The sequence below is a fragment of the Oncorhynchus gorbuscha genome, unplaced genomic scaffold (genome assembly GCF_021184085.1).
Source record: "Oncorhynchus gorbuscha isolate QuinsamMale2020 ecotype Even-year unplaced genomic scaffold, OgorEven_v1.0 Un_scaffold_35:::fragment_2:::debris, whole genome shotgun sequence".
NCBI lineage: Eukaryota > Metazoa > Chordata > Actinopteri > Salmoniformes > Salmonidae > Oncorhynchus > Oncorhynchus gorbuscha.
The window spans coordinates 681,932-753,012 of record NW_025745210.1 but is presented as its reverse complement, the minus strand read 5'-3'; the positions used below and the strand labels follow the sequence as shown (position 1 = coordinate 753,012).

General features: G+C 43.0%; 5 protein-coding genes across 11 annotated transcripts in view; 2 read left to right on the top strand and 3 right to left on the bottom strand.

The window, feature by feature from the left end:
* The window catches only part of LOC124017938 (trypsin-2-like), a 1,752-nt gene extending 52 nt beyond the window's left edge, over window positions 1–1,700 (bottom strand). The window contains exons 1-6 of the mRNA XM_046333172.1: window positions 1,551–1,700; window positions 1,224–1,374; window positions 856–1,106; window positions 524–660; window positions 283–384; window positions 1–121 (exon numbers count right to left, since the gene is read on the bottom strand). The exon at window positions 1–121 is cut by the window's left edge and continues 52 nt beyond it. Of these exons, the coding sequence (XP_046189128.1) occupies window positions 74–121; window positions 283–384; window positions 524–660; window positions 856–1,106; window positions 1,224–1,374; window positions 1,551–1,626 (765 nt within the window). The 5' untranslated portion in view covers window positions 1,627–1,700 and the 3' untranslated portion in view covers window positions 1–73. The remainder of the gene's footprint in view (window positions 122–282; window positions 385–523; window positions 661–855; window positions 1,107–1,223; window positions 1,375–1,550) is intronic.
* A 15,756-nt stretch (window positions 1,701–17,456) lies between these two features.
* Window positions 17,457–43,334, top strand: LOC124017943 (transmembrane protease serine 9-like). Its single transcript, XM_046333177.1, has 13 exons — window positions 17,457–17,609; window positions 17,786–17,936; window positions 18,101–18,351; window positions 18,561–18,697; window positions 18,884–18,985; window positions 19,149–19,193; window positions 38,455–38,458; window positions 41,055–41,135; window positions 41,390–41,546; window positions 41,984–42,082; window positions 42,218–42,381; window positions 42,606–42,742; window positions 42,957–43,334. Exons 1-13 carry the CDS (start codon window positions 17,534–17,536, stop codon window positions 43,107–43,109), a joined length of 1,557 nt encoding a protein of 518 aa, XP_046189133.1. The 5' UTR covers window positions 17,457–17,533; the 3' UTR covers window positions 43,110–43,334.
* Window positions 21,410–38,603, bottom strand: LOC124017939 (trypsin-2-like). Of its 2 annotated transcripts, XM_046333174.1 has the most exons (6): window positions 38,442–38,603; window positions 38,066–38,219; window positions 37,557–37,816; window positions 37,185–37,321; window positions 21,651–21,752; window positions 21,410–21,454 (listed from the first exon to the last, which is right to left on the bottom strand). In XM_046333174.1, exons 1-6 carry the CDS (start codon window positions 38,503–38,505, stop codon window positions 21,410–21,412), a joined length of 762 nt encoding a protein of 253 aa, XP_046189130.1. In that variant the 5' UTR covers window positions 38,506–38,603. The 2 variants fall into 2 exon arrangements, with proteins under 2 accessions (XP_046189130.1, XP_046189129.1); XM_046333173.1 differs by lacking the exons at window positions 21,410–21,454; window positions 21,651–21,752 and adding an exon at window positions 36,781–37,077.
* Window positions 43,335–43,433: 99 nt separating the features above from the next.
* On the bottom strand, window positions 43,434–62,109 carry LOC124017937 (E3 ubiquitin-protein ligase CBL-like). 2 transcript variants are annotated; one of them, XM_046333170.1, is made up of 12 exons: window positions 60,864–62,109; window positions 54,099–54,245; window positions 51,263–51,419; window positions 50,920–51,041; window positions 49,982–50,119; window positions 48,713–48,932; window positions 47,715–47,873; window positions 47,041–47,190; window positions 46,847–46,905; window positions 46,375–46,458; window positions 46,093–46,157; window positions 43,434–44,366 (listed from the first exon to the last, which is right to left on the bottom strand). In XM_046333170.1, exons 1-12 carry the CDS (start codon window positions 61,238–61,240, stop codon window positions 44,335–44,337), a joined length of 1,710 nt encoding a protein of 569 aa, XP_046189126.1. In that variant the 5' UTR covers window positions 61,241–62,109; the 3' UTR covers window positions 43,434–44,334. The 2 variants fall into 2 exon arrangements, with proteins under 2 accessions (XP_046189126.1, XP_046189127.1); XM_046333171.1 differs by lacking the exon at window positions 43,434–44,366 and adding an exon at window positions 45,663–45,845.
* A 5,281-nt stretch (window positions 62,110–67,390) lies between these two features.
* The window catches only part of LOC124017945 (B-cell lymphoma 3 protein homolog), a 43,179-nt gene continuing 39,488 nt past the window's right edge, over window positions 67,391–71,081 (top strand). Inside the window, exons 1-2 of one of the 5 annotated variants that reach the window (XM_046333181.1) lie at window positions 67,391–68,195; window positions 68,991–69,150. In XM_046333181.1, coding sequence (XP_046189137.1) covers window positions 67,874–68,195; window positions 68,991–69,150 — 482 coding nt within the window. In that variant the 5' untranslated portion in view covers window positions 67,391–67,873. The other 4 variants (XM_046333179.1, XM_046333180.1, XM_046333182.1 and 1 more) reach the window with 4 other exon arrangements.

Below are 71,081 nucleotides of genomic sequence, written 5' to 3'. Positions count from 1 at the left end.
GTACAAAAGATGTATGTTGATGTGGAACGGGATGTTGTAGAGTTGTGTGAATGTACTGGACGACCAAGCAGACTTAGTAGGTGGCCATGGTGCTGGTCAGCCAGTCATTGAAGATGCACACCTGGAGGAAGAGAAGGAGAAGGGAGACATTAGTGGACAAGCTCAATGGGAGGCAGCATGAGAACCATCAATCTATGTTTTATAGACTCAATGTCTTTTTCCTTCAGGAAACCAAAGTATGTCACAGTGACGTATGAATGTTGAACTATTTTCTTGTCTTACCTTGGCGTAGATACCGGGGTTACCGGGCTCGGCACAGCCATAACCCCAGGACACAACACCCTGCAGCTCACCGTTGCACACCACTGGGCCACCGGAGTCACCCTGAGAGAGGGAGCGAGAGAGAAAGAGAGAGAGACAAGTGATATGAATTGGTCATTTCGTTATCAATTTCTAATCAATTGAAAAGTTAAATTTAAAGTCATCATTGGTACCACTGAACTGAGGTCAGAGTGGTAAGTACCTGGCAAGAGTCCTTGCCTCCCTCCAGGTATCCAGCACAGAACATGGCGTTGGTGATCATGCCAGGGTAGGAGTTGTTACAGTCGCTGTAGGACAGGATGGGGATGTTCAGGCACTGAAGCTTGTCGCTGTCAGCAGCTGTAAGGAGGGGGGAGAGAGAGAGAGAGGTGGAGGGAGGAAGGTTGAAGTAGGTGGAAAAGGAGGAGAGTTATAGTTGGATATAATGACAGTGTTTTTAATAGTAGGTCTGCATTTTCTATGCCTGTTAACACTCAGTCACCATGAAGATGATCAACTGGCACATGTAACCTTTGACCCAGGTGCTGTACTCACTGGAGCTCATGGTGTTGCCCCATCCAGAGACGGTACACATGGTGCCAGCGGGGGCACAGCTGCTGGGCAGAGCAACAGGCTGCACGTAGGTGTTGAGGGTGGCGGGCTTGCTCAGCTTGATCAGCATGATGTCATTGTTGATGTTATAGGAGCTGTAGTTGGGGTGAGGGATGACGCGGGAAGAAGAGATGAACTGCTCGTTACCCTCAGTCACCTGGATGTTATGCTCGCCCAGACGCACCTCCACACGGCTGAAAGAGAGAGAGAGAGAGAGTTCATGGGAATGTGGAGTTCACTTGTCTCCTTGAGTTTTGCAAAAGTTAAGCTTATCAAATTGTTGCTAGTAGTTCACATGGTAGGTTACTAACGTCTTGTAGCAGTGAGCTGCAGACACAACCCAGTTCTCATTGACCAGGGAACCACCACAGAAGTGGTACCCAGAGTTCAGAGACACCTGGTGGGGCTGGGAGTAGGCCTTGCACTCATACCCTCCGACGATCTTGTCGTCCTCCGTGGCAACTGTAAACAGAGCAGACGCATTCTTAGCTATATTACCTCAGCTTTTGAGATGGAAAAGCAAAGAACAGTGATAAAACAACATGAACATATTTCTTAATAATGTCAAAGAAACAAATGTGTGATGTTAGTGTCATTACAGAGTTCTGTTCTTTTTCTATGATCATTACTATACTCACAAGCGGCTCCAATGAGCAGAACAAAGACCAGAGAAATCATGGTTGCTGTATGATCCTGATGATGAAAGGGGTTCATCTGCACCCCTGGTTTATATGCAGAATTGGTTGTGCCGCCCCGTTTAATGGAACTGTTTGATTGGTCAAGAGAAAGCCAATCAGAGTCTAAAGGTGTGCTGCTAAGGTCAGCATTATGACAAAGCAGTTTCCATCATGGTGTGGTATGAAGTTGGCCCTAAAGGCAGCAGAAAGCTAAATATGTGTATTAATTTGTCCCAGTACTTCTTAAGTGCAGGTTCTTACCATCTAGTTTGATTTAATTTCTTACAGAAGACAGTGATACATGTACAGTACACCACAACGGCCAGTTTGAGATGAACCGTATTCTATTTGGTTCAGACTGTATGTTGACCTCAACATGACTGCAACACAGCTGTGTGGTTCACACGCTGGTGTTCTCTTGGAGAAGTTGACAAACACAGCTTTGCTGCTCACAAGGACAATTTCAGCTTTGTAAACAAGTAAACTGGGTTTAAGAGGTTTTGTTGAAAAGTAATTCAAGGCTGTTGAAAAAATAGGGTCATGAGTTCATTACATACTGTTCATTACATAAGTTATACTGTACGCAGTTAAAGTAAGCACACATTTGGGTAGTGTAATTTATTATTATTAGGTATTAACAGAAGATTCAAATAAACAGTTGTACTTTGACAGTTGTGGAGGCGGCTGAGGTGAGGACGACTCATAATAATTGCTGGAACAGTGCAGATGGAACGGCATCAAACACATGTATTTTATACTATTCCACTGTTAGCGCTCCAGCCATTACCACAAGCCTGTTCTCCCCAGTTAAGGTGCCACCGACCTCCTGTGGGTGACACTAGATTAAAGTCTACACCCCTGCTCAACCCGTACCCATAACTCTAACCCTAGCTTCATGTCCACATCCTGGCTCAACCCTAACTCTAACTTCATGTCCACATCCTGGCTCAACCCTAACTCTAACTTCATGTCCACATCCTGGCTCAACCCTAACCCTAACTTCATGTCCACATCCCGGCTCAACCCTAACCCTAGCTTCATGTCCACATCCCGGCTCAACCCTAACCCTAGCTTCATGTCCACATCCTGGCTCAACCCCCTAACTTCATGTCCACATCCTGGCTCAACCCTAACTCTAACTGTCCACATCCTGGCTCAACCCTAACCCTAACTTTATGTCCACATCCTGGCTCAACCCTAACTCTAACTTTATGTCCACATCCTGGCTCAACCCTAACTCTAACATCCTTATGTCCACATCCTGGCTCAACCCTAACATCCCACATCCTGGCTCAACCCTAACTCTAACTTTATGTCCACATCCTGGCTCAACCCTAACCCTAACTTCATGTCCACATCCTGGCTCAACCCTAACCCTAACTTCATGTCCACATCCTGGCTCAACCCTAACCCTAACTTTATGTCCACATCCTGGCTCAACCCTAACTCTAACTTCATGTCCACATCCTGGCTCAACCCTAACCTAACTTTATGTCCACATCCTGGCTCAACCCTAACCCTAACTTTATGTCCACATCCTGGCTCAACCCTAACCCTAACTTTATGTCCACATCCTGGCTCAACCCTAACTCTAACTTCATGTCCACATCCTGGCTCAACCCTAACTCTAACTTCATGTCCACATCCTGGCTCAACCCTAACTCTAACTTTATGTCCACATCCTGGCTCAACCCTAACCCTAACTTTATGTCCACACCCTGGCTCAACCCTAACCTTAACTTCATGTCCACATCCTGGCTCAACCCTAACTCTAACTTCATGTCCACATCCTACCTCAACCCTAACCCTAACTTTATGTCCACATCCTGGCTCAACCCTAACCTTAACTTCATGTCCACATCCCGGCTCAACCCTAACCCTAGCTTCATGTCCACATCCCGGCTCAACCCTAACCCTAGCTTCATGTCCACATCCCGGCTCAACCCTAACCCTAGCTTCATGTCCACATCCCGGCTCAACCCTAACCCTAGCTTCATGTCCACATCCTGGCTCAACCCTAACCCTAACTTTATGTCCACATCCTGGCTCAACCCTAACCCTAGCTTCATGTCCACATCCTGGCTCAACCCTAACCTTAACTTCATGTCCACATCCCGGCTCAACCCTAACCCTAGCTTCATGTCCACATCCTGGCTCAACCCTAACCCTAGCTTCATGTCCACATCCTGGCTCAACCCTAACCCTAACTTTATGTCCACATCCTGGCTCAACCCTAACCCTAGCTTCATGTCCACATCCTGGCTCAACCCTAACTCTAACTTTATGTCCACATCCTGGCTCAACCCTAACCTTAACTTCATGTCCACATCCCGGCTCAACCCTAACCCTAGCTTCATGTCCACATCCCGGCTCAACCCTAACCCTAGCTTCATGTCCACATCCCGGCTCAACCCTAACCCTAGCTTCATGTCCACATCCTGGCTCAACCCTAACCCTAACTTCATGTCCACATCCTGGCTCAACCCTAACTCTAACTTTATGTCCACATCCTGGCTCAACCCTAACCCTAGCTTCATGTCCACATCCTGGCTCAACCCTAACCCTAACTTTATGTCCACATCCTGGCTCAACCCTAACTCTAACTTTATGTCCACAGCCCTGCAAATGCAGGCAAGGCAGTATTGAATGTGTCTATGTCTGTCACCTTGATTACTCAAATTTCTCTCAACCTATGCACCTACAATGTACACTTTCATTTATAGACTAGGTTGTAGCAACCTCATGATGAGTATAGGGAAAATATGAGAATCATGTAGTAGCCTAAACCTATCGCTGTCACATTGAACTGGGTGAATGGAAAATGAATGACAGACTGCAATAGAAATAAGGCCAAGCTCGTAAAAAAAAAGGATTGTCCTCCCTCAACTTAAACGGCACCAACCATCATAGCGAAAACGAACAGACTGCCACCCCCACCCCCGCTGCTCCCTCTATGGACATTTCATTTTCATCATTGTCACATTTCTAAATGTATATATCCTTTTTATTTTGTTTCATTCACACCTGCACTGTTGGAGCTCGGAGCTTAAGTACTTCACTGTACACTGCAATGACATCTGTGACCCTGTGAATGTGACTAAATAAACATCTAATCTACAAAATGATGGTAGGCCTTGGGTAGATTGTGTGTGTGTGAACCACACAGCGGTGTTGCAGCCATGTTGAGGTCAAGACAGTTTGAAATGCAGAGAATACTGGTAATCTCAAACTGGCAGTTTTAGTGTACTGTATCACTGTCTACTGGTACAAATGAAGGGCTGGATTTAATCCGTATCAAAGGATGTTGGCAGAAGATCCGCGTTATAACTCGATTGAAATGTAAAGTTATTTTCCCTGTTCGCCGAGACGGCATTCACAGTAAATGTTGCATATGTCAGCTCAATCTGAAATGACCTTCACATATTAACACTGACCTTGATTGAAACTTCCACAATACGGATTGAATCCAGTCCTAAATCTGGAATTAACTCAATAATCACTGTACTGGGACTAATAAGACAACGTTGACCAAAACTCAATGAAAAGGTAGGCCTACATTTGCAAGGGGATTTGACAGGTTTGAGTCTCATTCACATAGATGTTGGCCTTGGACACAGAGCTAGGATCAGTTGACCCTTCCCGTAACTTAACCTTCCCCAGTGAGTGGTGAGGATGCACAACTTTCCGACATTTACAGCTTGATGCTACCTGCTGTATTATTTGCTGTCCAGAGAACCTTTTAAACCTGATTTAGAGATCTCTTGACATATCAAACAGTCCATGAAACTGGGCGGAACATAAACCAGGGGTGCAGATTAATCCCTTTCATCGACAGGATGACACAGCAACCATGATTTCCCTGGTCTTTGCTCTGCTCATCGGAGCAGTGTAAAAATGGTCATAGAGGACTGTGTTATGACACTAACATCATTAATCATCATTAAGAACTTTTATTCCACTTTTATCATAGTGCTATGATTTTTTAAATAATCTCAAAAGGTGAGGAAATATAGCTAAGAATGCTCTCGATTTCCAGTCGCCATGGAGGACGACAAGATCATCGAAGGGTATGAGTGCAAGCCCTACTCCCAGCACCATCAGGTGTCTCTGCAGTCTGGCTACCACTTCTGTAGTGGCTCACTGATCTCCAGCACATGGTGGTGTCTGCTGCTCACTGCTACAAGTCGTAAGTATCATGTGAACTTCTTCCAATATATTGTGTACACCCCTGTCTAGCGAATTTTGTTCTATCAACATCTTGGAATGTTAATTGAATATTATTATTTAAAACTAAATATTTCACCTTTATTTTATTTAACCTGGTAGGCTAGTTGAGAATAAGTGGCCAAGATAAAGCAAAGCAGTTCGACACTGGAAAAAACAAACGTACAGTCAATAATACAGTAGAAAAAGTATATATACAGTGTGTGCAAATGAGGTAAGATAAAGGAGGTAAAGGCAATAAATAGGCCATGGCCGCGAGGGAAATTACAATATACCAATTAAAACACTGGAGTGATAGATGTGCAGAAGATGAATGTGTAATTGGAGATAATGGGGTGCAAAGGAGCAAGATAAATAAATAAATACAGTATGGGGATGAGGAAGTTGGAAGGGCTATTTACAGATGGCTATGTACAGATGCAGTGATCTGTGAGCTGCTCTGACAGCTGATGCTTAAAGCTAGTGAGGGTCTCCAGCTTCAGTGATTTTTGCAGTTCGTTCCAGTCATTAGCAGCAGAGAACTGGAAAGAGAGGCGGCCAAATGAGGAATTGGCTTTGGGGGTGACCAATGAGATATACCTGCTGGAGTGTGTGCTACGGGTGGGTGTTGCTATGGTGACCAGTGAGCTGAGATAAGGTGGGGCTTTACCGAGCAAAGACTTGTAGATGACCTGGAACCAGTGGGTTTGGCGACGAGAATGAAGCGAGGGCCAGCCAACGAGAGCGTACAAGTCGCAGTTGTGGGTAGTATATGGGGCTTTGGCGACAAAAATGATGGCACTGTGATAGACTGAATCCAATTTGTTGAGTGTTGGAGGCTATTTTGTAGATAACATTGCCGAAGTCGAGGATTGGTAGGATGGTCAGATTTACGAGGGTATGTTTGGCAGCATGAGTGCTTTGTTGTGAAATAGGATGCTTTGTTGCGAAATAAGAAGCTGATTAAATTAATTTTGCATTGGAGATGCTTAATGTGAGTCTGGAAGGAGAGTTTACAGTCTAGCCAGACACCTAGGTATTTGTAATTGTCCACATATTCTAAGTCAGAGCCGTCCAGAGTAGTGATGTTGGACAGGCGGGCGGGTGTGGGCAGCGAACAGTTGAAGAGCATGCATTTAGTTTTACTTGCATTTAAGAGCAGTTGGAGGCCACGGAAGGAGAGTTGTATGGCATTGAAGCTCGTCTGGAGGTTAGTTAACACAGTGTCCAAAGAAGGGCCAGAGGTATTCAGAATGGCGTTGTCTGCGTAGTGGTGGATCAGAGAATCACCAGCAGAAAGAGCGACATCATTGATGCATACAGAGAAGAGAGTCGGCCCGAGAATTGAACTCTGTGGCACCCCCATAGAGACTGCCAGAGGTCCGGACATCAGGCCCTCCGTTTTCACACACTGACCTTTATCAGAGAAGTAGTTTTTGAACCAGGCGAGGCAGTCATTTGAGAAACCAAGACTGTTGAGTCTGCCGATAAGAATGTTGTGATTGACAGAGTCGAAAGTCTTGGCCAGGTCGATGAATAAAGCTGCACAGTAATGTCTCTATTCGATGGCGGTTATGATATTGTTTAGGACCTTGAGCGTGGCTGGGGTGCACCCATGACCAGCTCTGAAACCAGATTGCATAGCGGAGAAGGTACGGTGGGATTCGAAATGGTCGGTAATCTGTTTGTTAACTTCGCTTTCAAAGACCTTAGAAAGGGCAGGGTAGGATAGATATAGGTCTGTAGGTGTTTGGGTCTAGAGTGGCTCCCTCTTTGAAGAGGGGGATGATCGTGGCAGCTTTCCAAACTTTGGGATTCTCAGATGATACGAAAGAGAGGTTGAACAGGCTAGTAATAGGGGTTGCAACAATTTTGGCAGATAATTTTAGAAAGAGAGGGTCCAGATTGTCTAGCCTGGCTGATTTGTAGAGGTCCAGATTTTGCAGCTCTTTCAGAACAGCTATCTGGATTTGGGTGAAGGGGAAATGGGGGATTCTTGGGCGAGTTGCTGTGGGGGTTGCAGGGCAGTTGACCGGGGTAGGGATAGCCAGGTGGAAAGCATGGCCAGCCGTAGAAAAATGTTTATTGAAATTCTCAATTATAGTGGATTTATCGGTGGTGACAATGTTTCCTAGCCTCAGTGCAGTGAGCAGCTGGGAGGAGGTGCTCTTATTCTCCATGGACTTTACAGTGTCCCAGAACATTTTTTAGTTTGTGTTACATGATGCAAATTTCTGTTTGAAAAATCAAGCCTTAGGAAAGCTAACTGCCTGTGTATATTGGTTCTTAACTTCCCTGAAAAGTTGCATATCACGGGGGTTATTCGATGATAATGCAGTACGCCACAGGATGTTTTTGTGCTGGTCAAGGGCAGTCAGGTCTGGAGTGATTCAAGGTCTATATCTGTTCCTGGTTCTACACTTTTTGAATGTGGCATGCTTATTTAAGATGGTGAGGGAGGCACTTTTAAAGAATAACCAGGCATCCTCTACTGACGGGATGAGGTCAGAATCATTCCAGGCTACCCGGTCCAGGTCGATTAGAAAGGCCTGCTCGCTGAAGTGTTTTAGGGAGCGTTTGACAGTGATGAGGGGTGGTCGTTTGACTCAGACCCATTACGGATGCAGGCAATGAGGCAGTGATCGCTGAGATCTTGGTTGAAAACAGCAGAGGTGTATTTGGAGGGCAAGTTGGTTAGGATGATATCATTGAGGATGCCCGTGTTTACGGATATGGGGTTGTACCTGGTAGGTTCATTGATAATTAGTGTGAGATTGAGGGCATCATGATTAGATTGTAGGATGGCCGGGGTGTTAAGCATGTCCCAGTTTAGGTCACCTAGCAGCATGAGCTCTAGATGGGGGGCAATCAGTTCAAATATGGTGTTCAGGGCACAGCTGGGGGCAGAGGGTGGCCTGTAACAAGGGGCAACAGTGAGAGACTTGTTTCTGGAAAGGTGGATTTTTAAACATAGAAGCTCGAAATGTTTGGAACAGACCTGGATAGTAAGACAGAACTCTGCAGGCTATCTCTGCAGTAGATTGCAACTCCGTCCCCTTTGGCAGTTCTATCTTGCAGGAAAATGTTATAGTTAGGGATGGAAATTTCAGGGTTTTTGCTAGTCTCCTGAGCCAGGATTCAGACACGGCGAGGACATCCGGGTTGGCAGAGTGTGCTAGGGCAGTGAATAAAACAAACTTAGGGAGGAGGTTTCTAATGTTTTTAATGCATGAAACCAGGGATTTTAATGTTACAGAAGTCAACAAATGATAGCGCCTGGGGAATGGGAGTGGAGCTAGGCACTGCAGAGCCTGGGTTAACCTCCACATCACCAGAGGAACAGAGGAGGAGTTGGATAAGGGCACGGCTAAAGGCTAAAAGAACTGGATGCCTAGTATGTTCAGAACAGAGAGTAAAAGGAACAGATTTCGGGCACGGTAGAAAAGATTCAAGGCATAATGTACAGACAAAGGTATGGTAGGATATGAATGCAGTGGGGGTAAAACCTGTGCATAGAGTGACAGAGATATTGTCTCTAGGAATATCATTTAAACCAGGTGATGTCACCGAATGTGTTGGAGTTGGAAATAGTGTTCACTAAGGCGTATTGAGCAGGGCTAGAGGCTCTACAGTGAAATAAGGCAATACATACTAACCAAAACAGCAATGGACAAGGCTTATTGACGTTAGGGGGAGGCATGCGTAGCCGAGTAATCATGGAAGTCCAGTGAGTGGCTTCAGGCAGCTAAAGGGCCGGGGCTAGCAGCAGGACCTTAGAAGGATGTCAAGATGGAAGAAAGTCTGTTGTGGCACCCTCGTGCTGAATATGTTGGCAGACGGATCAGCAGGGTTCCGTGTGGTAAACCAGGCCAATTGGCAAAATAGGTATAGTGACCGAAGAAGTTGTTCGATGGGCCTCTTAAGCTAACAGTCCGGTGTGCTCTAGACAGCTAACGTTAGCGGGCTTGCGGCTAGCAGCGCATTGATGCTAGCTTCGGGACAGGGACATGACGTTAAACCAGGAATAGTCACTCGGGTTGCAACTAGCCCTATGTGAGATGTGGTAGGGGGGCCCACCACATCTCAGCAAGACATTTGTGTGGCCCCCTTCTTGACGGTGAAGAGAAAACATTTTAATTTCCTGTGTGGAGTCGCAGTTAAAGAATTGCAACATTTACCTAGAGTTAACTCTGCAAATAGCACTGCTGGGTGATTTAAAAAGTCATAATCAATCGCTTAATAATATAATACTACTCTCAGTAAAAATGTTTATCTTTAATTTATAATATTGTCTACAGGGTAGCCTAGTGGTTAGAGCGTCGGACTAGTAACCGGAAGGTTGCAAGTTCGGATCCCCGAGCTGACAAGGTACAAATCTGTCGTTCTGCCCCTGAACAGGCAGTTAACCCACTGTTCCTAGGCTGTAATGGAAAATAAGAATTTGTTCTTAACTGACTTAAAATAATGGTAAAATATATATATATATATATATATATATATATTAAATTAAATATGTAGAATCTATGAGACTAGAAAGGTTCAGAACTTTTGTGAAACATCACAGCACAATTAAAAAACATATGACAAATAGAAATCCAAACTGGATGGTGTTCAGAGATAGATGGGAGGGATTGAATGAAGCTGAAGGATGGGACTGGATGGTGTTCAGAGATAGATGGGAGGGATTGAGGGGAGCTGGAGGATGGGACTGGATGGTTCAGAGATAGATGGGAGGGATTGAATGAAGCTGAAGGATGGGACTAAAAACAAACAAAAGAAAACTATTGTAAAATATACTGTCTGTAAAATGTATATAGTATGTATAAACTGGAAGTAGAAGACTAAGAGTTCATGTCCATTAATTTACTCCAATTAAGGGAGGGATGGTAGGGTTAGGGAAAAATAATAAAGGACAATATATTAAACTATATATACACTACCGTTCAAAACTTTGGGGTCACTGAGAAATGTCCTTGTTTTTGAAAGAAAATCATTTTTTCTGTCCATTAAAATAACATCAAATTGATCAGAAATACAGTGTAGACATTGTTAATGCTACTATTGTAGCTGCAAACGGCAGATTTTTAAAATGAAATATCTACATAGGCGTACAGAGGCCCATTATCAGCTGTGTTCCAATGACATGTTGTGTTAGCTAATCCAAGTTTATCATTTTAAAAGGCTAATTGATCATTAGAAAACCATTTTGCCATTATGTTAGTACAGCTGAAAACAGTTGTTCTAATTAAAGAAGCAATAAAACTGTCCTTCTTTAGACTCGTTGAGTATCTGGAGCATCAGCATTGGTGAGTTTGATTACAGGCTCAAAATGGCCAGAAACAAATAACTTTCTTCCGAAACTCATCAGTCTATTCTTGTTCTGAGAAATGAAGGCTATTCCAGGCGAGAAGTTGCCAAGAAACTGAAGATCTCGTGCATGCCCGATTGGTATTCGGAAATGATTACTACAAGTTTAGTAGGATGCTTAGATCAACTACCAATCAAAACATGTTTTGCTGACATGGCTATACTCAGGGTCAGTCAAATGGATTAGCTAACTAGCTGACTATCAGGGACTGACATAACAATAGATAACTGCTGATGCAAAGCCAAAAACGTTTTATTGAAACTGGTGTATTCTACTATTCTTACTCTCAATAATAATTTGAGATCATTACTGAGTTGCACCCCAAAAATATATATAGAGTTGAAGTCGGAAGTTTACATACACCTTAGCCAAATACATTCAAACTCAGTTTTTCACAATTCCTGACAATTAATCCTATTAAAAATTCCCTGTCTTAGGTCAGTTAGGATCACCACTTTATTTTAAGAATGTGAAATGTCGGAATAATAGTAGAGAGAATGATTTATTTCAGCTTTTATTTCTTTCATCACATTCCCAGTGGGTCAGAAGTTTACATGCACTCCATTAGTATTTGGTAGCATTGCCTTTAAATTGTTTAACTTGGGTCAAACGTTTCAGGTAGTCTTCCACAAGCTTCCCACAATACTTTGGGTGAATTTTGGCCCATTCCTCCTGACAGAGCTGGTGTAACTGAGTCAGGTTTGTAGGCCTCCTTGCTAGCACAAGATTTTTCAGTTCTGTCCCCACATTTTCTATGGGATTGAGGTCAGGGCTTTGTGATTGCCACTCCAATACCTTGACTTTGTTGTCCTTAAGCCATTTTTCCACAACCTTGGAAGAATGCTTGGGGGTCATTGTCCATTTGGAAGACCCATTTGCGACCAAGCTTTAACTTCCTGACTGATGTCTTGAGATGTTGCTTCAATATATCCACATAATTTTCCTCCTTCATGATGCCATCTATTTTGTGAAGTGCACCTGTCCCTCCTGCAACAAAGCACCCAGACAACCTGATGCTGCCAACCCCGTGCTTCACGGTTGGGATGGTGTTCTTCGGCTTGCAAGCATCCCCCTTTTTGCTCCAAACATAACGATGGTCATTATGGCCAAACAGTTCTATTTTTGTTTCATCAAACCAGAGGACATTTCTCCAAAAAGTATGATCTTTGCCCCATGTGCAGTTGCAAACCGTAGTCTGACTATTTTATGGCGGTTTTGGAGCAGTGGCTTCTTCCTTGTCGATATAGGACTTGTTTTACTGTGGATGTAGACACTTTTGTACCTGTTTCCTCCAGCATCTTCACAAGGTCCTTTGCTGTTGTTCTGGGATTGATTTTCTCTTTTTTCACCAAAGTACGTTCATCTCTAGGAGACAGAACGTGTCTCCTTCCTGAGCGGTATGACAGCTGCCTGGTCCCATGGTGTTCATACTTGCGTACTATTGTTTGTACAGATGAGTGTGGTACATTCAGGCATTTGGAAATTGCTCCCAAGGATCAACCAGACTTGTGGAGGTCTACAATTTTTTTCTGCGGTCTTGGCTGATTTCTTTTGATTTTCCCATGATGTCAAGCAAAGAGGCACTGAGTTTGGAGGTAGGCCTTGAAACACATCCACAGGTACACCTCCAATTGACTCAAATTATGTCAATTAGCCTATCAGAAGCTTCAAAAGCCATGACATCATTTTCGGGACTTTTCCAAGCTGTTTAAAGGCACAGTCAACTTAGTGTATGTAAACTTCTGACCCACTGGAATTGTGAAACAGTAAATTATAAGTTAAATAATCTGTCTGTAAACAATTGTTGAAAAAATGACTTGTTTCATGCACAAAGTAGATGTCCTAAACGACTAGATTGTTAACAAGAAATTTGTGGATTGGTTGAAAAATTTGTTTTAATGACTCCAACCTACGTGTATGTAAACTTACGACTTCAACTGTAAGTCAAAGTCCATACCTAATCCCAATTGAGATGCTGTGGCATGACTTGAAACAAACAGTTCATGCTTGAAAACCCGCACAGTTCATGCTTGAAAACCCACAAAAGTCACTGAATTAACGCACTTCTGCATGCAAGAGTAAGCCACAATTCCCCCACAGCGATGTTAGAGACTGATCAACAACTACAGGAAGCATTTGGTTGCAGTCATTGCAGTTAAATGTGGCAATTACTTTTTCACACAGGCAAATTGGGTGTTGCGTAACTTTGTTAATTAAATAAATACGTCTGTATTTTTTTGTCATTTGTAAACTTAAGTTCCCTTTGTCTAATATTAGGTATTGGTTGAAGAACTGATAACGTTCACCCTAAAAAATATGCAAAAATTGAGAAAATTAGAAAGGGGGCAAATAGTTTTTCTAGGCACAGTAAGTGCACACATTAGTTATGTATTCTATGTTGTTATATGCTTGAGTATATTTCAGAGAGAAGTGATATTGTAACGGCGTTCTTCGTTTGTGGAAAGAGAGTCGGACCGAAATGCAGCGTAGTGGTTACTCATGACTTTAATAGAAAAAAGTGACACATGAAATAACGATACAAAATACAAAACAACAAACGGAACGAGAAACGTAATTACAGCCTATCTGGTGAAACTACACAGAGACAGGAACAATCACCCACAAAATACACAGCGAAACCAGGCTACCTAAATACGGTTCCCAATCAGAGACAACGAGAATCACCTGACTCTGATTGAGAACCGCCTCAGGCAGCCAAGCATATACAACACCCCTAATCAGCCGCGATCCCAAATACTACAAACCCCAATACGAAAATACAATATAACATAAACCCATGTCACACCCTGGCCTAACCAAATAATATAACGAAAACACAAAATACAATGACCAAGGCGTGACACATATGTTATAAGACTTACTGTTACAACTGCTATGTTTTTTTCACATTGCTCTATTAAATCTAAATGTACTCGAAATTGGGTGAGTCATCTGTATACAGCAGTTCTATATTGCTTCTACAGTATGCTATTGAATACATACTGTTATGATGTAATGATCCAAAATCATTTTGGCTACTGGTACATGGTAACATGGTAACAAAATGATGAATCTGACCAAATCCTAGGGTTAGAAGAGAACCAGTGGTGCGTTCAGTTCGCTTCAACGGTTGATAGGTTTTTTGTCTGTTTGTACTGAACCAGGGTTAGGTCTGAGGTTAGGGTTGACCTGGGATGTGGAACATGAAGCTAGGGTTAGGGTTAGGTCTGAGGTTAGGGTTGACCTGGGATGTGGAACATGAAGCTAGGGTTAGGGTTAGGTCTGAGGTTAGGGTTGACCTGGGATGTGGAACATGAAGCTAGGGTTAGGGTTAGGTCTGAGGTTAGGGTTGACCTGGGATGTGGAACATGAAGCTAGGGTTAGGGTTAGAGTTGAGGGTTAGGGTTTGGGTTGAGCAGGGATGTGGACATGCAGCTAGGGTTAAGGTTGAGCCAGGATGTTGACATGAAGCTAGGGTTAGTTAGGGTTGAGGGTTAGAGTTGAGCAGGTATGTGGAAGAGAAGCTCGGGTTGGGGTTAGGGTTGAAGCTAGGGTTAGGGTTCAGGTTTGGGTTGAGCAGAGACTTGGACTTGAAGCTAGGTTTAGGGTTGAGAAAGGGTGTAGACCCTAATCTACTGTCAATGTATATTCATGCCTGTCATGTTGTATAATGATGTGAGACAGTCACAGGAATACAAAAATAGTTTTAAAAATTTCTCTTACCAAAATAGAGTACGTCATGAAAATGACAGGGATGAAGCCCAAAACAAACACGTACATATGGAACACAGGGTTGTTAAACCCATACAAAAGAGCGAGGTGTAAACCTCTAATAAATACACGGGACGAGACCCGTAATAACAAGTGCACACTAACACGGCATGTAAACCATAATACCATGTACAGTAACCTTGAGAAATAGTTGGCGAACCACAGGAATTGCTGGACTGCTTTCACGGCGTTCGGGATGGACCATGACCTGTCTGCGCTGAGGCGTTGCTCCTCCATCTCCACTCCCTCCTTGGATATGAGGTAGTCCAAAAAGGACACGGACCGCTGGAAAAACAAACATATAGATTATGCTCCAACAGTCTTCCCAGCACAGACCTGACCAACGAGACATGCTTGGCACGGTCAGCAGAATAGACCAAAATGTTGTCTATATAAACCACAACGCCCCGTCCCAGCATGTCCCAAAACACTTCATTAATAAAGGCCTGAAGGACCGTTATATAGGCCAAAGGGCATCACGAGATACTCGTAATGAGATACTCGTAATGAGATACTCCTAATGAGATACTTGTAATGAGATACTCCTAATGAGATACTTGTAATGAGATACTCCTAATGAGATACTCTAATGAGATACTTGTAATGCCCCGTGGTCGTGGAAAAGGCCGTAATGCCCACCAGATTGTAAATGCTCCCCAAGTCCAGTTTCGTGAAGTACTGCACCCGTGCATTTGTGTGATGATAGTTGGGATGGGTAAAGGATAGCTGAACTTAATGGTGGCTTTATTCAGTGTTAGATAATCAATGCAGGGGCGCAGTCCCCCATCTTTCGTCTTAACAAAAAAGAAGCTTGAGGATGCTGGTAACGCAGAGGGGTGGATAAAACCCTGCTGGAGGCTCTCCTGTACGTAGGTCTCCATGGCCTCGGTGTCCGCAAAGGAGAGGGGATAGACGTGTCCTCTCGAGAGTTCTGCGTCAGACAGCAGGTAAATGGCACAGTCCCCAGGGGTGATGAAGAGGCAGGCGTGTAGCCTGGGTCTTCGAGAAAACCCAGTGCAGATCCTGGTGTTCCTCCGGTAAATCCACTTGCGGGGCGTGGTCCAGACTTTCCACCGTAGTGGTGTTGAGGCCCAGATTCCTCCTTCTCCTACGCTCTGCCCCGGGCAAATGTGCAAAACTAACCTCCATTGGCTCTGGCCACAGAGCAGGTGTAGCCATGAGCTCTGGATTCCGTGCCGTTTCTTCGTCGGGACCGCAGGAGGTTGTCCAATCGGATCGTCATGCTGATGAACTGGTCGAGTGACAGGTTGTCATCACGGCAGGTTAACCTGCACCTCCTCTCGCAGTCCGCTGTGGAAAATGTTGACCAGAGCCGACTCATTCTATCTGGTGGAGGCTGCGATGGTCTGGAACTTCATGCCAAACTCTGAGGCAGTCCTAGATCCCTGGTGGATTTGGAGTAGGCATTCACCCCCTCTCAAACACAGAGTGGAAGAGGAGGATGAAGAGCTCATAGGACTCGACCTCAGGTCCACCTATTTCCCAGACAGCTGCACCCCAGTCCAGGCCCCGTCCGGTCAGTGCTGAGATCTCTCCCGGAGACAGCCTCGGTATAGCAAGCGAGGTACAGGTCGCATTGTAGAATGAACTCCTTGCATCTCGCTGGGGCGCCGTCAAAGCGCTCCGGGAGGGACAGGGGTATTCCAAGGACCGGCTCAGATGGGATGGAGACAGGTAGTAGTGGTGTTGGGGGCTGATGCCGGAACCGGTGCTGGGGACTGGAGGGACTGCACATTCCCCTCCAAATGCAGGATGGTTGCCACTACGCTGTCCATGGCGCTGCCGAGTCTGGAGAGACAGTTTTCGTGATGCTAGTCTGTCCCCACGATGGTCGCCAGCTCGGCCTTTCCTGCTGTCTCCATTAGATGGGTTGATTATTCTGTCACGTTGTATAATGATGGTGACGTAGACCTCCAGAGCTGGTGAACGGAATGATTAGCAATACTGGGGAGATCCATGACAATTCCCAACATAATAAATTGCTCTACCCAAGTATGTGCTTACTTTGAGTGTTTTACTGTATATTAACTGCATACAGTATAACTTATGTAATGAACTCATGACCCTAAGGTATACAGAGTCTATTTTTAAGACAGCCTTGTATGACTTTTCAACAAAAACCCTTAAACACAGTTTACTTTTTGACAAAGCTAAAATTGTCCTTGTGAGCAGCAACCCTGTGTTTGTCAACTTCTCCAAGAGAACACCAACGTGTGAACCACACAGCTGCGTTGCAGTCATGTTGAGGTCAACATACAGTCTGAACCAAATAGAATACTGTTCATCTCAAACTGGCCGTTGTGGTGTACTGTACATGTATCACTGTCTTCTGTAAGAAATTAAATCAAATCCAGACGTCAAGAACCTGCACTTTAAAAGTACTGGGACTAATGACAAAATATATTTAGCTTTTTGCTGCATTTAGGGTCAACTTCATACCAATCCTTGACGGAAACTGCTGCGTCATAATGCTGACCTTGGCAGGGCACATTTTGCCTCTGATTGGCTTTCTCTTGACCAATCAAACAGTTCCATTAAACGGGGCGGCACAACCAATTCTGCATATAAACCAGGGGTGCAGATGAACCCCTTTCATCATCAGGATCATACAGCAACCATGATTTCTCTGGTCTTTGTTCTGCTCATTGGAGCCGCTTGTGAGTATAGTAATGATCATAGAAAAAGAACAGAACTCTGTAATGACACTAACATCACACATTTGTTTCTTTGACGTTATTAAGAAATACGTTCTTATTGTTTTATCACAGTTCTTTGCTTTTCCATCTCAAAAGCTGAGGTAATATAGCTAAGAATGCGTCTGCTCTGTTTACAGTTGCCACGGAGGACGACAAGATCGTCGGAGGGTATGAGTGCAAGGCCTACTCCCAGCCCCACCAGGTGTCTCTGAACTCTGGGTACCACTTCTGTGGTGGTTCCCTGGTCAATGAGAACTGGGTTGTGTCTGCAGCTCACTGCTACAAGACGTTAGTAACCTACCATGTGAACTACTAGCAACATTTTGAGTCAATAACACCTGGCAAGAATTTGTTAAAAATAACCTTTCTAAAACTAAATGACACAGGTGAACTCCACATTCACATGAACTGTAAAAGTAAAAAATGTAAAAATGGACTTCTCTCTCTTTCAGCCGTGTGGAGGTGCGTCTGGGCGAGCACAACATCAAGGTGACTGAGGGTAGCGAGCAGTTCATCTCTTCATCCCGCGTGATCCGTCACCCCAACTACAGCGCCTACGACCTCGACAATGACATCATGCTGATCAAGCTGAGGGAACCCGCCACCCTCAACACCTACGTGCAGCCTGTTGCTCTGCCCAGCAGCTGTGCCCCTGCGGGCACCATGTGTACCGTCTCTGGATGGGGCAACACCATGAGCTCTAGTGAGTACAGCACCTGGGTCAAAGGTTACATGTGCCAGTTGATCATCTTCATGGTGACTGAGTGTGATTACAGGCATAGAAAATGTAGACCTACTATTAAAAACACTACGTCATTATATCTAACAATAACTCTCCTCCTTCTCCACCTTCTTCTACCTTCCTCTTTCCTCTCTCCATTCCTCTCTCTACCCCTCCCCCCCTCCTTACAGCTGCTGACAGCAACAAGCTGCAGTGCCTGAACATCCCCATCCTGTCCTACAGCGACTGTAACAACTCCTACCCTGGCATGATCACCAACGCCATGTTCTGTGCTGGATACCTGGAGGGAGGCAAGGACTCTTGCCAGGTACTTACCACTCTGACCTCAGTTCAGTGGTACCAATGATGACTTTATATGAACTTTTTCAATTAATTAGAAATTGATAATGAAATAACCATTTCATATCACTTGTCTCCCTTCTTTCTCTCTCTCTCCCTTCTTCTCTCTCTTGATCTCTCAATCTTTCTCTCTCGCTCTCGCTCTCTCTCTCAGGGTGACTCTGGTGGCCCTGTGGTGTGCAACGGTGAGCTGCAGGGTGTTGTGTCCTGGGGTTATGGCTGTGCCGAGCCCGGTAACCCCGGTGTCTACGCCAAGGTAAGACAAGAAAATAGTTCAACATTCATACATCACTGTGACATCCCTTGTTTTCCCGAAAAAAATAATGACATTGAGTCTATAAAACATAGATTGATGGTTCTCATGCTGCCTCCCATTGAGCTTGTCCACTAATGTCTCCCTTCTCTTTCTCATCCTCCAGGTGTGCATCTTCAACGACTGGCTGACCAGCACCATGGCCACCTACTAAGTTTGATCCTAGCTTCGGTCCTCCAGCATGGTCCTACAACTTTACAGCATCGTTTGCAGTTCAACATCCACCTTATGTGCTGGAGATTAAATACTAATGACAAATAAATCATTTAAAATAATTTGAGTCACTGAGTCTATTTCCCAAGGTAAACTATATAAATGAATATCCCATAGAAGGTACTTCTTACATGCATTTAGCATAGAGCACATTTTCATGAATGTAGTAGTGCAATATTTTGTTCTGTATGTCATCAAAGGAGTGTTGTTTGCAGGTGGAATGTCTAAATTTGTGTGTTTATAAATCTGTAATTCTACCCGGGGGGTCTACCAGTTTCGCTATCAAATATGTGGGAATATATCAAACAAAACTTGGGTTGCTGATTCTCTGGCTCCACAGAATACAGATTCTCTGACTTCACAGACTACTCTCTCTACAAATCTTTAGGATTATGTTAATTCTTAATTTCGGTGAACTATCCCTTTAGACCGTTGTAAACCGTTGAGGAATTATTTCTCACTACAAATATCTTTCTATTGGAAACGTGATAGACATGTTGATATTTTTCATAAATCCACAAGCGGCAACATTAGTTTTATGGGTCTATGCTTGCGTAAATGTCAGAGAGAAGTGATCACTTGGTGCATAAAAAGTGTTACGACTACGTATTTTCTCCAATGCTCCGATAAATCAAAATGAACTATATTCAGTGAATACACATTTATATTTCTGCTACAGTATGCTATTGAACACATACGGTTGTGTATGTGTTCAATAGTGTAAGGCACTTTTCTGGGGGTTCGAAGGCTGGAACATTAACTATAATGAAAGTTAAAACCAGACAGAGGCGGCATTCTACACATTGGGAGAATCTCAATTGAGATTCTGGTGTACATTGTGACCACGGTTTCCCATGGTTATAAACATTCCAAAAACACAAAAAAAACGTCAAACCGTAAAGAAATATAAAACATAGACGAGTATAAAGCGAAGTGGCCTATGGCATGTTTATGGACGAAGCACTTAGGAGCCAAAAATGATACAAATCTATGCAAAATTGTGTGACCAGACCCAGCTAAAAGTTTGTGGCTTATGGTATTATACTATAGAGAAATTCCTAATCATGAGCTTAGTTCAACTGTCTTACCCAATGTTAGGGTTGCGTAAATTCAAATCTGGTATCAGGATAAATATAACAATGAGTCACCGATTTTATACTATGTATTTTTTATTAGCTAAGTAATAAATGGCAAATGCAACTTTCGTATATATGGGCTCACTGTAATACCACGCAGGGCAGAACAGAGAACTGACAAGACGTATGTAAAACAGTATTCTTTATACTGTGATAGACATAGTTCCAACCCGTCTGTTGGCCTATCACAGTAGAGGCTGGGCGTGGTTTAAACTTGCCCAGCCTATTGCAGGTGCTCAGGCGGGTCCCCGCCTCTCGGCGCTTCTTGGAGTCCACCCTCCGTCGATGTATAGATCCTTACTGTTCTGGTATCGCAGCCTAGTTAGAACAGTTGCTCAGTTCCTGCTATTGTGTTGTTCAGTATTTTTCCATCTCAGTTAAACCTCGTCATGACCACCCCTCCCTGTCACAACTTTGTAAGATACAGCAAGTCACACCATGTGCTCAATATTGTTACATACAAACAAAAGGACAAAGCATCTGCTGGGCTGTTATCTACAGTTTTGCAACATGTTACTCAGTTCATGTCACACACAAACAGGCAAGTAGCAAGCAGTTGTTTAATCTCATAATGATGCTCCAGTGCACAAATGCAGACACCTCACACAACCAACATCAGATAATATTTAATCATATATATCTAATGGCTATAATGTAAAATACAGGATCCAACACCAATCAGAACACAAAATATATACTTTTTTACTCTATTGTTTGTAAACAGTGTAATTGTTAACAAACACAGTTTAGCTTCAAAACATGGTTATGTTGGTCTCATTGATGGTCATTCCTTGCATCCATAGATCTGTCTATACATTTGAGAGTGGCTACATTTCCCCAGCCCAATTCCTCCGACCTGTTAAAACAAGTTCAAAACAGTCTCAGTAGACTGAAATCATTTAAAATGCTTTATTCATCATTCCATTTTCATCTCCAGTGAATGGGTGAATGTTGAACTGCAGATGATGTTGTAGAGCTGTGGGACCGTGCTGGGGGACCGAAACCAGGATCAGATTTATTAGTTGGCCATGTTGCTGGTCAACCAGACGTTGAAGATGCACACCTAGAGGAAGAGAAGGGAGACATCAGTGGACACAGGGCCAAGTCACTGTAGACCAGGGATAAAGTTGGTGTTATTGAAGTAAGAAACATGTAGTTGTGACATGGATGAACCAGTAGTCTAATATAAAGGAATGCTGTCACACAAACTACTTGATGCTTTGTCCCACAAACTTAGTAGCAGAAGCCTATATTCTTACCTTGGCGTAGACACCGGGGTTACCGGACTCGGCACAGCCATAACCCCAGGACACAACACCCTGCAGCTCACTGTTGCACACCACTGGGCCACCGGAGTCACCCTGAGAGAGAGACAATGAGAGATTTACTTTACTGTATTTTTGGTCCTAATGGTTTTGATAAGCTGGTCAGAGGCAGTAGTAGAGCAGTAGTAGTATCTACAGGTCAGAGCTGTTCAGTACCTGGCAAGAGTCCTTGCCTCCCTCCATGTATCCAGCACAGAACACAGCGCCAGAGTAGGAGTTGTTACAGTCATTGAAAGACAGGATGGGGAGGTTCAGGCACTGCAGATTGTTGCTATCGGCGTCTGTAAGGATGAAAAATAAAAGAATGGATAGAAAGAAAGAAGGGGGAATGAAAGGCAGAACATGTCAATTATGGATCATTTACATTTTAACACAGGCAATGGTTACCTGACCAAGTGTATTTGATCAAATAGCCCCAAACTACATACAAAAATTGACGCTGGTGCTGTAATCACTGGAACGCCTGGTGTTTCCCCATCCAGAGACAGTACACATGGTATGTATATACTGTATATACTGTACTCGATACCATCTACTGTATGCTGCTCTGTACCATCACTCATTCATATATCCTTATGTACATATTCCTTATCCCCTTACACTGTGTATAAGTCAGTAGTTTTGGAATTGTTAGTTAGATTACTTGTTGGTTATCACTGCATTGTCGGAACTAGAAGCACAAGCATTTCGCTACACTCGCATTAACATCTGCTAACCATGTGTATGTGACAAATAACAGTTGATTTGATTTGATTTGGTGCCAGCAGGGGCACAGCTGGTGGGCAGAGCAACAGGCTGCACGTAGGTGTTGAGGGTGGTGGGTTTGCTCAGCTTGATCAGCATGATCATTGTTTATGTTGTATGATCTGTATGATCTTGGGGTGGGGGAAAATGCGAATAGGATAGGATAAGTAATCCCTCTCACCCCCCTTAAGATTTAGATGCACTATTGTAAAGTGACTGTTCCACTGGATGTCATAAGGTGAATGCACCAATTTGTAAGTCGCTCTGGATAAGAGCGTCTGCTAAATGACTTAAATGTAATGTAATGTAAAATGTAATGAACTGCTCATTACCCTCAGTCCTGGCAATGTTGTGCTCGCCCAGAGGCACCTCCACCTGGCTTTGGGTAAAAAAGGAAGAGAGAGACAGGAGAAAGAGAGAGGGAAAGGGGTGGGAAAGTAAGTCTTTCATAACTCGATGGTGTTCTGTACTGAGCCTTGGTGGTGAAGTGAAGGAAATTGCATGATATAATATACAGTAGATAGAAGGTAGGGCCAGTTGGGTCACTTAGTTGGGTTGTTTTCTTTGAAGAATTAGTAGGGTTGTGGCTTTTAGATAGTTATTTTTGGCTAGCTGTGAGAGTATGTCATTCCGGTTAATCTGTGCTATCGTATTGTCATCACATCTTAAGTTTGAGCACTGATACTTTTGGAGTGTTAATGAGGCTTAGACAAGAGTGTGAGTTCCTCAAGTGCCTATGCATATCCCAATGTTGGGATAATTACAACTTTGCTATAATATATCAATAATAATGTTACTACATTTACATAAAATATGTAATGTGTATAAATATTCAGGGAACATTTAAATTTGCTTACGATGATGATTGATGACTTAAGAGGATTAAGAGGACTTAAGATGATGAATGGGAATGACATTCACTCTCATAGGTGGCCAAGAAAGCCACGCCCCCAATAGGCCAAGCCTCCTTAATTTACGGATTGCATTAAAAAAAGACCCAGCATGAAAGTGATATAAAAACCAAACTGATGTTTGTGTCATCGGGTCATTTTCAAGAGACTTGGCCTGTTGGGGACATTGCTTTCAGATAGTTACTTTTGGTCCATGAGAGTAAATGGAATTGCTGTTCATCATGTTAAGTCTGTACAATGCAAATTTCACCTTTCTTTCAATAATTTGGCACATGACATATTTTAATATTAAACTAATAACATTATTATTTAAATATTATAACAAAATGGTAACTCTCCAAACATTGGTATGTGCATAGGCACTTGAGAAACTCATACTCTTCTGTTCATAAGCGTTACAAAAGTGTCAGCTCTTAACCTTAACATACAGATGACAATATAAAACAATAGATTAACCAGAATTACATTTACTCTCACGAATGGCCAAACATAACTATCTGAAAGCTATGCCCATACTAAGCCACGCCTCAAGTCTTCTGATCTGACCCGGTGGGTGATAGCTTAATAACCCAACATCAATAACCCAACAATTCAACTAAGTGACCTTGATTTCTGGATCAAAACAACCCAAAGTGTGGTCTGTCCAATATTTACCCAAATTGGATTGTTTTTAAATCTGCGTTTTTTAGACTACTGTAATTTCTTTAGTGATTTTTCTTTAATTCTGTTACCGATTTGGTTTTAATCACTTAATAATTCTTAAAAATGTACCCGCTCACAACAGTATCACCAATGTAATGACTTGAAAGAATAAGTGAATGAGTCTTTTAAAGTATTATATTATAGTAGAACATGTTTAGAATTTTTACTCTTTGAGCTCAAAAAGTGCCATTGGTAACATGGGTTATTGTTAGATGACTGCTAATGAATTTAGCCACACCTTTTGAGTTTTTACACATTAATGATGTCGATGTACCTTGCTGCTGTAAAGATATTTTGAAAAGCCACTTTTCAAAAGGCCCCAAACTGTACAATATTACACACTACCAAAGGTAATACTTTACAATACAGTGCCCTTATTACTGTGTAATTACTCATGTAAGAAGGACACTGATATGTAAAGTGTAACCAACATGTAAAACACACTACTTTTGTTTTGCATATGAGTTCATGTATAAAACATACTGCATGTGTTTCACATATGAGTTCACGAATAAAACATACTGCATGTGTTTCACATATGAGTTCACGAATAAAACATACTGCATGTGTTTCACATATGAGTTCACGAATAAAACATACTGCATGTGTTTCACATATGAGTTCACGAATAAAACATACTGCATGTGTTTCACATATGAGTTCACGAATAAAACATACTGCATGTGTTTCACATATGAGTTCACGAATAAAACATACTGCATGTGTTTCACATATGAGTTCACGAATAAAACATACTGCATGTGTTTCACATATGAGTTCACGAGTTCATATAAAACATACTGCATGTGTTTCACATAAAACATGAGTTTTTCCATACTGCATGTGTTTTCCATATGAGTTCACATACTGAATAAAACATACTGCATGTGTTTCACATATGAGTTCACGAATAAAACATACTGCATGTGTTTTCCATATGAGTTCACGAATAAAACATACTGCATGTGTTTTATGAGTTCATATAAAACATACTGATGTTCACGTTCATAAAACATACTGCATGTGTTTCACATATGAGTTCATGTATAAAACATACTGCATGAGTTTTCACATATGAGTTCACGTATAAAACATACTGCATGTGTTTCACATATGAGTTCACGTATAAAACATACTGCATGTGTTTCACATATGAGTTCATGTATAAAACATACTGCATGTGTTTCACATATGAGTTCACGTATAAAACATACTGCATGTGTTTCACATATGAGTTCACGTATAAAACATACTGCATGTGTTTCACATATGAGTTCACGAATAAAACATACTGCATGTGTTTCACATATGAGTTCATGTATAAAACATACTGCATGTGTTTCTATGCATGTGTGTTTACTGCATGTGTTTCACATGAGTTCACGTTTACTGCATGTGTTTCACATATGAGTTCATGTATAAAACATACTGCATGTGTTTCACATATGAGTTCATGTATAAAACATACTGCATGTGTTTTCCATATGAGTTCACGAATAAAACATACTGCATGTGTTTCACATATGAGTTCACGAATAAAACATACTGCATGTGTTTTCCATATGAGTTCACGAATAAAACATACTGCATGTGTTTTGCATATGAGTTCACGTATAAAACATACTGCATGTGTTTCACATATGAGTTCATGTATAAAACATACTGCATGTGTTTCACATATAAGTTCACGTATAAAACATACTGCATGTGTTTCACATATAAGTTCACGTATAAAACATACTGCATGTGTTTCACATATGAGTTCATGTATAAAACATACTGCATGTGTTTCACATATGAGTTCATGTATAAAACATACTGCATGTGTTTCCCATATGAGTTCATGTATAAAACATACTGCATGTGTTTCACATATGAGTTCACGTATAAAACATACTGCATGTGTTTTACATATGAGTTCATGTATAAAACATACTGCATGTGTTTCACATATGTGTTAATGTGCCACAACCTTGGGTCAGTTCTAAATATGTTCACTTTTCCACGTAAACACTAGAGGATGAGAAACATGCAGCTGTGACATGCTATGGTCATGTCAGAACCATGGCACAGGTGAGACCAGAACATAACATAGATTACTCCTAAACCAAAATGATTATCTTTAGAAAATATGAGTTAATACCACTTTGTAAACAATAATAAAATAATAGTAGATTATATTTACATTATATTAATTCATTAGATAATAATCTCAATGCTCTCCATAGGCAAAAATACAAATTCAAAATAAGACAACCTACATAAATGTTATGAAATTATACAACTGTACATTCATGTAGAATTAGATTGAACTGTGGAAAACCTGCAGAGTAACAAAGATAACAACTGTTACTCCACCAAAAAAAGTGATTTTTAAGTAAAATGAAACAAAACCAATTCGGGTTAGAATCAAAAGAGTAGCTAAGTTATTTTCCACAATGTGCGTGATCAAACAGCAGGTCATCACTAACTGTAAACACTCATGTGGAACCAGAATGAGAACCTGATTGAATAGATGTATTTATCACTTAAAGCTTCTGCTGGTGGCATGTCAGAAAGAGGAGGCTCTTGGTTGAGACTAGAAAGAAGTGTGTAGGCAATCACACATAATTAGAATGGCTACAATCTTTGAACAAAATAGTCATTTATAGTTGTGTACTATTGTTTGTACAGATGAACGTGGTACTAGTAACCCGGAAGGTTGCTAGTTCAAACCCCCGAGCCGACAAGGTCCAAATCTGTCGTTCTGCCCCTGAACAGGCAGTTAACCCACTGTTCCTAGGCCATCATTGAAAATAAGAATTTGTTCTTAACGGACTTGTCTAGTTAAATAAAGGTAAAATGAAAATAAAAATAAAAACCTTCAGGCGTTTGGAAATTGCTCCCAAGGACGAACCAGACTTGTGGAGGTATACCATTTTTTTCTGAGGGCTTGGCTGTTTTCTTTTGATTTTCCCAGGATGTCAAGCAAAGAGGCACCTCCAATTGACTCAAATCATGTCAATTAGCCTATCAGAAGCTTCTAAAGCCATAACATCATTTTCTGGAATTTTCCAAGCTGTTTATAGGCACAGTCAACTTAGTGTATGTAAACTTCTGACCCACTGGAATTGTGCATGACTTGTGTCATGCACAAAGTAGATGTCCTAACCGACTTGCCAAAACTATAGTTTGTGAACAAGAAATTTGTGGTGGTTGAAAATGAGTTTTAATGACTCAAACTAAGTGTATGTACACTTCCGACTTCAACTGTATGTAATATACATTAGTTCTGTGGTGCAATTTAAGTCTAGCATGGAATAGAAAATGTGCAGTTTGATAAAGAACATGTACACGCAGGTAAAAAAAATCTGTACATTTCCTGAAGAAAATGTGTATGCTTGCTTCAGCTGTTTTAACTAAAAAACATTTATCTGAAAACGGCCTATGTGACATCGGTAGTACTCATAAACATAAATTCTAGTCCCAAACTTGACTGAAAAGTCTAGCAGGATAACATTAGTCATAAAGTCAGTATTTTCTAAAACGAGAATTTCCGTTTGAAGGAATCAATGACATGGTCAATTTCCTTGGATATTTGAGTATTAGGTTTGGATTTCATTCATGCCCGTATGCCCACTAACACAGGACAGCTGCCTAGCAGCACCCATCTGATCGGAGCATGCAATTAACGGGGAACGTGAAAACAGCTGCATGCTATCCAATAGTAGCAGCGGATCAGGAATCAGGAAGTTCGACAAAGCATCAAGGAAGCTGCAACTCTTTTGAAAAGGTAAGAATGAAACAATGTAGCTGTTTGGTTTTGATCATCTTCTGTAGCTCAGTTGGTAGAGCATGGCGCTTGTAACGCCAGGGTAGTTGGTTCGATCCCCGGGACCACCCATACGTAGAATGTATGCACACATGACTGTGAGTCGCTTTGGATAAAAGCGTCTGCTAAATGGCATATATATATATATCAAAATCTTGCTTAAGTGTGTAGGGTGCTATCCATGGTGCTGATAGAGAAAAGCAAGAACCTGTCTCTTCTTGGTCAAAAGGATTTTTCACACTTTTATGTTTATTGTGCTATAGCGTGACATAACAGAATTCAATATAATTCCAATGCAAGAACCCAAATGATGCCCCTGGTTATAGCTAGGTATCAGTATGTTTCATCATAGAAATACCCTGGGTGTACAAAACATTAGGAACACATGCTCTATCCATGACATTTACTGACCAGGTGAATCCAGGTGAAAGGTATGATCCCTTATTGATGTCACTTCAATAAGTGTATATGAAGGGGAGGAGACAGGTTAGAGAATGATTTTTAAGCCTTGAGACAATTGAGACATGGATTGTGTATGTGTGCCATTCAGAGGGTGAATGGTCAAGACAAACGTTTTAAGAGCATTTGAATGGGGTACGGTAGTAGGTGCCAGGCACACCGGTTTCAATGTGTCAAAAACTGCAGCGCTGCTGGGAATTTCACGCTCAACAGTTTTCTGTCTGTATCAAGAATGGTCCACCACCCAAAGGACATCCAGCTAACATGACACAACTGTGGGAAGCATTGGAGTCAACATGGGCCAGCATCCCTGTGGAACGCTTTCAACACCTTGTAGAGTCCATGCCCTGACAAATTGAGTCTGTTCTGAGGGCAAAATGGGTTGCAACTCAATATTAGGATGATGTTCCTAATGTTTTGTACAATAATTGTAGACTATGGTTATTATGGTTTTCTTGGTAGCATATTGGTTGCTGTAAATGGAACTATACGTATTGGAAACGTGTTTATGGTAGGCTGGCATTGCTTAATTTGCATTATTTTGGTAAGACTTCTGCATTCACATAGAATGTTTGTTATAGGTGAATTGCCCTATCTACGTATTCTGTAGCAAAAACAGCTTAGCTATAGGGCACTATCCATTGTGATGATACAGCACATCAGATATAGGCTACAGATTTGAAAAGCATTCAATGATCTTGGAGTTTTAACTTTATGTTTATTGTGGTGTAGTGTAATTACATAACCAGAATTCATTACAATTCTCATACAAGAACCCCCAGAAAGTTTCCCGCCTTGCTGATTTCAATTGCCCTCATAGTCACTTTATCCTGTCGCAAGGTCTAGGTTCCAACATACACGTCTGTAAGTAGACAACATCAGTTTGTCATTGATGAAAGGGTAGAGTCAGGACACCCGGCTTTCTTACATCACTGCCTTATCCTCTTGTTGCAATGCATGTATATTACATACATGTATAGTTCTGCATGTGATGGATGTTTGTGTGTTATTAAAACTTTATTAGGGTAGGGGGCACTATTTTCACCTCTGGATGAAAAGTGTGCCCAAAGTAAACTGCCTGTTACTCAGAAGCTAGAAGCTAGGATATGCATGCATTTGTAGATTTGGATAGAAAACACTCTAAAGTTTCCAAAACTGTTAAAATAATGTCTGTGAGTATAGCAGAACTGATATAGCAGGCGACAACCTGAGAAAAAATCCATCCAGGAAGTGGGATTTTTTATGTTTGTAGATTTTCATTGACTGCCTATACTGATTCCATTGACCTAGGACTCAAATTGCACTTCATATGGCTTCCACTAGATGTCAACAGTCTTTAGAAATAGTTTCAGGCTTGTATTCTGGAAAATGAGGGAGTAAGACCACTCTGAATGAGTGGACACTGCAGTGTCCCAGAGCATAGTTATTAGCTATAGTGTTGTTATTAGCATTTGTATCATCATTAGCGTTAGCATAGTTTAGTGTCAAACAGTGGATGCTATACATAAATGTGTAACCAAATCTGTGTGAACATTTTGATTTATTGTTGTGCCATATTTTTTCCCCTGCTCTGTACTCTTTACAGTTGTCACTATCTGATTGTACTGGTAACTAGCAGGTGAATGCTTGGGAAATGTAAAATCGCCTATTAAAAAAATATATGTGAGTTTATATTGAAGTAATGACATCCCTTTTTATTTGAGATAATTTGTATTGTATCTTCATATCCAAGATGGCATAGCAGTCAGACGTCTTTTGTCCTCGTCTTGTCGTGTCCCGTCTATTTATTTTTTAATATATTTTTCTTTGCATAACTTTTTATATTTTTTTCTAAAACTCATCTTCAAAGCACACTTCTGCAACCCGCCTCACCTAATGTGGTGCGGATCTGTTTTTTTCTAAAGTATTATTCACCTCGAATCCGAAAGCCCCCAACAGAAGCTAGCCAGCACACTAGCTACTAGCTAGTAGTCAGCAGCTAACCTTTAGCTCGGAAAGCTCTCGCCAGTCTGTACAACGCGACTCAAACCAGAGCATACCGTACCTATTTTCTCTCCATATCCCCGGATTTGTACCGCAAGCTCTGGACATTTTCACTTAGATCTTTGCAGTTAGCTGGCTGCTATCCGAGTACTGGCTAATGTTGGTCCTGGAGCAAGCACCAATGAGCTTGAAGCTAGCCCATGCTAGGCCTTTCTCCCGTTTAGCTAAAGAATACCCGGACCCCTTCTACTGCCGGTACGGAGCACAGAACCCCGCCGATCCGTCACGACTGGACTATGACGTAATCTGCTCGAGGGGCTATTCAACTGGCCTCTACATCGCGACCACCCCTGAATGCCCACTAGCTGTGGCCCGCTAGCGGCTAGCTGTTTAGAGCATATTGGACTGTTAGTTGTATAGATCCATCGGCCAATTTCTTGGGCCACTATACCTATTTTGCCAATTGGACTTGGATCCCTCTGCTACTCGAAACCCTACTAATCCATCACGACTGGTCAACCGATGTCACAAGACGCGGAGGCCAAAACAGACTTTACTCCATCGAGACGTCCCTCTAAGGCCCTTCTGCTAGCTTGCTTGTCCCGGTCTGCTAGCTGTCTGATTCGCCGTGTCTCCAGCCAGTCCAAACACTCACAGGACCCCTATTGATCACCCAGCTACGAATGCCTCTCCCTAATATCAATATGCCTTGTCCATTACTGTCCTGGTTAGTGATTATTGTCTTATTTCACTGTAGAGCCTCTAGCCCTGCTCAATATGCCTTAACCTACCATTTAGTTCCATCTCCCACATATGCAGTGACATCACCTGGTTTAAACGTCTCTAGAGAATACATCTCCCTCATCATTACTCAATGCCTAGGTTTACCTCCAATGCACTCACATCCTACCATACCTTTGTCTGTACATTATGCCTTGAATCTATTCTCTTACACCCAGAAACCTGCTCCTTTTACTCTCTGCTCTGAATGCACTAAACGACCAGTCCTGATAGCCTTTAGCCTTTAGCCTCTGGCAGTCTCTATGGGGGTGCCACAGGGTTCAATTCTCAGGCTGACTCGCTTCTCTATATATACAGTGGGGCAAAGAAGTATTTAGTCAGCCACCAATTGTGCAAGTTCTCCCACTTAAAAAGATGAGAGATGCCTCTAATTTTCATCTTATCATAGGTACACTTCAACTATGAAAGACATAATTATTTTTAAAAATCCAGAAAATCACATTGTAGGATTTTTAATGAACTTATTTGCAAATTATGGTGGAAAATAAGTATTTGGTCACCTACAAACAAGCTAGATTACTGGCTCTCACAGACCTGTAACTTCTTGCACCAGGCTGGGTAGACAGAATCTGCAATAGGTAAGCAGCTTGGTTGAAGAAATCAACTGTGGGAGGAATTATTAGGAAATGGAAGACATACAAGACCACTGATAATCTCCCTCGATCTGGGGCTCCACGTAAGATCTCACACCGTAGGGTCAAAATGATCACAAGAACGGTGAGCAAAAATCCCAGAACCACACGGGGGGACCTAGTGAATGACCTGCAGAGAGCTGGGACCAATTTAACAAAGCCTACCATCAGTAACACACTACGCCGCCAGGTTAAAGCCAGTACATGTTCAGGCCCGTCTGAAGTTTGCTAGAGTGCATTTGGATGATCCAGAAGAAGATTGGGAGAATGTCATATGGTCAGATGAAACCAAAATATAACTTTTTGGTAAAAACTCAACTCGCCGTGTTTGGAGGACAAAGAATGCTGAGTTGCATCCAAAGAACACCATACCTACTGTGAAGCATTGGGGTGGAAACATCAAGCTTTGGGGCTGTTTTTCTGCAAAGGGACCAGGATGACTGATCCGTGTAAAGGAAAGAATGAATGGGGCCATGTATCATCAGATTTTGAGTGAAAACCTCCTTCCATCAGCAAGGGCATTGAAGATGAAACGTGGCTGGGTCTTTCAGCATGACAATGATCCCAAACACACCGCCGGGCAACGAAGGAGAGGCTTCGTAAGAAGCATTTCAAGGTCCTTGAGTGGCCTAACCAGTCTCCAGATCTCAACAACATAGAAAATCTTTGGAGGGAATTGAAAGTCCATGTTGCCCAGCAACAGCCCCAAAACATCACTGCTCTAGAGGAGATCTGCATGGAGGAATGGGCCAAAATACCAGCAACAGTGTGTGAAAACCTTGTGAAGACTTACAGAAAACGTTTGACCTCTGTCATTTCCAACAAAGGGTATATAACAAAGTATTAAGATAAACTTTTGTTATTGACCAAATACTTATTTTCCACCATAATTAGCAAATAAATTCATTAAAAATCCAACAATGTGATTTTCTGGATTTCTTTCTTCTCATTTTGTCTGTCATAGTTGAAGTGTACCTATGATGAAAATTACAGGCCTCTCTCATCTTTTTAAAGTGGGAGAACTTGCACAATTGGTGACTGACTAAATACTTTTTTGCCCCACTGTACCTCCTCTCAGTAAGCTCACTGCCCATCACGTGTTGTGCATTTATCAAAAGACAGCAACACTCAGTCCAATCTTCTGATGGCTTCATGAAACAGTCCCATCATCTGACTCCACAATAAAATACTGAAATATAAGTAACAGTTAGCTAATTGTCACGACCTCCGCCGAAGTTGGTGCCTCTCCTTGTTCGGGCGGCGTTCGGTGGTCGACGTCACCGGCTTTCTAGCCACCACCGATCTACCTTTCTTTTTCCATTTGTTTTGTCTTGATTGTACACACCTGGTTTCCATTACGTTATAATTTATTCCCTATTTAACCCTCTGGTTCCTACATGGTTTTGTTTGTGTTTGTTCTTTGTTAAGTGGTTGCTCGTTGTGTCAAGCTGGAATATTTTTCCTGTATGGAATTAGTTTGTGATTTAATCGAGTAAAGTACGTTTTTACTCAGTTCTGTGTCCTGCGCCTGACTCTGTCCTAGACATCTGACACTAATTGACAATGTCAGGTGGTCTGTAGCTCTATTTGGCATATTCTTTAACAAATACTAATGTTTATTTGTAAGATTTAGCTAGCTTGTAAAGAAGCTAACTAAAAAGTAGTCTACCTTTTCCTGTTAAAGAAGAAAATGTGAGACAAAAATGTGCTCAAATCCTGAAACAACCTTATCTAGCTAGCCTACAGTTTCTTATATGATTATGGCTTCGTAAACGTATTTTAATGACATTTTTAAAATGTATGAACCTTGCTCTTTGCCACTCTAACCTCGACAACAATCAGCAAAAATACTAATACTATCTACCCCTTGCCATTGAGAGTAAACGGTGTCGGACGAGATAGCTAGCCATTTTTCTGACCATTCAGCAGCATCATTAATATTTATGTAAATGTCAATGCAAAACAGCTAAAACAAATGAAAAGGCAGCGAGTTAGCTGTCATTTCAGAGTTTGCTGTGAATGTGTTAGGTTTTCTCAGCTGTTGTTTGCTAAAATCCACATTACCTTCTGGGATAGGGATAGAAACCTCAAGGTTTTTTGCCTTCACTGGGTTTATATATAGAACCTTCTTTAGTGAACGGTTATTTAATCTTGTCAAATCAAATAAAAGTTTATTGGTCGCATACAGAGATTTGCAGATGTTATCACAGGTGCAGCGAAATGCTTGTTCATAGCTCCAACAATGCAGTAATATCTTCCAATAAAAATACAAAACAATACACAAATAATCAAAAAAGTCAAAAGAAAGAAATATCGCCCAAAGAACCAAGTTTGCCAATCCATAAAACAATGCGTAAAACAATGCATAAAACCCCAAATAACCCATTTTTCTAAGACTGCAAAATGCATGTATATTATATAAATTGATAGTTCCGCATTTGATGGATGTTTGTGTGTTATTCATTTAGCTACTTTTCTGGAGCAAGATGTCTGATAACATCTGTGTGGTGTCAGGAAAATAACCTCACACTCAACGTCAACAAAACTAAGGAGATGATTGTGGACTTCAGGAAACAGCAGAGGGAACACCCCCCTATCCACATCGATGGAACAGTATTGGAGAGGGTAGCAAGTTTTAAGTTCCTCGGCATACACATCACAGACAAACTGAGTTGGTCCACTCACACTGACAGCGTCGTGAAGAAGGCGCAGTAGCGCCTCTTCAACCTCAGGAGGCTGAAGAAATTCGGCTTGTCACCAAAAGCACTCACAAACTTCTACAGATGCACAATCGAGAGCATCCTGGCGGGCTGTATCACCGCCTGGTACGGCAACTGCTCCGCCCACAACCGTAAGGCTCTCCAGAGGCTAGTGAGGTCTGCACAACGCATCACCAGGGGCAAACTACCTGCCCTCCAAGACACCTACACCACCCGATGTTACAGGAAGGCCATAAAGATCATCAAGGACATCAACCACCCGAGCCACTGCCTGTTCACCCCACTATCATCCAGAAGGCGAGGTCAGTACAGGTGCATCAAAGCTGGGACCGAGAGACTGAAAAACAGCTTCTATCTCAAGGCCATCAGACTGTTAAACAGCCACCACTAACATTGAGTGGCTGCTGCCAACACACTCATTGACACTGACCCAACTCCAGCCACTTTAATAATGGGAATTGATGGGAAATGATGTAAATATATCACTAGCCACTTTAAACAATGCTACCTTATATAATGTTACTTACCCTACATTATTAATCTCATATGCATACGTATATACTGTACTCTATATCATCGACTGCATCCTTATGTAATACATGTATCACTAGCCACTTTAACTATGCCACTTTGTTTACTTTGTCTACATACTCATCTCATATGTATATACTGTACTCGATACCATCTACTGTATGCTGCCCTGTACCATCACTCATTCATATATCCTTATGTACATATTCTTTATCCCCTTACACTGTGTATAAGACAGTAGTTTTGGAATTGTTAGTTAGATTACTTGTTGGTTATCACTGCATAATATATGCCATTTAGCAGACGCTTTTATCCAAAGCGACTTACAGTCATGTGTGCATACATTCTACGTATGGGTGGTCCCGGGGATCGAACCCACTACCCTGGCGTTACAAGCGCCATGCTCTACCAACTGAGCATTGTCGGAACTAGAAGCACAAGCATTTCGCTACACTCGCATTAACATCTGCTAATCATGTGTATGTGACAAATACAATTTGATTTGATTTGATTTGAACTTATATGAGGATCTTGACATCGTCAAGGAAATGAAGAACTATGACAATAGTCATGATTGAGAAGAAGAGGAAATATATTTTCAAAACCGCCTTTGCTGCAGCTGCTGGTGCCTCCACCACAGCAGCCGTACCCATCCCTGGCTTCTCAGTGGGCTGAGAGATTGGTGTTATGCAGGCCTTCTTCCACAAGGCCTTCATAACCTTTGGACTGGGTGAGAAATCTCTCCGGAGACTCTCAGAACGTGTCAACAAGCCAGTGGGTGAACTGAGCTCAGCAATGAAGTCTCGCTTCGCTGGGAGAGTTGATGAGAAGGTGGTGGCAAGAATGATGCATACAGCAGTCATGGTGGCAGCCAAGGCTATCGAAGCTGTGTTGACCACTGTTGTTTTTAGTTTTGCTGCAATATGGACTGCTTTTGCCACTACACCTTCTGCACAAGGGAATAAAAGAGATGGCAGAGGATGTTAAAGCAGTGCTAATGGCGGCAGGCCTAGAATGACAAAAAATGGTCAGACTGAAAACACCCTGTTCTTCCAGGTGGATGCGGTTACAATGCCTGTACTTTACATACAGATTTTCACAAGTCAGATGTCCGATTCATGTCTGATCACTTTTGTTACTATGACAATATGAATAGAAAGAAGGAAGGTGTGAGTTTGTTTACATAGTTCTAGTGTTGTACGTAGAGTTAGCATCATTATTCAAATTAGCATTGTTGTTAGCTATACCATCATTATTATCATTAGCATCGTAATTAGCTATAGCATTGTTTCTTAGCTATAGTGTTGTTAATAACATTAGTGTTGTTAATAGCTATAGCATCATTATTAGAGTTTGCATCATTATCAGCATTAGCAGCGTGTAGTGCAAAACAATGGAGGTCATACATCTGTTAGCATATGTTTGTTAGCATGGTTACTTTTCCATTTAATTTGTCTTTGCCATCTAATTTCCTGCTCTGTGCTCTATACCATTGTCACTATTTGATTGTGCTAGGAAACTAGTAGGTGGGTGCTTAGGAAATGCCAAACGGTGGAAGAGTACCTCTGTTAGCATGCTTATTTTTAATTTTTTTATTAGTCTTTGTGTCATCTAATTTTCAATTATTGAAGTGTTTGATGTGACTTTATATATTGTAGTAATCTACCCTGTTATCTAAGTTATTGATTGTTTGTGTATTTTGTAAAACAATTTAAGATTTGTATTTTTTATTTTTAAAGAATTGTAATAAAAAAGACAAACATACAGTGGTGAAGTCAAAGATGCCATTTTATTGATTAGATGTTTCTTTGTATTCCAGCATGTAATATAATCAGCCTTCTCTCTCTCTATCTCTCTCTCTTGCTCTCTATCCCTCTCTCTCTATCTCTCTCTTTACTCTGGTGTGAAGGGTACAGGCTAGTAGTTAGTGATGATCTCGTGGATCCAGGGCAGCAGGGCACAGACCTTGGTGTAGACACCAGGATAGTTGGGCTGGGCACAGCCAACACCCCAGGACACGATGCCATGCAGCTCTCCGTTACATACCAGGGGACCGCCGGAGTCACCCTGAGACAGAAACAGAGGGAGAGAGAAAGATAATGAATTAATATATAAATGAATAAAGAAACAAATGAAATGTTCTGTTTGTGAGGTTGCAGGGGTATTCTCCATACCTGACAGGCGTCCTTGCCTCCCTCCAGGTATCCGGCACACACCATGGTATCAGTAATCTGGCCAGGGTAGGACTCGTCACAGGCCTTCTTAGACAGGATGGGGATGTCCACACACTGCAGGTTAAATGGGTTGAACACTGACAGAGGGAGAGACAGAGAGACAGAGAAAGAGAGAGAGACAGAGTTAGAGAGAGAGCGAGAGAGAAGTTGGAGCTACACTCTCAAGTAAATTGACTTGCTGATTTCACATCAACATGTAGACCTACAGTGAGCTACAGTTGAAAGAAAATGTATTTTAGTTGATTACATTCAGCATCCCAATCTCATCCTCATTCCACCCCATCCCATACTACACCACATCTACATAAATACCAGAGTCAGTGTAGATGTTTCCCCATCCAGACACCACACACATGTCCCCGGCCTTGGGGCAGGCTGTGGGCAGGGCGATGGGCTTGACAAACTTGTTGAGAGTGACAGGATGGGCCAGCTTCAACAGCATAATGTCGTGGTCCATGGTCTGGTAGTCATAGCTCTGGTGCCAGTAGATGGCGTCCACAGACATGTACTGCTCCGTTCCCTCGTGCTCCCAGATATGGTGGTCACCCAGGATGGCAAGCTGACTCCAAGGACTAGAGAGAGAGGGGGGGTAGTGAGAGAGGGAAGGAGAGAGAGGACATGATTTATGAGAGGAAGGAGAGCAGAAAGAGATTAACGTAAAGAAGTGGAGAGAGGAAGGCAGAGAAGACAAGAAGGAGAGATGGGTTGACAGAATGTGTGACAGATGGAAAATTGGAGAAGGGAAAGGAGAAATAAATAGAAACCTTTAGGGAGGCACGGTAAAGGGAAAAGATGGTTGACAATGACCCTGCAGTACTCACTTCATCCAGCAGTGGGCGGCAGAGATGATCCACTGGTCGTTAATGAGGGAGCCACCACAGAAGTGGTAGCCGATGTTAAGAGAGGCTTGCCAGGGCTGGGAGTGAGCCTCACACTCATAACCCCCCACGATCCTGTCATCCATAGGAGCTGCCGCTGAGGGAGGGAAGGAGTGGAAGGGAGAGGGAGGGTCAGAGGAGAAAGAGAGTAGGATGGAGAAGGGAGTCGTGTTCAGAAAGCATGACAGGAGGAAGGTGACAGAAGACAGATGCAGAGGTTAGAGATAATGTTATATTATACACGATGGGCAAACGGAAAGCATTAAGCTGATGTCCACATTGTCTGTAAAAGATGTGTGTCTCTATGTGTGTTTGTTACCTGCAACCCCCAGGAGTGTGAGTACAATCAGGCCAATCATCGTGCTGCTGAGACAAGTCTTCATTCACCAGACTGGACATGTGCACTCTGCGATTCTCTACATTTATACCTTTATCTCAACTGATGTCCCTCCACCCTGCCCTGCCCCCTTTCCAAGTCTCTCGTGCCTGATGCCCCACCTCACCTCAAACTCTCCTGCCCCATCATCTTATCACAAACTCCCCTTCCATTGTATCAGGTACTCAGAGCATTTATGTTGAAACAGTGTTGAACAGCTGTTGGCCAGATTGTCAGAGTGGTAGGACCATTGAGACCTCTTGCAACACCTCAAATAAGCAGGGGGGGGGGGTTGTACTTTTCAGGCACTAGTTCTAACATCACAGGTGGCCATTTCTCTCATAGCTCCTGGCCTATATTCAAGGGCATACTAAGTGTACTAAAGAATAGTTGCAGAGATAAGGTAGGCTCTATGAGTAAAATTTGAATAGAACCAGACAGAATGATGATTTGCACATTTAAAATGTTACGCAATCAGTACATTCAACAGAATAATTGGTTGTTCTGTAAGATGCAGCATTGGAAAGTGAATAGACCTTGTGGGATGAGCACAGGCTGTTAAGTAGCCGTGGTCCTTTTGATACTGCATATGGCCAGCCATGGGTACATGTCCTTATGTGCCACATGCCACTTCAAAAGGCTAAATGTCTGTCATATTCAGCTTGCCAGCTACTGGTTTATCATCAGCTTGGTGTACACTCCCCTACGTATTTATTTGAGCAGTGAAGATAAAACCTTTAATTTGGCTCTAGACTCAAACATTTTGGATTTGAGAACAAATGTTTTATACACTACAAAATTATGTGGACACCCCTTCAAATTAGTAGATTTGGCCATTTCAGCCACACCCGTTGCTGGCAGGTGTATAAATTCTAGCACGCCGCCATGCAATCTCCATAGACAAACATTGGCAGTAGAATTGCCCGTACTGAAGAACTCACTGACTTTTAACGTGGCACCGTCACAGGATGCCACCTTTCCAACAAGTCAGTTCATTACATTTCCGCCCTGCTAGAGCTGCCCTTGTTAACTGTAAGTGCTGTTATTGTGAAGTGGAAACGTCTTTGAGCAAAAATGGCTCAACTGCAAAATGGCAGGACACTTTTGGTCATGTAGTATATGAGGCAACAGTACAGACTTTCACCTTTTATTTTAGCGTGCTTTCATACATCTCTGTTTGACCTTTTAGAAATGAATGCACTTTTTGTAACGCCTCATCACTTATAGTGTATTTAATTTAGTCAAAAGTTTCGTATTTGGTCCCATATTCCTAGCACACAATGACTACATCAAGCTTGTGACTCCACAAACTCGTTGGATGCATTTCCAGTTTGTTTTGGTTGTGTTTCGGATGATGATGTGCAAATGGTAAATATTGTATTGGGTCATTTTGGAGTCACTTCTATTGTAAGTAAGAATATAAGATGTTCCCGAAACACTTCTACATTAACGTGGATGATGCTACCTTGATTACAGATAATCATGAATAATGATGAGTGGGAAAGTTACAGATGGACAAAGGTCATGCCCCCAAAACATGCTGACCCCTCACCATTAAAAAGAACAGGGGAGGTTAGGATTTAGGTATGATATTCATGCATCTGTAACTTTATCACTCATCATTATTCAAGATTCATTCATGATTATCATGGTAACATCCACATGAATGTAAAAGTGTTCAGAAACATATTCTATTCTTATTAACAATAAAAGTGACTCCAAAATGACAATACATGATTTACCATTCATTTCTATTGGGCACATCATAATTCGAAACACAACCGAAAGAAACTGCAAATGCATCCAACAAGTTTGTAGAGTCACAAGCTTGATTTAGCAGTGGTGTAAAAAGTATTCAATTGTCATTCTTGAGTAAAAGTACAAAGTAAAAGTACACGCTATACATCAAATTCCTTATATTAAGCAAATCAGATGGCACACTACAACACTCTTAATGCTTATGACACTTTCAAATGGGAGGACTAGACACATAAAAAGTACTTTCATATCTAAATGACACAACAGATATGTATGAAAGCACAATCAAGTGTAAGGTGACATTCTGTACTGTCGGCTTATATCAAATATTTGATCTCAAATCCAAAATGCTGAACTATAGAGCCAAATGAATAGTTTTTGCTTCACTATCCAAATAAATACGTAGGGGAGTGTATGTTGAGAAGTGTATGTAGGTGCGTTAAATAAAATATTGTGTCCCTTGTATGCTTGTATGTTTAGGGAAAGGGCAGAGTAAGGGGAGGGGGAGGTGGTTGGGGTGGTCAGCAGGGTAGAGTGAACGTTGTGAGCATATGGGAGGGCAGTGCAGGTAGGGTTTGAGGGGTGGGGGTGGGCAGATAGGGTGTGCTGGGTAGGGGAGGTAAGGTAGGGGGTGTGAGGGGTGGGGGAGTGCAGATAGGGTGTGCTGGGTAGGGGAGGTAAGGTAGGGGTGTGAGGGGTGGGGGAGTGCAGATAGGGTGTGCTGGGTAGGAGAGGTAAGGTAGGGGGTGTGAGGGGTGGGGGAGGGTGTGTATAAATAAGGTCCATGTGTGTGTCCAGGTGTCTTTGATCAGCCAGTGTTCACCGGACAGACAGACACCATGAGACTGCTCGCTCTGATACTGCTGGTTGGAGCTGCTGGTAATTAAACACTCACACACAAACAGTACTTTAATATACTCTACCAATTATATATCAAAAACTATTCGTTAGGGAATATTCATCTAACATCTAACAATGACACTTATAACAGCGTTCAACCTTTTTACCCAACAGGCTGTTTCTATGTGATGTAGAACAATTCTGATGAATACTATTCAGAGTGCAACAATGTCCTCATCTCTCCCCTCTTGTGACCACTCTCTCTGTATGGTGTCTCTCTCTGTGTGTTTCAGCGGCAGTGCCCCGTGAGGAGGGTAAGATCATCGGTGGCCAGGAGTGTGAACCTCACTCCCGACCCTGGATGGCCTCCCTCAACTACGGGTACCACTTCTGCGGAGCCGTGCTCATCAACGAGCAGTGGGTGCTCTCTGTCGCTCACTGCTGGTACAAGTGAGTACGGGTGGAGGGCAGGGGAGGGAAAGGGGGATACCTAGTCAGTTGTACAACTGAATGCATTCAACTGAAATGTATCTTCCGCATTTAACCCAACCCCTCTGAATCAGAGAGTTGCGGGGGGCTGCCTTAATCGACATCCATGTCTTCGGCATCCCTGGGGAACAGTGGGTTAATTGCCTTACTCAGGGGCAGAATGACAGATTTTGGGCCAAAATGGACCAAAAGGAGGGCTATTCTTTGTCTTCTGCAGTGTGACACTTTGAATCTTATCAAACTGACATGAGGTTTCTCTGTAATCATAATTGTATCACCCTGTCTTTCCTTTTGTCCTCTCCTTCCTCTCCTTCCTCTGCCTTTCCTCTCCTTCCTCTCCTTCCTCTGCCTTTCCTCTCCTTCCTCTGCCTCTCCTCTCCTTCGTCCTCCTCTCTCAGCCCCTACGCTATGCAGATCATGCTTGGAGAGCACGACCTGCGTGTGTTTGAGGGAACTGAACAGCTCATGAAGACTCAAAACATCATCTGGCATCCCAGGCAAGCTACACCCCACACTTACCCTTTACATATCCCTTTAGGAACGTCATTTTATAACAACTGAACCCAGGCTGAATGTGGTTTTATCACATGCAATACAAATCCCTTGACCTATCTCTGTTCTTCTCTCTGTAGCTATGACTACCAGACGCTGGACTATGACATGATGCTGATCAAGCTGTTCCACCCTGTGGAGATCACTGATTATGTGAAGCCCATCCCGTTGCCCACAGGCTGCCCATACGCAGGCCTCCCATGCTCTGTCTCTGGCTGGGGCAACATCGCCACTGGAGAGGAGGGTGAGACGGACCAAATACCCCTGCATTTTACCTTTACAAAACTGTAACCACAGAAATTACAACCAAACACACGATACGAAACCAACTTTACCAACATTAATTATACCCTTAGAGCCTTTATCCACACACACTCTAACAACACACACTTCACCCGGAGAAGAGGTATGACTATGGAAAAATGATATTAAATGACTAAATCTCCCTGTCTTTTGCTTCCTTCTCAGTAAACATGCCCGCCCGTCTGCAGTGTCTGGATGTGCCCATACTGGAGGATGAGAAGTGTGAGATGGCCTACCCTGGCATGCTCACCCGCAGGATGGTGTGTGCCGGATACATGGACGGAGGCAGAGATGTATGCAACGTACGTACAGTATATGACACATTTTTGATGAGTCCTTTTGCTATCTGTTGTGCAGTCATTTAGGAAACACAGTGGTACATATTAGGATCAACCTGAGTTGATTTCTTACCTCTCTCTCTCTCTCTCTCTCTCTCTCTCTCTCTCTCTCTCTCTCTCTCTCTCTCTCTCTCTCTCTCTCTCTCTCTCTCTCTCTCTCTCTCTCTCTCTCTCTCAGGGGGACTCTGGCAGTGGTCTAGTGTGTTTGGGTGAGGTTCATGGCCTGGTGTCCTGGGGTCAGGGCTGTGCCGTGCCCGGACACCCCGGAGTCTATGTCAGAGTGTGTGAGTTCCTCCCCTGGATCGATGAGACCATGAAGGCCAACATGTAACACCACTAGCTGCTTTCCTCCCTGTCTCTCAGACCTCCACTCCTCCTCACTCACTCACTCTCTCTCTCCCTCTCTCTCTCTCTCTCTCTCTCTCTCTCTCTCTCTCTCTCTCTCTCTCTCTCTCTCTCACTCTCTTTCTCTCTCTCTCCTCCTAGTTTGATACTAAAGTAGACTCAGCACAAAGTGTAACATGTCAAACACAATAAAGCCTGAAGTTACACTGTCTTCCTTCTGTCTGTCTTAGGAACTACACTTTCATTACTATGTGGATTTGTATTGATATGATCAGTGGGCAAAATTCTGAGTACATTTTAACAACTTGAGGGATGTGCAAAATATTTATTTGGGTTTCATGTTTGATCATATTAACATACAACTATAGTATGTAGGCTATATACCGTACTAGCCATACATCCTGGACAAGGTTCTGAAGGACTCTGCCCCACACTGTAATTTGCAGTCATGAATTGAAGCCTATGTTTGCAATATGTTTTAAGTATGGGGTAAATTATGAGGTAGCATATTTTCAATGCCCTACATACACACATCAAGCAATGGAAGGATTTGACCTGTTATTGGAACTGTGCAGCAGTTTGCTCTGCTTGCTGTGCAGCAGCTTACTCTGTTTACTGTGCAGCAGTTTGCTCTGCTTGCTGTGCAGCAGCTTACTCTGTTTGCTGTGCAGCAGCTTACTCTGTTTGTTGTGCAGCAGCTTACTCTGTTTACTGTGCAGCAGCTTACTCTGTTTACTGTGCAGCAGCTTACTCTGTTTGCTGTGCAGCAGCTTACTCTGTTTACTGTGCAGCAGCTTACTCTGTTTACTGTGTAGCAGCTTACTCTGTTTGCTGTGCGGCAGCTTACTCTGTTTGCTGTGCGGCAGCTTACTCTGTTTACTGTGCAGCAGAGGGCATCAGTGAGTTGCTCCATCAGTCTGTCCTTCTCCATTCACTTTGATGTCATTATTAGTAGATCAACAGGACATTCTCCCTCCATATTAAGGCATACATAAGATACATGGACATAAGATTAACAATGGCTGTTTATCAGGAACAGTGGAAATCGACCTTTCTTATTCCAATTTTCCATCCATTCTTGAGTCAGAGATGTTGTGCTTGTGTTTTCTCCCAGCGTCAGGAGGACGTGGTTCTCTCCCGCTGTCTCTGGCTGAACCCGAGAGCTCCGACATCCTTTCACTCCTTTCTTTATACCTCTTCTTCTGTTTCACTTAATCTGAGGCCCCTAACCAGGCTGCTCCACCTTCAAGAGAAACGTTAGATAGGAATATATACAGTTGAAGTCGGAAGTTTACATACACTAAGGTTGGAGTTATTAAAACTCGTTTTTCAACCACTCCACAAATGTCTTGTTAACAAACTATTGTTTTGGCAAGTCAGTTAGTCTACTTTGTGCATGACACATGTAATTTTTCCAACAATTGTTTACATACAGATAATTGAAATTACAATTCATGGTATCTAAATTCCAGTGGGTCAGAAGTTTACATACACTAAGTTGACTCTGCCTTTAAACAGCTTGGACAATTCCAGAAAAGTATGTCATGGCTTTAGAAGCTTCTGATAGGCTCATTGACATCATTTGAGTCAATTGGAGGTGTATCTGTAGATGTATTTCAAGGCCTACCTTCAAACTCAGAGCTTCTTTGCTTGACATCATGGGAAAATCTAAAGAAATCAACCAAGACCTCAGCAAAAAAATTGTTGAACTCCACAAGTCTGGTTCATCCTTGGGAGCAATTTCCAAATGCCTGAAGGTACCACGTTCATCTGTACAAACAATAGTACGCAAGTATAAACACCATGGGACCACGCAGCCGTCATACCGCTCAGGAAGGAGAAGTGTTCTGTCTCCTAGAGATGAATGTACTTTGGTTTGTACCAAAATACAAAGGTTTGTACTTTTTGGAGAAATGTCCGCTGGTCTGATGAAACAAAAATTGAACTGTTTGGCCATAATGACCATCGTTATGTTTGGAGGTTAAAGGGGGAGGCTTGCAAGCCGAAGAACACCATCCCAACCGTGAAGCACGGGAGTGGCAGCATCATGTTGTGGGGGTGCTTTGCTGCAGGAGGGACTGGTGCACTTCACAAAATAGATGGCATCATGAGGACTGAAAATTATGTGGATATATTGAAGCAACATCTCAAGACATCAGTCAGGAAGTTAAAGCTTGGTCGCAAATGGGTCTTCCAAATGGACAACGCATACTTCCAAAGTTGTGGCAAAATGGCTTAAAGACAACAAAGTCAAGGTATTGGAGTGGCCATCACAAGGCCCTGACATCAATCCCATAGACAATTTGTGGGCAGCACTAAAAAAGTGTGTGCGAGCAAGGAGGCCTTACAAACCTGACTCAGTTACACCAGCTCTGTCAGGAGGAATGGGCCAACATTCAACCAACTTATTGCGGGGAGCTTGTGGAAGGCTACCTGAAATGTTTGTCCCAAGTTAAACCATTTGAAGGCAATGCTACCAAATACTAATTGAGTGTATGTAAACTTCTGACCCAATGGGAATGCGATGAAAGAAATAAAAGCTGAAATAAATCATTCTCTTTACTATTATTTTGACATTTAACATTCTTAAAATAAAGTGGTGATCCTAACTGACCCAAGACAGGGAATCTTTACTAGGATTAAATATCAGGAATTGTGAAAAACGTATTTGTAATAAACTTATTTGTATTTCGCTAAGGTGTATATAAACTTCTGACTTCAACTGTATGAGAGAGTGAGCGAGGGAGAGAGAGAGAGAGAGAGAGAGGGAGAGAGAGAGAGAGAGAGAGAGAGAGAGAGAGAGAGAGAGAGAGAGAGAGAGAGAGAGAGAGAGAGAGAGAGAGAGAGAGAGATTAGTGAGGGGTCAACCTTGTGTGTGTTACAGTAAGTGGAGAAGCCCCTGTAAAATAGTTGATTATGGTAAAGAACAGACCTCCATTCCCTCCTCCCCCCTCCTCTCTGATACTCACCCTCTCCACAGGACTGGGAGGAGACGGAACAGGAGGGGAGGTTTGGCTCTGAGACAGAATCCTCACTGTTACACAGAGAACACAACAACATTCACCACCGTCATGTTTTAACACATTGGAAAGCTAATACTGAATGCAAGGTGCTATACAAATAATGTTTACAATTAAAACATGGTATTGTATCATTTACTATTTTATGTACAGCAAGCATATTATTGTGTTACACTAATAATAAACACACACTTTTTGAAGAAAGTCCCATTGGGGACAGGCATGGCTGACCTGTGAGAGATTGGGAGTGTAGGCGGTTGTCTGAACCCCCCAGAATTCTCCTCCTCACTACTAGCTAGCTCCTCCCACTGGCATCTTAAGGGTAGGAGACAGAACACAAGAGCTCTCAATCAAATTCAATGAGGAAGTACTGTAACCAAATGAATTATATTTAGTTGTGTAACATTAGGTCACGTACAAAGTGGTGAGGTTTCAGGTTATTGCCAAAACCATACAAACCCTTAGTGTTTATAAAAAATGTATTCAGTAAACTGTATGGCCAGTAAACATCAGACCAAGGGAGGAACAAACAGTGAGCTAACATTGCTTACATTGCCCTATTTTATTTGTCTATCTCCTGAGCTTCTTTAGGATGTTGGCTACAGTTCACAATTCTTCACATTCCGACAAACATCTTCCATATTGTTGATTCGTTTGAAATAGGTCTTAATAACCTAAAATGCAGTAGGCATTTAGAGCTCACCTGTTAGTGCTGGCAGTGTGGTGTGTGTGCGCTCTGTCTGGGGGGGTGTCATTGTGAGCCTGTGGTGGAATAAGGACACACCTTTACCTGTCTACTGAAGCCCCAGTTATCAGTGAATATATCAGTGAATATCTTCTTTCCATTGTGATACTGTTACTATGAATTCTGTAGAGTGTGTGTATGGGGGAACTTACAGAACGAGAGTTAGAGTGGGAGTATTTGGCCAGTATATCGGAGGGCCGTAAGGGGGCTTGTGGGGAAGGGCAGTGGGAGAAGGTGCTGTGTTTGGGAGGGAGGGGTGGAGCCAGGCGAGAGCTGGGGAACTGGTACTCTTCAGACGACATCTGCATCAGAGAGAGAGAGAGAGAGAGCAAAAGAGAGCCAAAGAGAGCGAGAGAGAGAGAGAGAGAGCGAAAGAGAGCGAAAGAGAGCGAGAGAGAGAGCGAGAGAGAGAGAGAGAGAGAGAGAGAGAGAGAGAGAGAGAGAGAGAGAGAGAGAGAGCGAGAGAGCGAGAGAGCGAGAGAGAGCGAGAGAGAGCGAGAGAGAGCGAGAGAGAGAGAGAGAGAGAGAGAGAGAGAGCGAGAGAGAATGAGAGAGAGAGAGAGAGAGAGAGAGAGAGAGAGAGAGAGAGGGGGAGAAGGATGCAAGAGAAAATAACACTATGAGATGGATACAGTGAGAGAGAACCCCACACCACCCTGCTCACACCACCCTGCCCACACCACCCTGCTCACACCACCCTGCTCACACCACCCTGCCCACACCACCCTGCCCACACCACCCTGCTCACACCACCCTGCTCACACCACCCTGCCCACACCACCCTGCCCACACCACACTGCTCACATCCACACTCAAGCAAACACACCCTCTTCATATAGGCCAGTTTTTTCATGACTAGCTGTACATCCTCCAGGTCATCTTCATCTTCCTCTTCCTCGCTGACAGACAGGTAAGGCTCCACCAGGATGGACTCTGTCCCTCTGATGTCACAGCGACAGTATGGGCAGGTGTGTCCATCCGACTTCTGCAACACATGGAATGATCACACTTGGTTAAGCAGAATTAACATTATCTACACATCTGTACTGTCTGTCAATGTGTGGAAACTCACGTGTCTGTGTACGTAGGTGTATTGTTGTATCAAATCACATATCTGATTTGTAGCATACTTCATAAACAACAGGTATAGCCTAACAGGGAAATAGTTCCGGGCCCTTCCCAACAATGCAAATGATTGCTGTATGTCAAAAAGATCCCTGGGATGATGCAGTAATTTGGTTCCGTCAAGAGCATTCCTGAGCCGATGCATTTCCCATGCTGAAAGTACAATACCCATAATAATGTCCTTTCTGTGTGTTATTTGCATGAAGCTACACTTACAATAAAGCAACTGGTTTAGCATATCAAATTAAGATGGAGCATTCTACTGTCGTTCACCTTGGTAAAAACTGTAGTATTCTGTTCAAATCTATTCTTGGCCCCTGAAGTGTGACTGTGACAGTGTGTGACAGTGTGTAAGAGTGTGTGACCAGGTGAGGAGCGGAAACTACAAGGGTGAGTCTCCTCAGTGTGAGTGTAGCATGAGGAGGATGTAAGCTTCGGCTCACACAGGAAGTCCTAACCCACATGTTAGGACACGATGGCCCACAATACTGCTCTATGTGCTGCTACGCCGGTTCACCTACTGATGTGTAGTGGGATGGCTCACTACAGACATTAACTGTCTGACCAAAAAACAATTCCATACAGTTAACCCAAATTGGTATGTTGATGACGTATATTAATACAAGAGGATGCGGCTGGGTGATGTCAGAGACGATGTGTGGTTTGGCTTTGAAGGTTTTGTTGGTGACGTCGTCATACCTGCCACCCTGTGAGGCAGGGTTGGCACAGCAGGTGTCCGCAGGGCTGGATGCGTGTGTCCTTGTCTCTCTCTGTACAGATCTTACACAGCTGGAAGGTACTACCCATCTCACAGTACATCTCGTACTCGTCCTCTGTGACTTTGACCCTGCTTCTCTGTGCTGGTTCACACAGACTGGTGAGGTCTGGGTTCACATCACGTCCGTCAGGGTAAAGATAGCTGCAGACAAAACACAACACAGAATTACACACATTATGTAAAACGATTACAGGCCTGTGCAAATGTTGTGTGTTAGTGTTGGTCAGCAGTGTTAGTGTTGACCTGCACCTGCCCACACTGTTTAATAACCCATCAGCACTCCTGTTCCCAAGTCAAAATGTAGCTTACATTTGGTGTATCATTTTACTACAAGAAAAGCTTAGTTCTGCAGGAGTCAATATTAAGGCTGTGTGAGAGGCTATATACCTACTGTTAGTGTCCAGATGTTGGTTTCCATTTAACCCATCTGAACAGTAGGCTACAGTTCCTTCGACTTGCCACGAGGCTATTTGAAGTCTCCATCTTGTGACTGGCGGATTTGTACATCACCTCACAGTCATCACACATAAATAACATAACCGATACTGCTTCCATCCTCTGTTACCACTTCACCAAATCTTTCCCAAACATTACACCCTTCTCTTTATTTTCAACTCTCCATTTCCCGGCTTTTCTCTTATTGAATAATACTCTGATATTGTCCTTTTTACCTCAGTGTATCGAAGTTAACTTTTTCTGCCAATCCCAAAAGCATTTGGCAATTGGCGTGTACACTATTTAGCGCACGTACAGTTAGGCCCATAAGCTTAGGCTTATGCTCTAAAGCCATTGCCGGAAGGACTAATATAATTAAATTAAAACCTCAATGTTTGTGGATTTTTTAAGGTTTTGTTTTCTCTTTATTCAACCCACCCGCCACCCAGCAATCCTTCATCCACACAATATTTAATAACCCTAAACCCACTCCACTATAACCGCGGGTACCTTTTTTACGTGTCAACCCGGACATCACTAATGTGTGTGTGTCAGTGGAGGCTGCTGACGGGAGAACGGCTCATAATAATGACCAGAATGGCGTAAATGGAATGGCATCAAACACCTGGAAATCACGTGTTTGATGCATCTGATACCATTCCACTGATTACACTCCAGTCATGACCACAAGCCTGTCCTCCCCAATTAAGTCTCCACCAACCTCCTGCAGTTTGTCCATGTGTGTGTTTACTTACCAGCCCTCCCTGAAGCCCTGGATGAGGGCCTGGTAGAGAGGTGTATTCTGGGGGATCGTCTGTACGATGCCACCATCACCTGTCACATGACCAATGGCCCACTGGCCCATCCGAGTGCAGCTCAGACGGAAGATGTAGCTGGACAGAGATACAGAGTTCACATGGAAACGTCTTTACTGAAGTACATACAGATTTGACCATGAAATACAGATAACCGCCAAAATAAAGGAAACACCAACATAAAGTATCTTATCAGGGCGCTGGGCCACCACGAGTCAGAACAGCTTCAATGCATCCTTGGAATACATTTTTACAAGTGTCTGGTAATCTATTGGAAGGATGCAACACCATTCTTCCTTGAGAAATTCAATAATTTGGTGATTTGTTGATGGTGGTTGAAAACGGTGGTCCAGAATCTCCCATAAGCGTTCAATTAGGTTGAGATCTGGTGACTGAGACGGCCATAGCATATGATTTACATTGTTTCCATGCTCATCAAACCATTCAGTGACCTCTCGTGCCCTGTGGGTGTCATCTTATAGGGGCATAGCCATAGTAGCCAAAATAATGGGCAAAATAATGGCCTGCCCAGAATTTTTGTACATGACTCTAAGCATAATGGAATGTTAATTTCTTAATTAACTCAGGAACCACACCTGTGTGGAAGCACCTTCTTTCACTATACTTTGTACCCATCATTTTGTCAAGTTTTTCCATTATTTTGGCAGTTACCTCTACGTATCTAGGTATTATTGTTTACTATCACTATAATTATTAAGTCAGCATTAAAAGTAATCACTGCAGATATTGTTGTAGGGTATGGTACATCTCCTCTCTTTCCTCCTGAGTCCTTCCTATCTCCCTGTTCCTTCCCTTCATCTACTCTCTCTCGCCACACCCCAACCCAGTCACCCGCAAACAATATCTCCTGTCCTCACCTCCCGGGCCGGTGCAGGTAGTTTTGGAGGCGGGCTTTGACCTGGTCGTAGGTGAGGAAGGCCATGTAGCCGGGGTGGGTCACTGCCAACTGGTTCCAGTTCCTCAGAAGAGACCTCCAGGGCTGACAGGAGAGGGGAGGACATATTTACTATCAGTTGAAATATGTGTTATTTTTTCCACTTTGGAATGTTTTGGCTTTCTTTAGACAGTGGGAGAGAAAGAATGGGATAGACGTCTTGGAAAGTGACAGAATGCATGTTCACTGAACATTATGTGAGGTGTCTAATTAACCAGGATGTAGGGCTACTTAGAACAGGGCTAACATATATGGATCACATGTACCTGGAATAGCCTGGTGAAGATGTCAAACTCGAACACTGAGATGTGGTCGTTACAGGTGAGATCTACAGTGGACTTTAGAGCCATGGACTCCATCCCCTCTTCAAAGCCATGGACCCTACGGAGATGCTGCTTAAAACTGCTCCACTGCACAATACACCTAGGAGAGAGAATGAGAGGAGGGGAGGAGAGGGAGAGAGGAGGGGAGGAGAAGGAGAGAGGAGGGGAGGAGATGGAGAGAGGGGTGGGAGGAGAGGGAGAGAGGAGGGGAGAAGAGGGAGAGAGGAGGGGAGGGGAGGAGAGAGAGGAGGGGAAGAGAGAGAGAGAGAGGAGGGGGGAGGAGAGGGAGAGAGGAGAGAGGAGGGGAGTAGAGGGAGAGAGGAGGGGAGGAGAGAGAGGAGGGGAGGAGAGAGAGAGAGAGGAGGGGAGGAGAGGGAGAGAGGAGAGAGGAGGGAGAGAGGAGGGGAGGAGAGGGAGAGAGGGGTGGGAGGAGAGGGAGAGAGGTGGGGAGGAGAGGAAGAGAGGAGGGGAGGAGATGGAGAGAGGGGTGGGAGATAAAGGAAGAAGGAAAGTGAGAGAGAGAAAGAGAGTGAAAGTGAGAGGAATGACAACGTGCCAAAAGAAGATCAAAAATTGCAAGTGGAGGAACAGAATACTTTTCACAAGACTACATTGGAATCATGTAGTAACCAAAAAAGTGTTAAACAAATCAAAATATATTTTATATTTGAGATTCTTCAAATAGCCACCATTTGCCTTGATGACAGCTTTGCACACTCTTGGCATTCTCTCAATCAGCTTCATGAGGTTATCACCTGGAATGCATTTCAATTAACAGGAGAGCCTTCTTAAAAGTTAATTTGAGGAATTTCTTAATTTCTTAATGCATTTGAACCAAAAGTTTGTGTTGTGACATGGTAGGGGTGGCATATATAAGATGGCCATATTTGGTAAAAGACCAAGTCCATATTATGGAAAGAACAGCTCAAATAAGCAAAGAGAAATGACAGTCCATCATTACTTCAAGACTTGAAGGTCAGTCAATACGGAAAATTCGCAAAAACCTTCAAGCGCTATGATTAAAGTGGCTCTCATGAGTTCCGCCACAGGAATGGATGAACCAGAGTTACCTCTGTTGCAGAGGATAAGTTCATTATACCAGAGTTACCTCTGTTGCAGAGGATAAGTTCATTATACCAGAGTTACCTCTGCTGCAGAGGATAAGTTCATTATACCAGAGTTACCTCTGCTGCAGAGGATAAGTTCATTATACCAGAGTTACCTCTGCTGCAGAGGATAAGTTCATTATACCAGAGTTACCTCTGCTGCAGAGGATAAGTTCATTATACCAGAGTTACCTCTGCTGCAGAGGATAAGTTCATTATACCAGAGTTACCTCTGCTGCAGAGGATAAGTTCATTATACCAGAGTTACCTCTGTTGCAGAGGATAAGTTCATTATACCAGAGTTACCTCTGCTGCAGAGGATAAGTTCATTATACCAGAGTTACCTCTGCTGCAGAGGATAAGTTCATTATACCAGAGTTACATCTGCTGCAGAGGATAAGTTCATTATACCAGAGTTACCTCTGCTGCAGAGGATAAGTTCATTATACCAGAGTTACCTCTGCTGCAGAGGATAAGTTCATTATACCAGAGTTACCTCTGCTGCAGAGGATAAGTTCATTATACCAGAGTTACATCTGCTGCAGAGGATAAGTTCATTATACCAGAGTTACCTCTGCTGCAGAGGATAAGTTCATTATACCAGAGTTACCTCTGCTGCAGAGGATAAGTTCATTATACCAGAGTTACCTCTGCTGCAGAGGATAAGTTCATTATACCAGAGTTACCTCTGCTGCAGAGGATAAGTTCATTATACCAGAGTTACCAGCCTCAGAAATTGCAGCCCAAATAAATGCTTCACTGAGTTCAAGTAACAGACACAACTCAACATCAACTGTTCAGAGGAGTCTGTGTGAATCAGGCCTTCATAGTCACATTGCTGCAAAGAAACCATTACTAAAGGACACCAATAAGAAGAAGAGACTTGCTTGGAGATTTTTGGTTCCAACCTGCCGTGTCTTTGTGAGACGCGGTGAGGTGAACGGATGATCTTCACATGTGCATTTCCCACCTTAAAGCTTGGAGGAGGAGGTGTGATGGTGTGGGGGTGCTTTGCTGGTGACACCGTCTGTGATTTATTTCGAACTCAAGGCACACTTTACCAGCATGGCTACCACAGCATTCTGCAGCGATACGCCATCCCATCTGGTTTTGGCTTAGTGGGACTATCGTTTGTTTTTCAAAAGGACAATGACCCAACACACTTCCAGGCTGTGTAAGGGCTATTATACCAAGAAGGAGAGTGATGGAGTGCTGCATCAGATGACCTGACCTCCACAATCCTCAACCAAATTGAGAGGGTTTGGAATGAGTCGGACTGCAGACTGAAGGAAAAGCAGCCAACAAGTGCTCCACATATGTGGGAACTCTTTCACGACTGTTGGAAAGCATTCCAGGTGAAGCTAGTTGAGAGAATGTCAAAGCTGTCATCAAGCCAAAGGTGGTCATTTGAAGAATCTCAAATCTCAAATATATTTCGATTTTTTTTTGGTTCCTACATGATTCCATGTGTTATTTAATCGTTTTTTTCTTCACTATTATTCTACAATGTAGAAAATAGAAAAAATAAAGAAAAACCCTTGAATGAGTAGGTGTTCTAAAACTTTTGACCGGTATTGTATATACAAATAGACTGTTCCTATTTGTGGAATGTTCTGTCAAGTCCACGTCCCTTATTCAATTCTAGTTCCACTGTTACCCCACCCAACACTCACTTGTTTCCAAATGCTCGCCTCCAGAACTCTCCGGCCTCTGTCTTAGTCAGCCTGTAGGTGTCGCCTTGAAAGCTTCCCTCTGGAAACATGGCCCTCAGCTCCCAGAGCATGTGACTGAAGAGCAGGGACAGCTTGGTCAAGTTTCTCCTGTGAATAACAGAAACAACATGAAGCTATTCTGAGCTTTTTACAATGTATCAACTAGGGTGATAAGGGTAGGCTTTCTGGTCTATAGCTTCAAATGCAACAGTGGCAGCTAGAATGAAAGTAAACTTTAGATCGCATAGACATAATGGGTATTGTACCCTCTAACAAGCAGTAATGTATCCCTCTCTTTCTTTCTCTTTCTCTCAATTCAATTTAAGGGGCTTTATTGGCATAGGAAACATATGTCTACATTGACAAAGCAAGTGAAATAGATCATAAACAGATAATAAAAATGAACAGTAAACATTACAGTCACAAAAGTTACAAAAGAATAAAGACATTTAAAATGTCATATTATGTCTATATACAGTATTGTAATGATGTGCAAATAGTTAAAGTACAAAAGCGAAAATAAATATACATAAATATAAGTTTTTATTTACAATGGTGTTTGTTCTTCACTGGTTGCCCTTTTCTTGTAGCAACAGGTCACATATCTTGCCGCTGTGATGGCACACTGTGATATTTCACCCAATAGATATGGGAGTTTATCAAAATTGGATTTGCTTTCGATTTCTTTGTGGGTCTGTGTAATTTGAGGGAAATATGTGTCTCTAATATGTCATACATTTGGCAGGGGGTTAGAAAGTGCAGCCCAGTTTCCACCTCCTTTTGTGGGCCAGGTCTGCCTTCGGTGGCCTTTCTCAATAGCAAGGCTATGCTCACTGAGTCTGTACATTGTCAAAGATTTCCTTAATTCTGGTTAGGTCACAGTGGTCAGATATTCTGCCACTGCGTAATCTCTGTTTCGAGCCAAACAGCAATATAGTTCACTTCATTTTTTTGCAAATTCTTTCCAATGTGTCAAGTAATTATCTTTTTGTTTTCTCTTGATTTGGTTGCGTCTAATTGTTTTGGTGTCCTGGGACTCGGTGGCATCCGTTTGTGTTTGTGAACAGAGCCGGCTTAGGTGGCTCTGCCCCAGGTTCATTTCTCTGTAGGTGATGGCTTTGTTGTGGAAGGTTTGGGAATCACTTCCTTTAGTTGGTTGTAGAATTCAACGTCTCTTTTCTGGATTTTGATCATTAGCGGGTATTGGCCTAATTCTGCTCTGCATGCATTATTTGGTGTTTTACGTTGTACACTGAGGACATTTTTGATGAACTCCGCATGCAGTCTCAATTTGGTGTTTGTCCCATTTTGTGAATTCTTGGAGGGTGAGCGGACCCCAGAACTCACAAACATAAAGGGCAATGGGTTCTATAACCGATTCAAGTATTTTTAGCCAGATCCTAATTGGTATGTCAAATTCTATGTTCCTTTTGATGGTATAGAAGGCCCTTCTTGCCTCATCTCTCAGATCGTTCACAGCTTTGTGGAAGTTACCTGATGTTTAGGCCGAGGTATGTATAGTTTTTTGTGTGCTGTAGGGCAACGGTGTCCAGATGGAATTTGTATTTGTGGTCCTGACAACTGGATATTTTTTAGAACACCATTACTTTTGTCTTACTTTTACTGTCAGGGCCCAGGTCTGACAGAATCTGTGCAGAAGATCTAGATGCTTCTGTAGGCCCTCCTTGATTAGGGACAGAAGAACCAAATCATCAGCAAACAGTAGACATTTGACTTCAGATTCTAGTAGGGTGAGACCGGTGGCTGCAGACAGTTCTTGTGTCCTCGCCAATTCGTTGATATATATATTGAAGAGGGTGGCACTTAAGATGTAACCCTGTCTCATAATTTTTTCAGTTTGTTCTTTGTTATAGAGCCAAAAAGATTGGAGAAGTGGTTTATCCATACATCTCCATTTTGAATAGATAACTCTTCGTGTTGTTTTTCAATTTTCCCAGAAGTGTTTAGATTCTATGGATTCTTCAATTACATTGAGCTGATTTCTGATGTGCTCTTTCTTTCTCTCTCTCTCTCTCTCTCTCTCTCTCTCTCTCTCTCTCTCTCTCTCTCTCTCTCTCTCTCTCTCTCTCTCTCTCTCTCTCTCTCTCTCTCTCTCTCTCTCTCTCTCTCTCTCTCTCTCTCTCTCTCTCTCTCTCTCTCTCTCTCTCTCTCTCTCCCTCTCTCTCTCTCTCTCTCTCTCTCCCTCTCTCTCTCTCTCTCTCTCTCCTCTCTCTCTCTCTCTCTCTCTCCCTCTCTCTCTCTCTCTCTCTCTCCCTCTCTCTCTCTCTCTCTCTCTCTCTTGCTATGTCACACACACAGGTACATTCGTGCTTGTGCAAACAGGATGTCACAGTCTTGCTCTTCCTGTCCTTGTTCGTGTTGTGCCGCAGAAACTGAATTTTCCGTTAGCAACTTGACCAACAACAAGACACTCAAAAGTTACTGAGTGGTTCTTCCCTTGTGTGTCTATTATCAGCCTGCCAGGGACAGTAATGATCTGGCCATAAACCTCTTACTGTGTGTTCCAATCACTGTCTCAACCAATCTCTCATCTCTCTGGCTGTACGGGCAGTTGAGAGCAGGACTGAAGTTTCCATCCTTAACTAACCTGGTTGACCATGTTCATTTCTTACTTTCCACCACACTCATTCACTGCATCCTGTCTACAGTTGAGCTCAATGGGGTGTGTAAAGCATAGCAACTTCTTATTGGAAAGAAAGAGCTCACATGGCATTGTTACTGTATCTACAGTATGTGTGACAGTACTATATGCCTGCCTCTCACTGCAGACCAACAAGGCGACAGTGCATGTGGCATAGTTACCGGTAGACTGTTATTACTAATGTAATATACAATATCTACCTTATAGCTGTTTGTTGCAACAATCGTGGTTAATTGCAATTACACCTGCAAGGACTTGCCACTGCTTGTCAAAGCCAAAGCAACACTACATTGACTCAATGGCAATTTCCCTGCCATTGAATTTAGCTTTATAGCAAACTACCGCATTTTACCCAGGCGTGGGCAGTGTGTAAGAACGTATAAGAACAGAGAAACGTCTATATTTGTTTGTGTGTTGCTTTCCATGAACAGAGAAGGGTTTGAAGGAGAGTGTGGGCGAGTAGGAAGGGTGAATGGTTATTTCCTTGTATGTGAGTGTTATTAATATAAACTAACAATAATCTGCCTCTCTCAGTTGTTTATTTCAACTTTTGTTATGACAAGAGGCATAATGCAAATTGATGTTATTTCATGATACACACATTCTGTAGACTCAGAGAGCAAAATACGGACGACAAGGAGCGAAGGGAATAACAGTTGTGTTAAGACTTGCCAGTCCTGCTGTGCTGCGTTGCACTGAAAATTTTTGAAAAATTACACATAGCTCATAGCTTTTTCTTGATTTCACAGATAATACAGACTTTTCTGTTTTATTGTAAAACTGATATGTGTTTAGCGTTAGTGGGTCAGATGTTTACACACACTAAGTTGACTCTGCCTTTAAACAGCTTGGAAAATTCCAGAAAATGATGTCATGGCTTTAGAAGCTTCTGATAGGCTAATTGACATCATTTGAGTCAATTGGAGGTGTACCTGTGGATGTATTTCAAGGCCTACCTTCAAACTCAGTGCCTATGCTTGACATCATGGGAAAATCAAAATAAATCAGCCAAGACCTCAGGAGAAAAAAATGTAGACCTCCATAAATCTGGTTCATCCTTGGGAGCAAGGAACATTTGTGGGCAGAACTGAAAAAGCATGTACGAACAAGGAGGCCTACAAACCTGACTCAGTTACACCAGTTCTGTCAGGAGGAATGGACCAACATTCAACCAACTTATTGTGGGAAGCTTGTGGAAGGCTACCCAAAACATTTGACCCAAGTTAAACAATTTGAAGGCAATGCTACCAAATACTAATTGAGTGTATTTAGGAATGTGATGAAATAAATAAAAGATTAAATAAATAATTCTCTCTACTATTATTCTGACATTTCACCTTCTTAAAATAAAGAGGTCATCCTAACTCACCTAACACAGGTAATTTCTACTTGGATTAAATGTCAGGAATTGTGAAAAACTGAGTTTAAATGTATTTGGCTAAGGTGTACGTAAACTTCTGACTTCAACTGTATAATTGAGAAATATTTGTTTAATTTTGTACTTTGAGTAATTAACAAATGTAAGAAACAATATTAAAACATTTCCAATTTTATTAAGAAGATACAATATTTACATAATTTTGCTCATGATTGTCTTTAAAACACCACCATGAAACGTCTCAGAGAACCACACTGCCTTTCTCCATGGCCCGTATAGAGAGTTGTTGCGATCACCCAGTTTCACCCAGTTACCATTAGCATGATAAAGCCTCAGGTCCACCCCATTGTCTCTCTGAGACATTAGTAGTCTCAACGGAACAGTCACTCAGATACATTTCTTCCCAAAATACCCACCTTAAAAACTGCACGACTACTAAATAACTAAATGTAGCTGCAGTAGCGCGAACCTAAATGCCATGTTGATTTTGTGTTTATGTTTTAAGACAGCCGACTTGAGGAAACTGGGAATGTTCATTTTTGTCTCACTGGTACTATACATGGATGTTAATGGCTGCTCAGGTCTAGTTGTGTCATTGTGGTTCTGCTATGTCTCTGGCTGTGCTCCAAAAGTCTAATGCCAATCAAGTCCTTGTGAATTTGACAATCTAATACCATGCATTTTAATTTTCCTAGTTGGCTTTAGCTACTTTGAATTTATTTGAATATTGGGCATTGAGAATATTGGCGGAAAGCCTGTGTCATGGTGCTGGTGAAGTCAGATATCTCGGACACGTGCCCTGCCCTTGACCCCACAGCTGATTTATTTGTCTTAGTAAAGGTCAGCCCTTTTTTGGGTGAAAAGGTCAACATCCTAAAATGGACTCTAAATCATTGGTATCCTCAGGGTTCAATTTCTGGTATGGTATAATAGTCTTATAGCCCATAATGTATTTTGAGTAGTCATTTTTTTCACTTTTATGGATATAAAAAAGTATTAATGTTTATTCATGCTTGATTAGAAGTGAAGAAGGAGAGCAAAAACCATGTCAACAATGTGCAGTGTAGGGGAGTAGGGAACTCCATGCAGTTCAACTAGTAATTCAACGACATTTAGCAGTAGCTTGGTGGTAGTTGAACTCAATTCAAATATTGGTAGTGTTTTTAGTAGTGAATTACTTTGTTGTGATGTTGCTAACTATTGGGACTAGACACTTTTTATTTGGAAAAGGAAAATAATATATAGGTGTAGTAGGCAGTCATTTCCTTCCTTTTTCGGCATCAGACCTAATTCTCACTTGAAACATAGTTTTGTGTTTAATAGGCTTAATTACACATTCTGTTAACATATGACCCGAAAGTGATCTGATCTTGCAATTTGTAGTCTATGACATTTCAGAATTAGATTTCTTATGGATGTAGTGAACTACACTGAGTGTACAAAAGATTTAGCTCTGGCCAGGTGAATCCAGGTGAACACTATGATCCCTTATTGATGTCACCTGTTAAATCCACTTCAATCAGTGTAGATGAACAGGAGGAGACAGATTAAAGAAGGATTTTTAAGTCTTGAGACAATTGAGACATGGATTGTGTCGGTGTGCCATTCAGTGGGTGAATGGGCAAGACAAAATATTTAAGTGCTTTTGAACGGGGTCTGGTAGTAGGTGTCAGGCTCACTGCTTTGAGTGTATCAAGAACCGCAACGCTGCTGAGTTTTCATGCTCAACAGTTTCCCGTGTGTATCAAAAATGTTCCACCACCCAAAGGACACCCAGCCAACTTGTCACAACTGTGGGAAGCATTGGGGTCAATATGGGCCAGCATCCCTGTGGAAAACTTTCAACACCCTGTGGAGTCCATGCCCCAAAAAATTGAGGCTGTCTGAGGAACACCTTTCTTCAATATTATGAAGGTGTTAGGAAGGTGTTCCTAATGTTTTGTACACTGTGTCTATTTTGGGAAATATTTCATAGTTTAGAATTGCTAAACAAAGTTCTCTGTACGGACTAAAAGTCTTGTTTTTTTCTGACACAGTATGAGCATCTGGCATTGCCAAAAGAGCTTGGCAGGCTTTATGTAAAAGTATTGTGGAGTGTGTTTAAGATTTTTATTTGGGGTTACAGACTATCCTATATAGTCATTTGCTTGTGATTATAACTGACAAATCTAATAAACAATTAGAAAATGAGTTCTAAGAGTTGGCAATAGGTCTGTGCTAGATAACAAAATGACACTATCGACATCGTGACGAGCATCATGTCTCTCAGCATGGACTGAAATCTCCCCCTTGCTCCTTACATGGCACAAACGTATACAGCCTGTCTGCTAGACTATGCACTACAGACAGATATCACTGTAAGCTTGGGCCTGACAAATTGAGGCGTGCAAGTTAATATTTGGAAGGTATTCCTCATTTTTTATACATTCTGTAGTAAAATATATTTTCTTAACGGTAACTTCCGTGTAGCTTCATTTCTTCCAGTGTAGAGTAATTGGTAGCTTGGTAAACTATATTTTTAGAGTAGCTTCCCCAACACTGACAATGCTTATGATAATTGGATTATGCGCCAAATCCTAACTGGGGACACATGCAGGTAACTTTCTGAGCCGTTTGAGTTTTTACAAAGATATTGCTTACGACCCCATATATCAAGTTATGTTCGGCCCTTGTTGTTCTCTCTCACCTGTAGCTGGACATCTCCTCGAACATCTTATCGCGCCCCTCTTTAAACAGCAGCACGGCCCGGTTAGTCTTATCCAGCAGGTGTCTTGCATGGATCCTCAGGTACTCCCCCTCGTCCCCCCGGGGGGCCTGCCCCCTTGCTGCAGGCCCCCTGTACGGCTCCCACACCTGGGTGAGCAGCGTGGCTGTCTCTGAGACCACCTCGGGGAGGTACGGGGGGCTGTTCCTCAGGCCCAGCCTGGGGTTGGTACACAGCCGATGCAGCTTCTCCAGCCTCTTCAGGGCCTTGTCCACCTGCCGCCGGTCAGAGGCACTGGGCGGCTGGGAGTTGGATTTCAGGCTCCGGTCAGATCCGAGCCCGTTCCCTCCTGTGGCCATTGTCCTGAGGAGGGATTCCTGGTTGTGGTGTGTTAGTCCGAGTGGGATCTGTTCAGTGCAGCCTGGCGGTTTGTGTCTGGCAGCCCTATCTGTGACAGTTGAATGAGGGAGTGGTCTAGATGTCTGTCATGTCTGGCATGGACAGCTTAGTAAATGATGTCATTGTATCTTTATGGTTGACAGCTCGAGTTGAAAAGAGCACACTTTATCCAATATATCTTCACCGGTGTTCCTCGGTAATCCAATGAAATCAGGTAACCCAGATAGGGGCAGAGCGCCAGAATATACCATAGTCCAACAGGAATGTAGGCAACTGCTGTGGTTTAGAAAGAGTGGAGGGGAAATGTCTTGTCCAGAAAAGTGCAAACAAATAATCTCTCAAAACTGTTTACAGACAATCTTTCAAAAATTGTGTTTTTTCAAGCCTGCATTCATAAAGTCCTCACTTCATAAATCCTCAATTTCCTTGGTCAGTTCTCCAGAAGTAGCCAATATTTCTTAAACAGTCTCTTTCCCGTTCAGTTTGTAAAGAGAAAGTATAAAGAGAAAACCCTGAAAGAGAGAGAGCAAGGGAGGGCAGAACAAGAGACAAATAACCACTCACCCTTCCTAAACAATCTCAACCCCTCTCCTGCCCTGTTCTCTCCTCCCCTTCTTACTCAACGTGTTATGCTCTTATGCCCAGGCACTATCTCTCACCCCATGTGGCGTAACTCTCTCTGATTTAATCTACAACATACAATACAACTCAGATATAGACCCCAGTTTCTCTTTGCAGCACAACGGAAACTTTTGTATGTCTCAGTCTGACTCTGGCTGGCCCCTAACTCTCTCTCTCTCTCTTTGTTTTGGGTCACTTGTTCATGCTCTCTCTCTCTCTCTCTCTCTTTGATGTTCTTCCGGGTTTGCAGCCAGACAAACAGGTTTCTAGTCTTTGTGTGTGAAGGTGGAGTGAGGCTGAGATAGGTTTGGGCTTAGAGGTAAACTATTACTAAGAAAGGAGGGGGGAGGAGGAAACAGGGAATACCCACAAGAAGAGTGTGTCATGTAGAGGGTGGTAAGAAAGAGAGAGTAGAGAGAGAAGAGAAAAAGAGAGTATAGAAAGAGAGAGCGAGGTAGAGAGAGAGAGAGAGTAGTGGAAATTTATAGTGATTAGCTGTCACTAAGATGAAGAGCACTGTGCTACAGCATGTATGTGAAGTCATTGCACTGCAGGTCAAGGCCCAGTGATGTTTAATGTGTAAAGCAGCTCTCAACTGCTGTCTTCCCTTTGTGAGACCGTGGGACCAAGCAGAAAATACATGGCATTTAACTGTAAGCACCAACGTGCTTACAGACTCATGAGCACAGACTCATGAATACATATTTTCTATTAATTTTTGGTTGACAGGACAAAAAACACAAATCAACAGACATGATACAAATACACACCGTCAAGTGTTGTGGTCCATATTTTAATATTGTCAGATTTTGCACCTTGTCGAGACAATTACAGTTGAAGTTGAGCTCATGAATAAGTTCAATAAGTTCACAGTCCCCAAATCCAGAACAAATTCAAGAAAGCGTACAGTATTATATAGAGCCATTATTGCATGGAAGTCCGTTCCATCTCATATTGCTCAAGTGGACAGCAAACCTGTTTTTTAAAACAGATTAAGCAACACCTCAAGGCTAAATGCCTCTCCCCTATTTGACCTAGATAGTGTGTGTATGTACCTTTTGTAAAAAAAATAAAAACATTTCGGTAGTACTGTTCTTGAGCTGTTGTCTATTAAAGTCCTGTATTATGTCATGTTTCATGTCCTGTGTGGACCCAAGGAAGAGTAGCTGCTGCTTTTGCAAAAGCTAATTGGGATCCTAATAAAATACAAATACCATAATATCATGAATAAGGAAATCCATTGCAGAGTGTGTGAGGCTTGCTACCCATCGTAAGGCAACCATTCTCTTGGTAGCTGGTAGGACTGGATATAGGTTTAGTGTAGAGTCATCATTAAGCAGTGCACATTGGAAAGACATGGGCTGTGTTAAGATAAAATGCTTGATAATGATGAAGCTAAAGTCACAGTTTACCAAATGAAGAAAACCACTATACACCTTTCCTTTATGATTGGGTCTCTACTGCAGACAAGTGGCAGAGACTGGAACTGCATTGGCCTGGCTGAATTCTTTCTAACCAGGGTATACTTACAACATCCACATGATGGAGACACTGGCAACAAGCTCACAGTCCGAGGGTGTGAGGCTGCTCACTGCACCAAAGAGATCTCCAAGTGTATGCTGCAATGTTTACAGAGACTCTGGGTCTTCCCTTCATCATTCTCCAGTGCCCGTCACATTCAGTTTGTTGTCAATTTATTAGGTACACCACTCCGTTCACGAAAATGGTTCACTCCTACAGACAGTGAGTCACTGTGGCTTCTATATAAAGCAGGCAGACAGGCATGGAGGCATTCACTTACTGTTCGACTGAACGTTAGAATGGGCAAAACAATTGACCTAAGAGACTCTGAGGTTGGTATGATTGTTAGTACCAGGAGTGCTATTTCCAGTATCTCAGAAATGGCCGGCTTTTCACGCACAACAGTCAGCGGCAGTCCTGGGGGCAGAGACAGCTTGTTAATGAGAGAGGTGGAAGGAAAAGGGCAAGAAACCTGCAAGCTGACAGGCGGGTCACAAACAGGCAAATAACAGAGCAGTACAACAGTGGTGTGCAGAACGGCATCTCGGAACGCACATCCCATTGATCCTTGTCACAGATGGGCTTTTACAGCAGACGACCACACCGGGATCCACTCCTATCAGATAAAAACAAGAAGCTGCTGTTCCAGTGGACACGTGATCAACAACACTGGACAATTGAGGAGCAGAAAAACATTGCCTGGTCCGAGTCCGATGAATCCTGGTTCCTGTTGCGTCATGTTGATGGCAGAGTTAGGATTTGGGGTAAGCAGCATGAGTCCATCGCCCCATCCTGCCTGGTGTCAACGGTACAGGCTGCTGCTGGTTTAATGGTGTAGGGACATGAGTCCATGGCCCCATCCTGCCTGGTGTCAACGGTACAGGCTGCTGCTGGTTTAATGGTGTCGGGACATGAGTCCATGGCCCCATCCTGCCTGGTGTCAACGGTACAGGCTGCTGCTGGTTTAATGGTGTTGGGACATGAGTCCATGGCCCCATCCTGCCTGGTGTCAACGGTACAGGCTGCTCCTGGTTTAATGGTGTCGGGACATGAGTCCATGGCCCCATCCTGCCTGGTGTCAACGGTACAGGCTGCTGCTGGTTTAATGGTGTAGGGACATGAGTCCATGGCCCCATCCTGCCTGGTGTCAACGGTACAGGCTGCTGCTGGTTTAATGGTGTCGGGACATGAGTCCATGGCCCCATCCTGCCTGGTGTCAACGGTACAGGCTGCTGCTGGTTTAATGGTGTCGGGACATGAGTCCATGGCCCCATTCTGCCTGGTGTCAACGGTACAGGCTGCTGCTGGTTTAATGGTGTCGGGACATGAGTCCATGGCCCCATCCTGCCTGGTGTCAACGGTACAGGCTGCTGCTGGTTTAATGGTGTAGGGACATGAGTCCATGGCCCCATCCTGCCTGGTGTCAACGGTACAAGCTGGTGGCAGTGTGGTAATTAATGGTATGGGGAATGTGTTCCTGGCGCACGTTAGGTCCCTTGATACAATTGAGCAACTTTTGAACGACACAGCATATCTGAACATTGTTGTTGAACATGGCTACAGAGGGGTCCAACCCAGTACTAGATGGGTGTACTTAATAAACTGGCCACTGAGTGTATATCTAATGACACTAGGTGGCCATGGCTCCCTTTTATGGCTGCATAATTAATTGAATTCACATCGAAATCGCAACTGACCTGTGCAATATCCATATAGCAAGAGATCCATATCACATGCAATATTTTGAAACACCAATATGCCGTGTGTTTGTTATCTCTCTACCTCTCCTCATGGCTGCTCCTCGCTGTTAGATTCACTATAAGTTTGCATGCTGTTCTGTAAGGTGTAATGCAGTCAACAGATTGTTCCAAACAAGAACAATGTTGTTTTCCACTTTGCTTCTTAATATAAATCATTCTATTTCAAATGGTTCATCCAAGTGTTTTGATCTATATCGCAAGTCAAATTTCAATCGCAATAGTGTTTAAAAAAACTGCTATTCAATTTTTTGAGGATATTGTGCAGCCCTGCCTCCTTTCACTCTCTCAGAGTGTTCCATCGTGTCTGTCCATTCACTTCTACACCACCACAAAACCATCCTGACAAGGGCCTGTTCTTAACAGACTGCTGCACTTTTCTGCATTTTGACAAGCTTAGTGTAAAGACATAAGGGCAGAAGTCGCTCATACAGTCATGAAGAGGTGGGTGCTGTATGAGTGTACGGTTGGCCAGGGTAGCTCAAACAGATTAAGATTAGGATCACTTTATTGGTCAATTGCACACAAGGTCCAACCAAAATTTGACATCTGCTTTTAACCCAACCCAACGACACACATACACACACAGGCTTTTCTTGGAGAGGTGCTCGGGACTGACACACTGGGCGCGCAGGGAACTGGTAATGTGCCTTGCTCAAGGGCACAATGGCAAGTAATGGCATCTAGGATTTGATAAGAGCAACCCTCTGGTTTCAGTTCACTTCCCACCAGATTTTTCCCCTCGGATCAGGAATTCCAACTGGCAACCCTCCGGTTGCTGGTTCACCTCTCTAACCGCTAGGCTACCTGCCTCCAACAGTTCATGGTGATGACCATGACCATCCCACCACATCCCACACAAAGGCACACAGGACACCTTGACTATCTACTGTTTCCAGCAGCTGCACAACGTGTCAGCACAGATTCAGCAGGGTGTTTCAGGGACTTTAGACACAAAGCTTGATTTTCCGTTGGCGGTTCCACACTTCGACACATCTGAGGAAAGTCCCAAATTGACCCTGGTAACTAAAGAATCAGCTGGGGGCGGGCACCGACAAGGTTGGCTGAGAAGTGTGTGTGTGTATTGCGGGGAGGTGTGATGTTTGATGGAGTGAGATGTGCAATAACACAGAGGCCCAGATCAGAAGGCTATTTAAGATTAGGATCCCTTTGTTGGTCAATTGTACATAAGGTAACACTGAAATTTGACCTCTGCTTTATCTCAACCCTCCAAAAGACACACATACATATACAGTTTGGAGGAAGGGGCTGCCACATTGTGCGCCCGTGGAGGAGGAGTTGTGGGGGGTTAAGTGCCTTGCTTAAGGGCACAATGCCTTGACCATCAGATTTCCCCTGTCTGACCCGGGATTTGAACTGGCAAACCTCCGGGTGGCTCACCGCCTAGAAGGTTATTTTCTCCAATGATAGAGGTCAGATGGTCAGACAGAGAGTCATCCAGTCATTGCTCCATCCAGTTACTGCTACAGGATATGAGTTTATCCCCAATAGGCCTATCAACTGTGGGGAGATCCCACTGAATTGGTAAACCCTGGGAAACTACAGTGGAATGACACTGACAACACCATATGATCAACCGATTAGATCACAGGTGTCAAACTCATTCCATGGAGGGCCGAGTGGCTGAGGGTTTTCTCTCTATTGTACTTGATTGATGAATCAAGGACACTATTTAGTAAGGAACTGCCAACACCTGGTTGTCTATTTCTTAATTTAAAGGAAAAAACTGCAGACACTAGACCCCCCATGAAATGAGTTTGAGACCCCTAGATTAGATCACATACAAACCATTTTTTCTCAACTTCCTGGTGCGAAAATGCACTCTATGCAGAATTCGAGCATTGCATGCCATTTTGCCATCTCTAGCAGCGTTTGTGCTAGTCCTAAATTAAATTCAGAAAAAACATTTGGCATCGTTGACATACTAGATTAATCCATAGCCTAAACCGGGGTAAAACAGGAATTCTAACATTTAAGTGAATTAAATCAATCATATATGCCTTAATTAACATTGAACACTTCAGTTACGTAAGCTACACTAAACCTTTAATATCTTAAAGGTGTTGGTTTAAAAAAAGTAGACCGTCAGAACGCATTGTTTCAGTTTGCAAACAGGAAGGTAAAGAGTTAATTCTTATACGAAAGGGAAAGCCCCAGTTTCGCGGATTTGGTTAAGTGAATGAGAGAGAGAGAGAGAGAGCGAGCGAGCGAGCGAGAGAGAAAGACAGAGTTTACGGACTAGTTGATTCGTTGCAATAAAAGGAACATTATAGCCTATTGATTTTCTTCAATTGCCCACTACCTGCAGTTATATTGCAGGTGTGTTACCGTCAGTTAGGTTATTTAAAAGTCTTATATTTATCATTCTGAACATTTACTATGAGTCAGTTGTGTGATTTAATTAATTGAAGAAACTTAAATTAGTATCATTATACACAAATTTTCTCAGAATGAACATTTATGGATTTGGAGAATAGCCTCGAGCCATTCTTGTATTGGCTTGGCAAATTACATTATTAAACTCCCAAATCAAAACAACATTTGGATATTTTCGTGGAGAAGGAGACAGTGCCTAGGCTATAGAAAACATAAATTGAATTGACATTTGAATCACTGCTATGCTTTGAGACGACAAACACCCGAGGCTGATTCCAGGATACTTGATCCGTGTTCATGCGGAGGACCATGAACGGTCACCAGACTCAAACCACAGTGCCGCTGGATCTGAGCACCACAACGAGGGAGCGTGGGAGCGGCGCCGACAGGACTCCCACCAGCAAAGGTTGCTCCGCCAGTGTAAGAATGCAGTATCCCGCTGCCCCCCTCACGGAGGATGACGGTCCAAACGGAAATCCCAGCCACACTGTGGAGCCGCTGGAGCATCGTTGTGGAGTATCGTTGATAAAACCTCCTGTGAAAACGGGAAACCCGGCTTTTCTGGAGAAAAAACACTCACCAGCTGCAACTTCTCACGCGCCATTCACTCCGAACCCTGGTGAGAGCAGCAAAACAGACACACGAACACAGAACATATCTTCCTCGTGGCTTCCTTTTAGGAAACGTCCATTTCCTTCTGAATGGGAGACGCCGGAACAGTCACGTACCCAACCCGGGAGAGAGGAGCGCTTATCCCCTTACAAAAACAAAGACTTGTGCTGCAGACCAAGTCCTCCAAAGATTGTATTAAAGAGCTACGACGATGAGAGCATTGGTACCCTGGCATCGGTCTCACACAGACAATTGTCTGCCGCCAGCGGTTTTGACAATGAACTCCAAAGCATCGATCCGGTTCGTTCAATGCAGGCACCCCGTCCTTACTGTAAGTTAGTCGCCCAGGCAAAAGACAAGTGAAAAAATCTTAAAATGAAAGTGTACAAGCTTTTATTATTCAGAGTTTATCCTATCTAATTTTCATAGTTTTGTTCTCCTAATAGAGCAAAACAAAATGCGTAATCCTATCAGACAGTCGTGTTATAACTGTATTAATTTGATCATAATCGAAGTTATTGGTTTGAAAGAGAATATACTGCGGAATCAATTAGTGGTCATTTGCCTTTGAGTCAGAAACTGATTTTCTCTGTGGAATGTTTCTTCATAGATCGTGTGTCATTGTGCAGTGATGGTTAGTCCTGCTTTTGAACCCCAGTCATTGAGAAACTGTTGTGCCAGACATTTCAGCGATAAATGATTGAACTGATTAAAAACATGTCAATGGGTCACCTGTAATTTCCTTATTTCATGGCATTGTACCAAACAATCTGCCCCCTCCCTCCCTCCCTCTATCAACCAGATCCCTATCCAGGGCACCCATTCTACTCCTGGCCCAGCAGGTCACCACTGGTTGTGAACGTGCCTGTCTCTCACCTTCAGTCCTCTCTTTACCCGGGACACGCCGGACACCTGCTGGCAGATGTTGCCCTGGCGACTCGCCAAGACAACGATGGCGACACGTATGTTTGTTTTTGAAAACCCTACATGCATTGAACTTCAGTTAGTCTCATGTAGCAGATGGGGCCTACTGTTGCCCTATGAGGGTTCCTTGCTAACCCTGACTTCCTGCTAGGAGCTATGGATTGGGTCGAGTTCAGTAAGTCATTTTTGTTTTCCATTTCAACATATTTTACATATGACCCTGATCAGTTAGGTATGTGTTGGAGGGAGAGGAGATGTCACACAGTCTTGTTTGTTTGTTTTGGTCTATGATTCACCTGGCTGTGAGGGGTGTTGGTGGTGAGAGAGGAGTGTGCTGTGTGTACCCTTACCCCACCACATTCTTTACCTTCATTTCACTTCCTGTCTCTGTAATGATTAATGGAGTCAATTCTCTGCTCTGCTTCTCAGTGAAAGTGTCACTGGGTGAGGGGGATTCTGGGATGGAACTTGACCTCTGTGATCTGTACTTTGTGTGTGTGTGTCATGTTCTGTGTCTGTTTGCATTGTTTGTGTGAGTATTCATATGAGACACAGGCTTGCCTCTGGGAGGCTGGGATGACTATTAGAGTAAGGTGACCAGATAACAATACACAACAAAAAATAACTAAGAAAGAAGATTAATATATCCTATGGAATTATAATTTTTTGTAAAAAATAAAAATATTTATATATATATACCCCCTTTTCTCCCCAATTGGTAGTTACAGTCCTGCCCCATCACTGCAACTCCCGTACGGACTCGGGAGAGGCAAAGGTCAAGAGCCGTGCGTCCTCCGAAACACAACCCAACCAAGCCCCACTGCTTCTTGACACAATGCCCACTTCACCAGGAAGCCAGCCACACCAATGTGTCTGAAGAAACACCGTACACCTGGCGACCATGTCAGCAGGCATTGCGTCCGGCCCACCACAGAAGTCTCTAGCGCGCGATGGGACTGGAACATCCTTGCCGGCCAAACCCTCCCCTCACCCGGACGATGCTGGGCTAATTGTGCCCCGCCCCATCAGTCTCTCGGTTATGGCTGGCTGCGACAGAGCCTGGACTCGAACCAGGTTCCTTAGTGGCACAGCTAGCACCACAATGCAGTGCCTCAGACCACTGCACCACTCGGGAGGCCGCCCATGGAACTATTTTTAACTATACATTTCCGGTAGTCCTTTCAAATACTTTAATTATTCATAACACAGAAATTGATTAACCACTCAAATGTTTCTTAATTTTAGCCTACCGTGGTCATTTAAAATCACCCCAGTTTGGTAGCCTATGCTGTTGGAAAGGTTTTCTGGCTATGGGCATGGTTGTTCATGTAGTTGTTACAATGTATCACTGACCAAATGTTCTCATAGAAGGGAGCAAACAAGTTTGATACAAGTGGTGAGACAAATTTGACATTGAAATCCGATTGCATACAGCTTTTGATTACTGAAATATCAGCCTCAATTTAACTTCAGAGTTACTTTTCTTCCTGGGGGATAATCGAGGACATTTCCGGTACTAGCCGGGGACAGGCCACCAAAATCGGGGACTGTCCCCGGGATATCGGGGATGTCTGGTCACCTTATGTTTGAGGTTAAGGAGTGGGTGGGGTACATTCAATCACATGTTAATAACAACCTCACGCACCGATACCCTCTCTGACCTTCAACACCTGAGCACTCACCCATTCACTGACAGACATGCGAGGACGATACAAAAACACTCATGTGACTGAAATCATAAGTCCATCCAAGAATGGCATTGCGAAGTCATGTTCCTGTAGTTTAAGTGCCGTGTGTCACTGTCATTTGCATCCCATCACAACAAACACATGATCGAGAAAGAGCAGACCTGGCTGTGGGTTTCGAGACACAGCAGTTCCGCTTGGGATGATTTCATGTGATGTAGAGCCCAGGGACCAGCACTGAAATCAATCAGGAAGAAAACACCTTGCCATCTGATCACAAGATG

Excerpts from the sequence above, each read along its gene's own strand:
- LOC124017937 (XM_046333170.1), bottom strand. The coding sequence starts at position 61,240 with ATGGCCACAGGAGGGAACGGGCTCGGATCTGACCGGAGCCTGAAATCC. Across the intron at positions 47,191-47,714 it reads AACTGGCCTATATGAAGAGG|ATGTCGTCTGAAGAGTACCA; the intron begins GTGTGTTTGCTT and ends TCTCTGATGCAG. Across the intron at positions 44,367-46,092 it reads CTCCCAGTCCTGTGGAGAGG|GTGGAGCAGCCTGGTTAGGG; the intron begins GTGAGTATCAGA and ends TTTCTCTTGAAG.
- LOC124017943 (XM_046333177.1), top strand. The coding sequence starts at position 17,534 with ATGAACCCCTTTCATCATCAGGATCATACAGCAACCATGATTTCTCTG. Across the intron at positions 18,986-19,148 it reads ACCCCGGTGTCTACGCCAAG|GTGTGCATCTTCAACGACTG; the intron begins GTAAGACAAGAA and ends CTCATCCTCCAG. Across the intron at positions 42,083-42,217 it reads AACATCATCTGGCATCCCAG|CTATGACTACCAGACGCTGG; the intron begins GCAAGCTACACC and ends TTCTCTCTGTAG.
- LOC124017939 (XM_046333173.1), bottom strand. The coding sequence starts at position 38,505 with ATGAAGACTTGTCTCAGCAGCACGATGATTGGCCTGATTGTACTCACA. Across the intron at positions 38,220-38,441 it reads CACACTCCTGGGGGTTGCAG|CGGCAGCTCCTATGGATGAC; the intron begins GTAACAAACACA and ends TCCCTCCCTCAG. Across the intron at positions 37,078-37,184 it reads GAGGCAAGGACGCCTGTCAG|GGTGACTCCGGCGGTCCCCT; the intron begins GTATGGAGAATA and ends TTTCTGTCTCAG.